The 72,089-nt window shown below is 43.7% G+C and overlaps 2 protein-coding genes and 1 long non-coding RNA gene across 3 annotated transcripts in view; 2 read left to right on the forward strand and 1 right to left on the reverse strand.

Annotated features, from left to right (window-relative positions):
• Positions 1–47,544: 47,544 nt before the first annotated feature.
• On the reverse strand, positions 47,545–54,100 carry LOC125462385 (transcription factor SOX-8-like). Its single transcript, XM_048552400.2, has 3 exons — positions 53,299–54,100; positions 51,468–51,724; positions 47,545–49,994 (listed from the first exon to the last, which is right to left on the reverse strand). Exons 1-3 carry the CDS (start codon positions 53,754–53,756, stop codon positions 49,267–49,269), a joined length of 1,443 nt encoding a protein of 480 aa, XP_048408357.1. The 5' UTR covers positions 53,757–54,100; the 3' UTR covers positions 47,545–49,266.
• Positions 54,101–54,226: 126 nt separating this feature from the next.
• On the forward strand, positions 54,227–55,831 carry LOC125462386 (uncharacterized). The gene is made up of 3 exons (XR_007249654.2): positions 54,227–54,495; positions 54,647–54,794; positions 55,416–55,831. It is a non-coding gene; the product is annotated as an uncharacterized LOC125462386 (long non-coding RNA).
• A 10,782-nt stretch (positions 55,832–66,613) lies between these two features.
• Positions 66,614–72,089, forward strand: part of lmf1 (lipase maturation factor 1) — a 584,074-nt gene continuing 578,598 nt past the window's right edge. Inside the window, exon 1 of the mRNA XM_048551891.2 lies at positions 66,614–66,800. Within this exon, the coding sequence (XP_048407848.2) occupies positions 66,614–66,800 (187 nt within the window). The remainder of the gene's footprint in view (positions 66,801–72,089) is intronic.

Raw genomic sequence — 72,089 nt, forward strand, 5'->3', positions numbered from 1 at the left:
TGGAGCGCAGGAAATTTGATTTTATTTGTTCAAGGGTTGAGGGCATCACTGGCTAGGCCAGCATTTATTTCCCATCCCTAATTGCCCAGAGGCAGGTAAGAGTCAACCCCATTGCTGTGGGTCTGGAGTCACATATAGGCCAGACTCGGAAAGGATGACAGTTTCTTTCCCTAAAGGACATTAGTGAACCAGATGAGTTTTTCCTCACAATGGGTTATGGATTCATGGTCATCATTAGTTTCTTAAATCTAGTTGTTTTCATTGGATTCAAATTCTACCATTCGCCATGGCGACATTCGAACCCAGTTCCCCAGAACATTACCTGGTCTCAGAATCCAGCGATAATACCACTAGGCCGTCACCTTTCCCTATTAGGCATGGAAATCTTCAGATCTCTCTTGCATGCGTGCATATGGATTAACCATGGAAAATACAGGTTTACAGGAATAGGGTAGGAGGATGGGTCTGGATGGGATGATCTTCAGAGGGTTGGTGTGGACTTGATGAGCCAAATGGCCTGCTTCCACACTGTAGGGATTCCAAGAAATATTATGGCCCATTTGCCTTCTTTTCTGGGGGAGTAGATGGAGGGAGCTATGATAGAAATATTTAGCCCATCCCAAACATTTTCATCCTCTAATTATTGGGGTGTATAATGAAGGAGGGATAGAAGTTTACACTGCAAACAAAAACAGGAATAATGATCTCACACCTTCTGGTGTCTGGATATTGGTCAATGTTTGTACAGTTAATATTTTGTGGGTTGTCACTCAATCTGTAATTTTAAGAACATAACAATTCTCCACTAAATTTGAAAGGATATGGTAGAAATCATTCTGGCATTTCCACATTTAGTGTTAGTTAGTGACAACTTGAGACCAGACTAATTAGTAGCTAGCTGTAACTATATATCATTCTATCTCCAGAGCAACTAGCTCCCTCTCCAACAGGTTCGGCAGCATATCTTGTGCAAATATATACATTTTATACCATTCATTAATCATTCCACTTTCAACTGCACAGGAGTTAAGTTCATTTTTAATTAATATACATGAGAATCACTGTAGCTAGAGTTAGATTCTAGCTGGAACCAACAAGCTTTCAACCATGAGCAAGTTTTCAACACCCTTATTATCCAAACAGTAAGTAAATTCCACTGTGGCAACATATTGCCATTAATTGTTACACCGATAAGTGCCAGAATGAAAACTAAGCTCAGAGGCCAGTATGAAACCAAATGGCACTATGAATTAATTAATGTCGCCTTCAGTGTTGTCTGATTCAATTATTCTAAGTGGATCAATAATTCAGCTACTTTTCCCTCTGTGAAGTGCTTTGGAGTGCTCTCTTTGGGTTGAAGATAATGTGTAAGTGTAAATTAAGCTGCTATTGGTTTTCATCCCGACAAACTGATGGTAGCCTGATAGAATAAAGGTCTTTATGCTGACTGTTAGAGATCTGATTAAAATAAGTTTGAGAAGTTTGAACTGGTTGCTATGAAGTGACAGCACATAGAACAATGTCAACTCAGTTCAAAACAGAGGGGAAGAATAGAAGTTTTGTTTGATAGGCTGCTTATGAGGAGGAGAAGGAAGTATCCTTTATATCCTTGTGGTTATGCTCATTCTACCTGTCTGCTTAGAAATCTGAAGCTGGAGCTTCAACTGCCTCACATTTGGGCTGGTGCAGACATATGGAATAGGGACATTGCTGTACATATGAAAGCAACAATTTCAGAAATGCAAAAAGCGCTTTGAAATATTGTAAGGTAAAAGTGAGGTAGATTTCATCACTATTATTCTGGATTGGCAATCTGAATCAGCGAAAAATAATAGATGAATGCTTGGGTGAATGATTTATTTATTGCCACTTGTATTTTACAGTGAATAATCCAGTAAAATACAGCGAAAAGTTTTAACAGTCACCACATCTGGTGCCATTTTGAATTGTTTAAGAACAAAAAGGGTAAAAGATATAGCGGAAAGAGAGTCATGATCACTGAAAAGGCTCACCAACGGCACTTGCATGGCCATCCCTCCTCCACTGCCTCAACACTCCCTCCACTAGACTCACCAACATATGAGTTGCCACTCTTTATGTGCCATCTGTTTGCCGCTGGATCCATCTTGCCAACTCTGCCACCGATGCCAATGCCAGGTCCCATTCTGAGCCCACACTTGCCACACAATGAAGAGTACCCGGCTCTGCTGCCACCTTGGTGATGTCTTGCCAGTGCCGCCATCTTGAAAGGTTCGTTGCCGCCGCCTCTGATGACTGAAGGAGCTTTGCCGCTGCTGCTGCCGACGGGCTGTCCCTGCTACCATTACCCCGATCACTGCCTCCAGCCTCTGGCTGCCGGGAGGAGCCACCATTCCACGCATGGCCCACTCTAGCTGCCACGTGGATTTCGCCAACTAACCCACTGCGAAAGGCTCCAAAGAAAAATAGCAGAAGTTAAAAAGAAGGAGAAACAAAATGAAAGACAGCACACAGGAGCAGACAAGCCCAGGCTCGAGCCCACATGTAGCCCTGCTACTCCGTCACCATCTTGAATCAATGCAGCAGGGAAACAGCGTTCTGAGTTTACAAAAAAGGTGCAGCACGAATGTAAATGGTCAAGGGCTTGGTAAAAAGTGGACGGATGGTGAATCAAAAAATTCTAAAGCAATGTACCTCTTTTAGACTTATTTGACATTGCGCCCGTGTTTACATCCTGCCAATGTTCAAACCATTCATTTCACCATCCATTTTATTCCCAGTTGAACATGATGTGAACTGAGCCACCAATTTTCTACAAGCCCAACTGAGCAGTTTGCATGAGTAAGCCTGTTATACGTCCTCTCCCTTTCCCACAAAACTGCGCCCCCCCACAAAATATCAGGATTGCTTAATCCCAACATAACAGCAGAGCACAAAACAACATCCCCTTTTGATATATTTTCACCTTCATTTGAAAATCTTCTCTAAACATTGGACATAACAAACACAAGACCATCTGGACAATGGATTTGGATCTCTTTCAGTTAAAACTCAAGACAGATTGGCCAAACTCGAGCACCACTGATTATTTACTTGGTTTGGAATGCTCAGCAGGCAACAGCAGAAGATTACATATGTTGCAAAAATAGCATAAACCATCCCCACAAGAAAACAAAAACGCAATCAGAATAGGATGAAAAACAGTTGTAAATTACTGATCTATTAGCAATGGAATAGATGCTATGACCACGAGTAAAGAATGAGAGACTGAGATATAATAATAATGTGGGTAAAGAAAGGTAGTCTAATGGGTCACGAAATCAAGTGATGGGTTGCTCCAACAACTTTGTTACATCAAAACCCTTGGCCCCATGCTCATTAAGGTTGCAGAGGTTTTAAAAGTCAATGAAAAACCAGGATCAGCAAAATCCAAAAGAAGCCAGACAGAGTTTTCCATTTGCAAATGAAAAGGACAGGAAAATCTAGCCAATATCGAAACCTAAGACTTACCTAGTGGTCTCTTGTGAAATCCAACATCCAGCAGATTGCACAATAGCTATACATGCCATAAGCCACAAATGTGAAACCAGGAAGACTCACGCTTTCTCTTCGGAATGAAAATTTGATTTCTATTTATAATCACCTGCATAACAACAGTAGTTGGGCTTCAAAAAAAATCAATAAAGGAAGTGGTTTGGAATGTCTCCCAGAGGCCCAAATAGGCATTTTCTGCTGCAAATCTCTCTTATTGAATAGCCTCTCTACATCAGAGGTGCGTTAAAGTGCTTCACCTACATTGCAATAATAGCAACTGATTCCAGAATAGCAGCATGAATTCCTCGTTAAGGTTCTACTTTCATGTTGGTTGAGAGAAGAGTGTTGGACCAACGTACCAACCCTGCTCATAGTACCTTGAGATTTTGAATTTGTGTTCAAATGATCTGAATAGACTTATTGTCTCATTTGAAGGACGGTGTCTCTGACACTGCAGATCTCCTTCAATGTTGTCTTGGTTGTGAGTGCAAACCAACAAGTTTCTGAATCAGTGAGGAGAATGCTAGCACTGAAACCAACACTTTGAAAGGCCTGCTCTCGTTCAACATGAGGGTAACGGGAATAAATAGCAACTGAGGGGTTTTGTAAGAAATGTTTGAAATGTAAGTACCTGAGCAGGTAACTAGTTCTCCAAGCAACCCATCCAGTGAAAGCCAATTGCCAATATAAATTGGCCATCAAATCACAGAACAGGATCTCATAACATTCAAAAGAATGTGCTGCTGTGATTTGTTATAAATAAGATCCTCCTCTAGAAGTCACATAAAGTCTCCAGTTTTGTTTCTGCTCACCCTCCCCTATCACCTCCAGTCTGTAATCAAACTGATTGCGTGGTCCAGGATGGGAGCTGTCTGATTTCTATAAGGTGTAAAAATATCACTGGCTGAGATATTTTTATGAGGATTGGGAACATGTTGATGAATAGTTAAAAACATTACATTCTTATACTTCGGACATAACTTACCTCAATCATGTAATCTGCTTAACCTTCCATGATCCACCACTCGCAAGTCGAAGATGAATGGGCACTTCATCGGGTGACAATTTGTGACAATTTATCCAGGAAATCTTGCAATGGCCATTTATATTCTTATTTTCAATTTTCTCCTTAACAATTGATGTATTGTTGAAGTTTCTATTTCAAAAGTAGCTCACTTGAGAAGCATAACCATGTTGGGTTTTGGTGGCGTGAAATCTGGCTCACTTCAGCGACCATCAGATCATCCACCCATGCTTATAATTCTGGGACCACCTCAGAAATATTGACAGCTTTACTGACCCTGTCCATCTTGCCTCTGAGATGGAGAATTGTGGCTTTGATCCTCACTTCAGGGCTCGAAAATTGACACTGCAGTGCTGTGGTGAGGGTGCTACGCTGCCTTCCACATGAAACCTTGAATTCAGGATCCCCCTCTGTATATGTGATTGATTATTAAAATTCCCACTGAACTACTTGAAGAGAAGCGGATCATCATTGGTGTCTTAAACAAGGTACTTTCACATCCAACATGATTGTAAAGGGATTTAACAAGAAAGTGTCTCCTTGTTCTTTGTGGGATCCTGCTTTGAGCAGCTTTATGTACTAGTCATATTTTGCTCCTCGTCAATGTAACGAATTGTATGTGAAGGGCTTTGAACTATGAAATGATGCTGTATAATAACAAGTTTTTCAATTTTACATCACTAAATAAATCAAAAAATGAACATTTGCGTGGCAGCCAACATTAATGAATCACTTTTTTCTCACTTTGAATAAAATAAAATGGATATTAAGACCATAAGACAATAAAATATAGGAATAAAATTAGGCCATTTGGTCTGTTGAGTCTGGTCTGCCATTCAGTCATGGCTGATATGTTTCTCAAAGCCATTGTCCCTGCCCTTTCCCCATAACCTTTGATCCCCTTAACAGGAAGAACCTATCCATCCCTGTCCTAAAGACATTCAATGACTTGGCCTTCAGTACCCTCTGGGACAATGAGTTCCACAGATTCTCCACCCTCTCACTGAAGAAATTCCTCCTCATCTCAGTCCTAAAGGGTTGTCTCTTCACTCTGAGGCTGTTCTCTCTGGCCTTAGTCTGTTCTACCAGTGGAAATATCTTCTCCATGTGCACTCTATCCAGGCCTCTCAGTATTCTGTAAGTTCAATCAGATCCCCCTTCATCCTTCTAAACTCCATCGAGTACAGACCCAGAGTCCTTAACTGCTCCTAATATGACAAGCCCTTCATCCCTGAGATCATTCGTGTAAACCTCCACTGGACCCCCTTCAACACCAGCACATTATTCCTTAGAGACAGGGTCCAAAACTGCTCGTAATATTCCAAATGTGGTCTAAGCAGAGCCTCATAAAACCCCAACAGTACATACGTGCTGTTGTTTCCTAGCTCCCTCAAAATACCTGCTAACATTGCATTTGCCTTCCTAACAGCCTACTGAACCTGCACTTTAACTTTAAGAGGAGCCTGAACTAGTGCCCTTGTGTTTCAGGTTCCCATAGCCTTTCCCCATTTAAAAAAGAGTCTATGCTTCTAATTCTTACTACCAAAGTGCATAACCTCACACTTTACCACATTATATTCCACCTGCCACTTGTTTGCCCACTCTCCTAGCATGTCCAAATCCTTCTGCGGCCTCCTCTTCCTCAAGACTACCTGTCCTTCTACCTATCTTTGTGTCTATGGCAAATTTAACAACAATGCCCTCAGTCCCTTCATCCAGATTGTTTATGCATAACATGAATAGTTGTGGTACCAACATTTGCCCCTGTGGAACTCCACCAATAGCCAACTGCCATCCTGAAAAATACCCTTTTATCCCCACTTCCTGCCTTCTGCCAGTCAGCCAATCCCAACCAATCTTCTATCCATGCCAGAACCTTGTCCAATACAATGGGTTTATATCTTAAAGCAGCCTCCCGTGCACCACCTTGTCAAAGTAAAACACTAATAAAGGGGAATCAGGTTTATTTTTGTTGATAATAAGAAACAACAAGGTGTGGAGCTGGAGGAATGCAGCAGACCAGGCAGCATCAGAGGAACAGGAAAGCTGATGTTTTGGGTCAGGTCCCTTCTTCAGAAAGTATTTTTTTGAGTTGAATTTTGTGATCTTTGGAGCATCCAAATCTCTGCTGAACTATACTATTTCAATAAGCCTGCTCAACTAACCAATATGTCAATATTTGCACATAATTACTCCTAGCCAGAATGGAGCTGATTGTGTAATTCCCCAACCAATCAAGCCTGGAAATTGCACTGCTGTAAGTTTGCTTAGGAATTGATTTTACACATATAGAGCCAGGTTTTCACAGATTCAGGAAAACTCAGCTTGTCTTTAAAAATGGTCGGCTGGGCCCAGTTGCAAAGCTCCCCCTTATTTCCAACAAACCTCAATTTCTCAGTAGGAGAAAGGCGACAGGGCGTGATTCACATGAATAGAATCTTCACTGCCCAGAGCAAAGTGGGGAGGAAGTTGGGGTGAGACAGTGAGTGAGGATCTTTTCGAGGTCAAGACTAAATAACCTCATATTCCAACCATGCACATCAAGCAAAAGGCCAAGGCTCACAGTCTAAGAGGAGTAACTCTGATGTTAAGTTCATGGAGGCTACCTTCAGTCAATAGTTCCTGAAACAGTAAGTCAAGGACAGCCTTTGATACCAGTCCAAAGCTTCCGCATTGATCGTTCAATTTCTAGAGGTGGTCAGGGTTAGCAAGCTCTCCTCCTGAAGGGGCAAAGAACCAAATATTGGGCACCCCACCATTCGGCTTGACTCTTTCTGCCCTACTGTGGGCTATTTTCTTCTCCTACAATAAGACAAATGGAAGCATTGAGTGAGCTGAAAATGGCTGGCACAGCTGTTAGTGCTAGTGTTGGTAGGAGGAAGGTGCGAATGTGTCCTGATTGAATGAGTCGGAGGCACAGTGAGTGGTACAGGGTGAGTGGTATGGGGGAGTTGGCGGGGTAATATCGAGTGAGGAAAGATGTTGCAAGAGACAGCAAGAAGCATGAGCCTTGTTGGGAAATTGGTGCAGTAGCAGAGTCGGAGTGAGTGTGATATTGCAGAGAGCAAATGGTGGAACTTACTCTGGTGGAATGGAGAAGGTTATTGACATTTGTCCTGCTCTGCTGAGCATTGTCTGGACATTTAAGACCAGACTGACTGAGTGACCTCAGTGCAGGGTGGCAGTGTTAATTGCCGTGGCCTTCTTTGCTGGTATGGTGGGGGGAAAAGAGCTTCCCTCATATGCAACTCCCCATCCACTAGAGCTTCCAGATCCCTGACCACAAAAGCCCCCTTATCTGCCAAGTCCAGGCAAATGTCATGAACCAACAGGGAAGCTCCAGATTGCTAGCACTTGACTGGGTGATATGGTGGCTCAGTGGTTAGCACTGCAGCCTCACGACGCCAAGGACCTGGGGTCAATTCCAGCCTCGGGCGACTGCCTGAGTGGAGTTTGCACATTCTCCCCGTGTCTGCGTGGGTTTCCACTGGGTGCTCCAGTTTCCTTCCACAATCCAAAGATGTGCAGGCTAGGTGGATCGGCCATGCGAAATTGTCCATAGTGTTCAGGGGTGTGTGGGTTATGGGGGATGGGTCTGGGGGGGGGATGTTTCAAGGGGCGGTGTGGACTTGTTGGGCAGAAGGGCCTGTTTCCACACTGCAGGGAATCTAGTCTAGTCTAATCTAATAGCATTTTAAAGATGGCACCAGCACCAGGAATCCTGGAATCATAGAACTCCTACAGGCGGAAAGAGACCATTCAGCCCATAGAGTCTGCACAAGCCCTCCAAGATCACCCAGCCCAGACCCAGCCTCAGCCCCTTATCCTATTGCCACAAGCTCACAGTTACTTTGGCTAACCCATCCAACCTGCACGTTCCTGGACACCACAGGGCAACTTAGCATGGCCATTCCACCTAACCCTAAATCATTGGACTGTGGGAGGAAACCCACATAGACATGAGGAGAACATGCAAACTCCACACAGAGAGTCACCCAAGGCTGGAATCGAACCCGGGTCCCTGGTGCCGTGAGGTAGCAGTGCTAACCATTGAGCCACCGTGCCGCCCCAATATCCTGGCAGTGATGAATACTCTGGCCTATGGTAAATGGGAGAATCAGGCACAACTTCAAAGACGAGTGCACAGAAGAGTGCCAGGTAGCTGATGAGGTGAGTTTGGGATGATAGCATCAGAAACCTCAGATGAGAACCATTCCATGAATTTGACATTTTGTCGCTATATGGTAAAATTCAGTCATAAATCTTTAGTCTGCTAGCCATGAGCACAACACCCACAGTCTTATAAAAAAGTTGGCATAAATTAGCAAAACTTGCGCCCTCAAGCACTGAATGGTTGCTTCAATGATAATTATGGCATTGTGAAAAGCTGCACACAAGTTAAATTATATATTAAAATGTCTCTCTACCACATCCTCTGTCATATTGACAGTGTATTACGGGGAAATGGTCACCGTCAATCCCTGAAACATTTTTGTTTGCTGAAATGAAGTCAACACTTGCTGGAAACTTTTAAGAAGGGATCCCTTTTTGGGATATATATGGTACAGAATCAGAAACAGCCATTGCCACGCATTGGATCATTTCAAAGATTAATGTCTATTCTCAACTATTTTGGCAGTAGTACTCATCAAAGTATTTCTCTAACAACTAGCTATCCAGTTCCCTCTTGAATTTGCTGATATGACGGGGATAACTTCAATCTAAACTGCTTATGGAGTTCCCAACCTTCCAGGATAGGGCTAGATGCTGCAAAAGTACAAAACCAATTTCCTGAACACCAGTCTGAACAACACTGAAGTTAAGCCCTTGTCTTAGGAAAGATATAATTGCATTGGAGGCAATCCAGAGAAGATTCACTAGGCTGACACCAGGTATGAAACAATTTTCTTATGAGCTGAGGTTGAATAGGTCAGGCTTGTATTCATTGGAGTTTAGAAGAATGACAGGTAATCTTATTGAAACATGTAAGATTGTCAGGGCACTTAACAGAGTAAATGTGGAGTGAGTGTTTCCCCTTGTGGGAGGGTCCAGGACCAGGAGGCATAATCAAAGAGACAGAGATGAGGAGGAATTTCTTCCCTCAGAGGGTAGTGTATCAGTGGAATTCTTTACTGTAAAGGGCTGTCGAGGCTGAGTTGTTCAGTTTATTCAAGGCTGAGATGGACAGATTTTTATTCGTCTTATCCCTGACCAATTGGATATAAAATTGGCTTGGTAGTAGGACACAGAGGGTAGGAATAGAGGGTTGTTGTTCAGACTGAGGGCCCGTGATCAGCAATGTGCTGCAAATAATGGTGCTGGGTCCACTGTTGTTTATCTTTTATATAAACAATTGGCATGACACTATAGGAAACATGGTTAGTAAGTTTGCGGATGATACCAAAATCAGAGGAATAGTGGACAGTGAGGAAGGTTATCTAAAAGTACAGTAGGATTTAATCAACTGGGCCAGTGGGCTGAGGAATGGCAGATGGAGTTTAAATCAGATAAATCCAATGTGTTGCCTTTTTGTCGAACAAGTCAAAGCAGGACTAACATAGTTAATGTTAGGGCCCAGGGGAGTATTGTCAAACAGAGAAACCTAAGCGTGCGGGTACACTGCTCCTCGAAAGTGACGTCACAGGTCGACAGGATGGTGAAGAAGGCATTTGACATGATTGCCTTCATCAGTCAGACCATTGAGTACAGGAGTTAGAACATTTTGTTGTAGCTGTACAAGTCATTGGAAAGGCCACATTTGGAGTACTGCACACAACTCTGGTTGCCTTGCTACAGAAGATTGTTATAAAAAATGGAGTGGATGCAGAAAAGATTCACAAGGATAGTACTAGGTCAGGAAGGCTTGTGTTATAACGAGGAAGGCTGGAAAGGCTGGGATTTCTTGTTTGGAGCATAGGAGGCTGAGGACTAACCTTATAGAGGTATATAAAATCATGAAGGGCATACATAAAGTGAATAGCCAAGGTCTTTTCGCCAGTATAGGAGAATGCAAAGCTAGAGGGCATGGGTTTAAGATGATAGGGGAAAGATTTAAAAGGGACCTGAAGAGCAACTTTTTCACACAGAGGGTATTGTGTTTCTGGAAGAAGATGCCAAAGGAAGTGGTAGAGGTGGGTACAGTTACAACATTTAAAAGACATTTAGACAGATACATGGACAGGAAAGGTTTAGAGGGATATGGGTCAAATGCAGACGAATGGGACTATTTCAGATAAGGAAATCTGGTCAGCATGGACAAGTTCTGTTCTATGATTCTATAAGCCAGTGAGGAAATCAAACATTATGGGGAAAAGGCAGGAAAGTGGAGATGACAATTCTCGGAACAGCCATAATCTTATTGAGTGACAGGGCAAACTCAATGGGCTGAAAAGCCCATTTCTGCTGCTAAATCTTATGGCCTTAAGTCATAAAAGCATTAAAAATAATCGTTTCTCCTTCATCTTCTTTGAACACGCCCACTTACACAAAAAAAAGTGTGATGTCACATGATGGAGCCCCCAGGAATATCATGGATCATGCTGGCCTCCCTGTTGACCAGCTGGGAAACAGGTGAGGTTGACAGCGATGTTATTCTTACATTCATCTGATTTCAGTCCCTTTTTCCTTCATCTTAGAGTGTAAAATAGAGCAGGATTAGTGAAAAGGCATTCCAACTGATCTACCGGTTTGATTAAAATTATTCCCCTCTTGTATTCTGTTCAACAAATCAATGACCAAAATAACTTTGCGTTGAATATTTATTATAGGTGTTGGCAAAATTAGTGTGAATCAAAAATAAATGCGAGAAAGGCAGTGTGAGGATGCCTTGTCTCAGAATGGTCAAAAGTTTTTAACTGATTTAGCAAACTGAAGCATGATTAGCATAATAAAATGTGAGGCTGGATGAACACAGCAGGCCAAGCAGCATCTCAGGAGCACAAAAGCTGACGTTTCGGGCCTAGACCCTTCATCAGAGAGGGGGATAGGGAGAGGGAACTGGAATAAATAGGGAGAGAGGGGGAGGCGGACGGAAGATGGAGAGTAAAGAAGATAGGTGGAGAGAGTATAGGTGGGGGGGGGGGGGAAGGGAGGGGATAGGTCAGTCCAGGGAAGACGGACAGGTCAAGGAAGTGGGATGAGGTTAGTAGGTAGATGGGGGTGCAGCTTGGGGTGGGAGGAAGGGATGGGTGAGAGGAAGAACCGGTTAGGGAGGCAGAGACAGGTTGGACTGGTTTTGGGATGCAGTGGGTGGGGGGGAAGAGCTGGGCTGGTTGTGTGGTGCAGTGGGGGAAGGGGACGAACTGGGTTGGTTTAGGGATGCAGTAGGGGAAGGTACTGCATCCCTAAACCAGCCCAGTTCGTCCCCTTCCCCCACTGCACCACACAACCAGCCCAGCTCTTCCCCCCCACCCACTGCATCCCAAAACCAGTCCAACTTGTCTCTGCCTCCCTAACCGGTTCTTCCTCTCACCCATCCCTTCCTCCCACCCCAAGCTGCACCCCCATCTACCTACTAACCTCATCCCACTTCCTTGACCTGTCCGTCTTCCCTGGACTGACCTATCCCCTCCCTTCCCCCCCCACCTATACTCTCTCCACCTATCTTCTTTACTCTCCATCTTCCGTCCACCTCCCCCTCTCTCCCTATTTATTCCAGTTCCTTCTCCCCATCCCCCTCTCTGATGAAGGGTCTAGGCCCGAAACATCAGCTTTTGTGCTCCTGAGATGCCGCTTGGCCTGCTGTGTTCATCCAGCCTCACATTTTATTATCTTGGAATTCTCCAGCATCTGCAGTTCCCATTATCTCATGATTAGCATAAATTGAGTAACTGCTAGAGGGAGGAGCTAATAATACCCACCCATAATTAAGATCAGTCCTAAGGTGGCACCTACTCAAATTTTAATCCTTTACTTCCATAAACAGGAACTCCTTTGTAATGATTGCAGCAAATGAGCGTGGAAATTTAATACAGTCAAGTTACACCCAACCTTAAGGTTGAATTACAGACAGTTTAATATTGCAGACAGCGTGCCAGTAGGAGAATTAAAAGTCCCAAAGCTTACTACATGGAGGACCATTGATTGATTTGACAACCATTAGTAAAAGATGATAATTGGTTATTGCTTTGTTCTTTCCCAGGTGATTATTTATTCAACTAGGGTGGTAAGTCCTTCAGCAACAAAAACTTTGATAATTAATTATTTTAATCAGTTGCACAATTAATGGCACAGAGGAAATTTCTGTTCTACCACGTGGCTCATGTTGAAGACTAGGCCCAACCTGTCAGTCCAGACTTAGGGCTACTGCCAGTCACAAAACCAGTGTTACACTGGTATGAAGTCTGAATAGTGTACAATGACTCAAAATCTCTCAGGTTAATGTAGGAAATCCCACAGCACTATTTCAACCAGAGATGGGGAGTTCTCTCCAGTGTCCTGGACAATATCTATTCGTCAACCAACATCATTGCACAATGCTGTTTGCCAGAGTTGACAATGCCCAAATTGGTTGCTGTGTTTCCTGTATCCCAAGTGATTACGTTTCAAGAGTATTTCAATGGTAGTAAAGTGTTTGGGATGTCTTGAAATCAAAAGGTGCAAGGTAAATGTAGGTCATTTTTCATTAACACAATGATCATCTGTTTCTAATTCATAAAACTGTCTGTAAGAAAGCAGTATGTATTTTGTTGGGTGCTATTCATCACCACAGAGATTCTATAGTACAGTCATGTGTTAAAGGTGTTATATAAATACAAACTGTTTCTTTATGTAAACTTTGGTTGGCATTGTCTTTGAACACTTTACAACTGGAATGGTCATTTCTGCTTATGAGTATTAAAAGCCTGTGTATGCTTTGTGCATTTTACACTTCTTCCCTTTTCAGGCGCCCATTATCAGCATCAAGCCCTCCCAAGTCAAGTATAGAAAGTATAACATGCACATATATAGCAGTTCTAATGTGGTAATAAGGCTTATGGTAAAAGAAATAAGGTTCATGGTGCATCACAAGATTAATTTGGACAAAATTTAAAAGCAAGCCACATGAAGACCTAATGCTTGGTCAAGGTGATAGGTTTTAAACAGTGCGTAAAGAAGGAGGGGGAGAGATAAAAAGGCAGACAGCCTTATGGAGGAATGGCCAGCGCTTAGGCCCACAGCAACTATAGTGATTGAACGAGGTCAGCCAGTCGACCTCATAGAATATGAGTCACCTGACTCAGGCTACTAACCTGGACCAATCAGGGAGCCCTGGCTGACAGATCTAACAGAAATATCAGGCATTCTGTTCACTCTGAGAGCTGGCTCTGAGGAAACTGGACTGGTGTCCAGTGCATTACATGTGCAAATAAAGGGCAATTTGGTGACGGAATGCCGGCCTCTGTGGAATTATTTCAGCAACCGAGACACTGCGATCAATGGTAGCAGTACAAAAGTCAGGGCTGAGCAAGAGGCCAGAACTGGAAGAGTGCTGGGACCTGAGTGGGATGTAGTTTTGGAGAAGAAGTAGAAAGACACTGAGTAAGATTCCTTTGCTTACTCCATCAGCAACATTAGAGTTGTCTACTGCATCGATTTCATGTCATTTTGTTTCCCAAAAAGCTTCCCAAAGGCCTTTTCATACAGAGGGGACCAGTTTAATACCAATTAGCGCTGAATGAGCACTTTCTTGAATGGGCCCTGAGCCACTGTATACCGAACTGACCTCATCCAGGCTCATTTCACACAGGCCTCTTGCAGCCACCACACAAAGGAAATGTTCATTTGGTCAGTCTGAGCTGAATTTGAATTTCAATTCCGATGGAAGAGCTTCCATTGCAACATGAGCAAACACTTCAAAGTCACAAAATGAACTCTAATGGCATTCCAGATTTTTAGGGCTTTCAGAAAAAAAAGACATCTTTGTCTACAGTTGGTGTTTATTTTTTTTCCAAGTGACTTCAAATGCAGTGCAAAGGAATGGAATACAAGGAAGTCCAGCAGATTTTTCACAATGTAATTTGTTAGTCAAATAATGGAAACCTTCTCATAGAAATGCACTGGCATTTCTGGGTCACGATCAAAAGGTAATTAACTAAGGATGAGGAGATTGGCTTTGAGTCAAATCACTGAGTTTGAATTAAGTCTGCAGGCTGGAAGTACCTGTAGAATGTATCATCATATTTCACTCACTGTTTAAAACATTGTTGACAGATTGAATATGCCCCATCCCTTATACTGAGATTCAAATTTGAAGAGAATGAAAATATAAAAGGAAGGCTTACTCACATTCGTATACTGCCTTTCATGATCTTAAGATCTCCTAAAGTGTTTCAGAGCCAAGAAAGTACTTTCACTAAAGTTATGTTAATTGTGTTATAGGAAACATTGGAGACAATTTTAAGCAGAACAACATTCTAAAAACAGCAACATCACAAATGACCACATAATCTGTTTTTAGCTATTGGTTAAGGGATAAAAATTGGCCAGGGCATTATTAAGCTGGAGAAGGTTCAGAAAATATTTACTAGGATGTTGCCTGGATTGGAGGGTTTGACTTATAACGAGATGCTGGACAGCCTAGGACGTTTTTCACTAGAGTGTCAGAGGTTGAGGACTGACTTTATAGAGGTTTATAAAATCTTGAGAGGTATAGATAAGGTGAATGGTAGATGTCTTCTCCCCAGGATGGATGATTTCAAGACTAGGGAGGCATATTTCTCAGGTGAAAGAAAAAAGATTTAAAAAGGACTTGAGGGGCTTTTATTTTACACAGAGAGTGCTTTTTGTGTGTAATGAACTTCTAGAGGAAGTGGTGAATGCAGGTACACTTACAACATTTAAAAGACATTCGGATAAGTACATGAATAAAAAATGTTCAGAGGGATATGGACCAAGCAGAGGCAGGTAGGACTAGCTGGGGATTATGGCTGGCGTGGACTGGTTGGACCAAAGGTCTGTTTCTGTAATGTGTGACTCTGTGACTCTATAACACTTTCACTCTTGCTCAAATTAGTCTAATGGAATCTTTTATAACTATTTTAGAGGGTGACCGGACTTTAATGCCCCATCTGAAACTTTGCCTTCCAACAGCATAACATATCCTCAGGAGAGACAGCCAAGATTGTATTGTCAAATATTTTGGAATGGGACTTGAACCAAGAGCCTGCTGACTCAGAAGCAAGAATGCTGCCACTGGGCAGTGGGTGATATGTTAAAGAAGATGAAAATCCAGTAAAGGATGATACTTGGAACCATCTACCAATGAATGCAATGGAATTTATTGTGTTCAAAATGTAATTGGATGGTAGCTGTGCATGTTGGACAGTGGAAGAGATGAGTTTTGATGGGCTGAATGGCCTTTTCACATGTGACTTATATTCAAAGTTTCATATTGAATGGAACAGTGTTAATCAACCACAAAGATTCAGAGGGTTTCAAGACAATTCTCAAGTCAGAATATCCCTGTGCAGTTTTGAAAATGGACAGTATGTGTTAGGCTGCTAGCCTTGAAAATGTTGTTTGTCTTGTTTCTTTGAAAACTGAAGCCTTGGAGTGCCATAAGCAAATTTGGCCTTTGTAGGTCACATTAGGACATGCATTTGTTTTCTGTCCAATCATTTATTGTTATTGGCTTGAAGTCTCTACTGGCTACGGAACATCTTTGACAAGAGCAGTGTATTTTATACAAAGGTTCACGCAGGAAACTGGTAAGCTGCATATTAATGTCCCACGTGCCATGGAAGAGGGTGTTTGTACTTGTTCCTTGTAATTGGTTAGCCAACAGTACATATACCATAAACAAAGCATAGCAGATGCTAAGACATTCAAGTAAAAATAGAAATTTCTGGATACTATATACATGACAGATCAGGGAGTAGCAGTGAAGAAAGAGTTAAATTTGAGATTGATGACCTCTCCTTCTAACAAAATGCAAATTTTGTTTACCTCTTTTGCTGCCTAGCCTGTTGATTATTTCCAGTACTTTCTGTTTTTATAATTATAATAATCTATATTTATCACTTAGTTGATGTAGCCATCTGTCTACTGACGTCTCTGTTTACAACATGTCCCTTTTGACGCCAATCATAGATAAATTTTCAAAAAAAAAGCTTCTTTTTATTATTCATTCATTCATGGGATGTGGGTGTTACTGGCAAAATGAGTACTTACTGCCCATCCTTAGCTTCCAATGAGGCAATCTCCGGTTACCTGCTTGAAGCCTTCATTCTGTATGGTGCAGATGCACCCACAAGGCTATTAGCAATTGAGTTCCAGAATTTTGGACCAGAATATCAAAGGGATAGTGATGTACTTCCAAGTTAACATTGTGGGGGACTGGAAGGAGAAATCGCAAGCTACCTTTTTCTGTGTGATAAAGGACATGGGTTTGGAAGACGGTGTTGAAGATACCTTGATAAGTTGGTGCTATGTATCTTGTACACGGTACACACCGTAGCCACAGTGATCCATGGTAAAGTCATGGTAAAGCGATCACCAAGCATACCTTGGAAGGGTTAAGTGTAAGAGTGGAGACAGTGTCATAAAAACAGCTGAGGTTGATGGGCAGAGAAACACCAGTGAAACAATGAAGTCTTTGCCATTCTCATGATGACTGGAGCATCATTATGGAGCAATTCCTACCCCATGCAGCTGCAAAAGTCTCTGTACCAAAGAATCTTTGCTGTGGCCTTGAACAACAAGGTAAGTAATGAAGAAATGATTGGATATAGTGCAGTCTGGTTCAATCATGATTAGGTAGGCCTATGTTTAACTGTAAATGTAACAGAACATTTTATAGCTTCCAGTGGAATTGATAACAGCAGAACATCTTATTCCCTGCATTGAGTCAAGGATGCCAAGTAGGTCCCTTGTCATGTATTTTCCAGAAACTCTGTCAGAGCCTGTTGCCAAGTTTGTTTTGTGAAGAAGGACAACATTAATTTATTACTCATACCACCACCCACCCCTCACACCCCAAAATGATTTAAGTATTTAATGATCAACAGGGTGTGTTTGACTGCTAGCATTTTTCTTTTTCTTAGCACCTGGTCAAAGTGGTCACTTTTTTCTCCCAGCTTCCTGTATCCTGCTTGGAATTCTGTCCTGAAATGCCCGGATTGCTGAATGTTTACAGCAATGCTAATGTAAGTCTAGTTCCTCACTCATCTCACTTCTAGCACAGATCATCATTTCATTCAAGAAAAGATTATTTACGAAGACTGCAACTTTTCTGCCTGTCTTCAATGATGACTGTCAATGCTAGCAACAACTGGAGATTACTAACAATTGTAGCCATGGCAATGGTAATAGTTTCAAATACAGAGCTATAGTCTGTTTATACTGTTTCTACTCACCATCAATCAGAGAAGCCCACGCATTGGCTCCTGTTTGTCTTTTAAACTAAATTATGATTATTTGCACAACATTTTGCCAAAATTCTTTCCACTCTATGGGGAGTATTTTTAACAACATCCAAATTGTTTGTAAAAATATCAAACAGATTTGAAATTAATGCCCGATCTTATTTATTGTGTGGAGTTAGCAAGATGCACGCTAAAAGCATTAAAATAATTTATTTAAAAGTAATTGCTTGGTAGTCCTGAACGCATGCATTTCTGAAAAAAAGGCACATCTCAATTAAGCTTTTTGTCTTGCACTCATCACAGCGATTCTGAAGAAGTGCAAAAGTAAGGGAAAAAATAGCTAATTCTATATGAGAAGAGAGTGCTGAATGGTTGGCGAGTGGACTCTGATTAGTTAGATTGCCATGGGGAGCAGCACCAGTTAATGACGACTGACAACTGAAAAGCCTTGTTTAAGTTTTGCATCAGATAGGTTGACTCTGATTTGTTTGATATAGCCCTGAAAATCAGAAAATGGCTGGCATCTATTTTGTTGAGTTGAATGAGGTGGAGTGTGTATGCATGTTCTTTCTGTCTACAAAGAACAGGGAACTTTACAAGGAGCTTCCATTACACAAGTGCACTGCACTGTCAGCATGACCGGCAATCCTAAATCGGTTGTTCGCATAATTCTTCACAAACTCAGTATTATTTAACAAATATCATCTGATCAAAGATTCACATATAATGTTGGACACTGTATTGTGAGTTTTGAAAGTACAGGCTGGTTGGACGTGATCAGTAACCTACTTGTTGTGACTAATTGAACAGAATTACTGCTATTTAATTGTTATTATTTTAATGCTATTTAATATAATCAACCAGTATTTTTGTCTTTATGTCCTATCTACGGCACGGTGGCTCAGTGGTTAGCACTGCAACCTCACAGCGCCAGGGACCCAGGTTCAACTCCAGCCTTGGGTAACTGTCTGTGTGGAGTTTGCACATTCTCCCCGTGTCTGCCTGGGTTTCCTCCGGGTGCTCCGGTTTCCTCCCACAGTCCAAAGATATGCAGGCTAGGTGGATTGGCCATGCTAAATTGCCCATGGTGTGTGGGTTATAGGGGGGCTGGGACTGGGTGGGATATATCAAGGGGCGGTGTGGACTTGTTGGGCCGAAGGGCCTGTTTCCACACTGTAAGGAATCTAATCTACTTGGCATCATACCAGCACTGAAATTCATATACCCTATAATTCATTCAATACAGAGAACATCTATTTGGTATAACAGCAACAGCTGTTGTGGCAAATACCACTCATTTAGATTCTATATGTTAGCAGTGTGTAAAATGTTTCACCTGTTTCTCAAATCTTTGAGATATCTTACATTAATCTGAGGTACACAGTACACAATGCAGGACTGAAAACAATCATTTTATGTCTAGTCATGAGCATGTGCAATATACAGCAAGAAATGATGTGATTGGGATAGCCACAAACTCACAGGATGACTTTGATGTGCCCTTTTTCCCCATCATATTCGTGCAGAAAGTAAGAGAAGTAGGGTCCTATTTACAAATTTGCCAATAAGACCAACCTTATTGCACATGGAACTGTTGAATTCCCAATGTGGATGTTGATCCGTGAAGATAGATTTGCAGTATATGATAGTAAGGAGCCCTCTCCCTGACTGATTACTCAACTAGGATATCAAGTCAACTGCATTAACTGGTGCAATCTCTATGGAAATGCCTCTACCAATGAGAATCCCTTTGCAAAGTCATCAACACTCTCCCCTTCTAAGTATAAATGTTGTTTTCCCTTTGCTTTGGTACTTCTTGAAAATTGACCTGATGAGTGCAAGACGAAAAGTTTTGACAAGGTGTGACTATTTTTCTGCAGAACTAAAGAACTCTAAATACTGCAGATGTCAAATGGATCAGTCAGCCTCTGAAAGAGAGAGGATAAATCCTTGTTTAGTGCTAGCCCTTCACATAAGTGATTGCAAGGGACAGGTATATAATTTTTGCCTCTGAGGCAGGACTAATACTCAAGAAGGTGCATTCATTACTCAGCCAGACAGGTTGAGTATTAGTTTGCAAATGCTTTGAATACATACCAATAGCAAGTGGTCAGGACAAGGAGAGCTTCCTGATCAGCCATGTGATAGAAAAACCGTTGAAGCCTCTCCAAACACAGTTCATACCTCCAGACGACAATATCTAAGTAAAAGAGTATGTTACCACAGCAACTCAAGCTCCCTGAATTTACTCTAACAGACAATCATTACCCTCACTTCAGCTGAAAAGTTCAATTCAATACATTAGTATATTTTTCTCTTCAGATACTGACAGATCCGTTAAGTGGTTGTGGTATTCTCTCACCTTCAGTCTATAATTTTTCTCTTTTTCCAATTGCACACAAATGTGGATTTATACAATTAAGGAAGAATTTCAAAGTTTCTGCAAGTATAGTTGTTTTCTTAAATTTTAAAGTTGTTGCCTTAAAATATTAACATCAAATGTTCTACTTAAATGTCTTTATAAATTTGAATGTTCCAAGTTTGCATGGCCATGTTGCTGGTTGCAAGAGGAGCTTCTCTTTTCAGTGAATTTTTAGAACAAAATTTGATAAACAAAATTTTTCCAAGAACAGTGTGAGTAAAAGTAGCTTTGCGTATTTGTAAGTAACAATTTGATGAAAATCAAAACTGTTTGCATTTAACTTCTCTCTGGAAAAGGACAAAACAATTGTATGCAATACAGTGTAAATAACAAGTTTAACAAGTATGGATAGAATAGAAAGGAAGACAGTTAAAGACATATTCAGAGATAATGTTTTTGGATGTTTCTCAATGCCTTACAGCTAATTAAATATTTTTGAGGTGTAATTACTGGAGTGGAAAGTCATTCTTCCTTTATGCATTACTATTGTAGTGAATGCAATGAGGCCAGCCATGTGGACCTCATGGAATATGGTCAATCTGGTCCAATCAGAGAGCAGAGGCTGACATATAAACAGGAGTATCAGACACCTGGTTCACTCTGGGACCAGGTTCTCAGGGAGTTGGATCAGTGTGAAAGACTTTGCTCATGTAAATAAAGGGTGACTTGGTGACGGGATACAGGCCTCTGTTGAGTTATTTCACATGGTTCGTGATGAAAGTTTCCTGAATACCAACCACAGCAGGAACTGCTCCAATGCACGATAGTTTGCCTATTTCCATTGATGGGCAAGTAGACAGATTGTAACTTCTTGACAATAGATTGGTATTAGGTTTACAGACTAAATAGCTAACAAAGACGATTGATGGGCTACAGGTCAGCATTTACCGAGACTCACCGCCCATGCTTGAGCTACAGTTCCTCTCACCACTTAATCAAGTACAGTTTCTGCCAGTTTTGTGAAGTTTAGGAATATGTTCACCGACTAGGATCAGCATCAGTGTGCTTGTTGCTCCATCTAATCCATTATTGTTTTCTCCCGGCTTTCTGCATTCAGTCGATATTTTCTGGCCACGAGTAGCTTCTCCCTAATTCATAGCTCGTTATCACTATCAAAAGATTGTTTGTTTCTCTTTGAGAACATGGAATCATTTGGAACAAGCAAGAGCATTCCACCAGTAATTTCGGAGTGACCTTGGACAGTCTGTGTTTTCACTGTCACTTACTTTGTTATTTCATTAATTTCCTGAAAGAATATGAACAATCAGGGCAACACTATGAAAAAGCAAAATCATTATCTGACCAACCCTCCCTCACAAAGACATAATCAAGTAAAACAATAGCTCACAACTGCTATCAATTATATATTATTCAGAGCTAACGAGACATGTCATGACCGTTCAAGCAAAATGGTCTGTAAAGGCAGTAGTCATTATGGCACAAAAAACTAGGTCATGTGACCCATCAGGTCCAAACACACCCCGCAGACCAATTCAATCAGTCCCATTCCCTCACTCCAACTCTGAGATTTGCAAGTTTATTTCCCTCAAGTACCCTTTCAATTTCATTTTGATATTATTGCCTTGTCTCTAATTCCATCATTATGGTAAACCGTGAGTTCCAGACCAATGACTATCGCTGTGTCAACGGGCTTTTTAACCACATTCCCAAATGCCACATATCTCTTGCCCAAAACCTTAAATATGTCCCACTTATTCCTTGTACTAACAGCTGATGGGAACCGATACTCTTGTGTACCCATAATCCCTACCTAACCTGAGATTTTATTCAGCTTCTGCCATAAAGAAGCAAGATTTGTATGGGCTGAATGTCTTTTTGACAACCGTATTCTGATCCCCAAAGAGGCCAACACCTTAAAAAAAGATAAATTTCCCACCAGAACGCTTTTGTAAAAGCTTCACCCTACAATGAATAAATGTATGTTGGAGTAACATGCAAAAAAAAAGGTATCAAAAAAGGCCTGATTGTCTGTTGGAAATGTTGATCCATGACCCAGTTTGTCCAGCGAAGGGAAAATCCACACCTTTGCTCCTCTATTGTTTCACAGCCTACTGCGTGTCCCACTAACAAATCTCGCATGCATCAATAATCAGGCTCACTCGATGCTTGTCAGGTTGAACTAATAATGAGAGAAGCAACCAGTTGTTATAGATTTAAAATCATGCAAATGACCAGATGTTGCCGCTAACTCAGGTTGTGCCCTTGGGCATGGAACTTTAAGGGAACACATATGCAGGAATTAATATAATGGTGTCTGTGCTTTATTATCAAAAGAATATACGAAAACACCATTATAGAAATCCTTTCGGAACTGAGAAAATTAAACAAAACATTTCCTTTAGAAGATTTTTTGCATACTTAACACTAGGTCTTCCTTCCTCTACCTCAAAAAAACTGAAAATTTAAACTAAATCTTAAAGGTAAGCTAACTATCATGAAATCATAGAAGCAAAGATTCATAATCCTTTCAAGAGTTATCAGCTGATTATGAACTTATCAGTTCAGGGTAATGGTCAGGTTTCAGCTTAGCCAGGTTTGAATCTAGACCCTGACTGGCAATTGAAGCATAGACCAATTTTGAAGCTTTGTAAGCAGAACGGCAATAAACTGCTAAAGTGAAAAACAAGAGTGTGTAACAAGTTTTTTTTTAACAGCAAAATATCTAAATGCATAATATTACAGATCTGGTTACAAGGAAATTGGACTTAGGAAACCAGCCCAATGGCTATGGCCTAGACTAGAAATGGTCTGAAGCACAACACCAAATACTCCAGAAGTGTATTTACACCCCTTCAAAACCCTAGAACAAAATTCCAAACAATAAATGGATTTTTTTTGAAAGTCTTTGAGTTATGCTGTAAATCCCAGGGGAGTTAAAATCCTTAACATCTAGCAATTAAAAACATTGCTTATGATCGTTGCATATCTAAGGTATCACACAGCAATTTTAACAGCTGTAAGCATTATGAGGAAAGGGGGTTGGTCATCATGACATCCCAATTAAATATGTGCACAATATATTTTTCTCTAGAATAGATTTAAATGATGATATCTCTCTACCAGCCAATCCTTATTTCCTGTTTTACTATCATCATCTCTATGCAATATATATAACTTTGGGAAGCAAAATTGAATGACTTGAACTTATAATTAAGTAAAGGATTTTCTGTTTGGAATTACATTTGACCGGAGCTAACTTCACTTGAATTGTATATAAATGTCAGCTTGGTCTCTCTTGCCAAAGCAAACCATGGTGATGTGGGAGGTGACTGATTATCTTCCACACATCTTCATTATTGCAGCTACATGTATAAATGCCAATAAATTGTTTGAATTCTGTATTAAGTGTTAGAAGCCCGTGCAATGACACGCCAACTTGATGCACGATCCACTCAACACTGTCCAATCCCCTGTTGCACTCCCCTCACTACAATACTAAATATATTACACGCTCTCCTTCCTTCAAACCCTCCCAGACAATAGAATTACACATGATTTGAGTTATCTGCACTATTGACAGTGTATCTGAAAACTATAGATTAAAACTGAGATTTTATTTATATGAGACCTTAACTAATTATTAGATCCTTGCATAGTCAGCTCAGGGATTCTACCCCTTGTCATTTTCAAATATTTTGTGCTAGAAAATTCACATTAAAGTTGATTGCTGTTGTAATGTTTTCCCCAAGGTCATAGAATCTCACTGTATGGGATGAGATGTAAAGAATGGTGATTTGGAAGAAGTGGCAGTTCAGCTCTGGATCCCAACATCAGTAGAAGAAGTAAGGTAAGGAAAGTACAATGGAAAATGAAACTTGTGCATCTGTCCAGTCATTCCTCCTCCACCCCTGGAATTGTGCCATTTTGTGTAACTTGAGATTAGTATAATCACTGGTGAAACCAGAACAGAGACAAACAAGCCGATATAAATCTACTAGAAAATCTTTTGAAAATGATATTTCCAATTCTGCAGATATTTTTAAAATCACATGTCAAGAAAGTAAAATTGGTTAATAGCACAACACAAAAAGGGAGTGTTGATTTAACAACTGATTTTATACTGGTCTGGTTCTCTTTTTCATTGACAGGCTCCCATTTCACAATCAGTCTACATTGTACAACTGATATTAATCAGTACCACCACTCCTGCGTACTGTCATCCCCACCACCCTCTATATACCCTCTAAACTGCTATATATGCATCAGGTAGGTAGATTTGAGATGCAGATTATCCATGATCTAATTAAATACTTGACTGGTCTATACCTGTCACTTTATCAATAGCAAAGTGTTTGTAGTAGATGTGGATTTTTACTGATCAGAAATTTTAGGAGTTTATTTGGATCCTATTCACACAGTGATTTAGTTACGTAGTTATTGTAAAAAGGCAAGGAAGCTAAGCAATATGATCTCAAATAATACAGCTTAAATTACAGTCTGCAATTGTTTACGGTAATTGAATTTTTCCAGACTCACTCTTAACAACGATAGTGCACAATGATGTGAACAAGAAATACATGCTTTTTCATGATTTAGAATTGCAAATTCCTCAGCCAAAAAACAGAATTTAAAATGATATGGAATTGAAGTTGGAAGCAGAAATATGTGAAGACGTCAGTTGCAAAATACCACCTGGCTTCCTTGTTCTTCAAGAATAATTTGGCCAAAGCCAATGGTTTTAAGGAGTGTTTCAGTGGAGAGACAGGAAGAAAGGAAAAGTGGTTTCACGTGGTTTCCAGTAGTTAGATGAGGTAAGGCTATCAAACCACAAACTATCTTTGAAGGAACACAGAAAAGTATCATTCTTTGTTCTACAAAACATTCTATGAAAGGAGTTATGACTTCACCGAAGGGATATTACCAACTGCAATCCTGTTAAATCTAAGATGCAAGAAATATACTTTATAAGTGGAGGCCAAAGCTGCAAAATCCAATTGCATTTCTGAGACCATTTAGCTAGTTAAAATATTTTTGTTCACAGAAGTTGTTAGCTATCTTGTCTAACTATTGAAAATTGTTTATTAAATTTTACATTTACCAGTACCTCATTCTGAACAATGTCACGCAAGCCACTTCATGTGATTGTGTATGCACATGTTAATGTTTTCCAACTTGTTACATCCATTGGATAACAACTATCTACCTGTTGTATTCAAAATTTAAAGCTTTATTGGAATATTCACCATCTATGAAGAAGATTAAGACATTTCATATGGCATCAAAGCACTAATAAGACGTTTATTTCCACTCAGTCTATAGTTTTAATCAATCATTCTTCTCAACTTCTGAATAAAATCAATATGAAACAAATTTCCTCCTGGTTTTGTTATTTTGTTCTCTCGAGAAAGAAATATTGTGCTATGTTTGTGTGGGGCAATCTCATATTGGCTGTGATACCGTGTAAACATTTGCATAATTCTTGGAACTGGGCTCAGTCTGAGAGATTTTGTTAAACAGTCTTTAAATATGTTATTTTGTGTAAACTACATCTTCAATCTTTACTTATCCTTGAGGACATGAGTTGATTGCTATACTGGTTGTCTTAGGGGATCTTATCCATTTGCTTAGTAACTGGTAAAAGGAAGGAGGAGATTTAATGTCTCTGGTGACTGTGTCCCTGCTTCATTTGCAACCATTTGTTTCATATTCTTTTCCTCAAACTTCAACTTTGCTTTTTATCATGTTAGTGTAGGTTGAGAGAGTTAGAACTCCAGATCATGCAAAAGCAAATATTTTTTATTCACAGCTCCAACACAGTGAAGAATACATTCAAAAAACTAATTACAATGAAAAGTTGTGGACTGCAACTTAAATGACATCATGAAAGCACTTGTTGTAATAATTTTTGAGGGGTAGATCGTGCCTCACAAACTTTATAGAGTTCTTTGAAGAGATGACCAAACACGTGGATGAAGGTAGAGTAGTGGATGTGGTATACATGGATTTAAGTAAGGCATTTGATAAGCTTCCCCATGGTAGGCTCACGCAGAAGGTGAGGAAGCATAGGACAGGGGGAATTGTGGCAGATTGGATTCAGAATTGGCTGACTCTTAGAAGACAAAGGGTGGTAGTAGACAGAAAATATTCAACATAGTGCTCAGTTATAAGTGGTATACCACAAGGATCTGTTCTGGGTCCTCTTCTATTTGTGATCTTTGTAAATGGTTTGGATGTAGGAGTGGAAGGGTGGATTAGTAAATACACAGAAGTTATGAAGGTCGGTCGAGTTGTGGATACTGCAGAGAGCTGTTCTTGGTTACTAAGGGACATTGGTAGGATGCAGAGCTGGGCTGAGAAGTGACAGATGAAATTTAACCCTGAAAAGTGTGAGGTGATTCATTTTGGAAGGACAAATTTGAAAGCAGAATACAGGGTTAATGGATAGATTCTTGGCAGTGTGGAGGAGCAGAGGGATCTCAGGGTTCATGTCCACAATTCCCTGAAAGCTGCCACCCAGGTGGATAGAGTTGTTAAGAAGGTGTATGGTGTGTCAGCTTTCATTAATAGAGGGATTGAGTTCAAGAGCCACGAAGTTATGTTCCAGCTGTACAAAAGACTGGTTCGGCCACACATGGAACATTGCGTCCAGTTCTGGTCGCATCATTGCAGGAAAGATGTGGAAGTGTTGGAAACGGTACAGACGAGATTTACCGGAATGTTGCCTGGAATGGAGGGAAGGTCTTATGAGGAAAGATGGAGAGAGCTAGGGCTTTTCTCTTTCGAATGACGAAGGATGAGAGGTGACATGATAGAGGTGTACAAAATGATCAGAGGTATAGATAGAGTGGATAGCCAGAGACTTTTTCCGAGGATGGAGGTAACTATTACGAGGGGGCTTAGTTTTATAGTAAGTGGAGGTTGATATAGGGGAGACTTCAGAGGTAGTTTTTTTACTCAGAGAGTGGTCGGGGCATGGAGTGCATTGCTGGAGAGAGTAGTGGAGTCAACCTCATTAGGGGCATTTAAGCAGAAATTTGATAGGCATATGGATAATAGTACAAGGTAGGGGTGGAGGTTAGATCGACCTTAGGTTTAGGGTAAAAGTTCGGCACAACATCATGGGCCAAAGGACCTGTACTGTGCTGTACAGTTCTATGTTCTATGTTCTAATTCTTAGAGAGGATGACTGTCCAATATTGTTTGTCAAAACTCCTGTGAAATATTTTCAACTGTTTTACTAAGTCAAAGGCATTACATTAAACTACGTTTGTAGGTTGCAGCAGCATCCAGTTAAAATGATCCTATTCACACTTGTTCCTGATTTTGAAAAAAAATGTAGTTATCATATTGTATGCAACTGTTGCCTCACTGATGGATAAAAGTACATGATTTTCATTGTTTATTCAAGTAAGTTAATATTAACATTAATAAACAGCAACATTTCGTTTGCAGTGCTTTCATTAGCAATATTTTACTGAAGTAGCAAAAAGCTTAAAGTATCAATTCCTACCACAAGCAAAAATGATTAAAATAGTATGTTTAATGTTTAATTCATTGGGTTTTCTTGCTGTTCTCAACTGAGGGTTCCCCTCCACAGTGCCTGACAAATCCCATGACCATGTTCAATTTCTGTTCTATTTCCCAAATCTTTGCTCTTGTCCCGTCCTCCTCTTCCTAGAACTGTAATAACGTTCTCGTCCTCACCTTCTACCCACCAGACTGCACATTCCAGAGATAGACCTCCATTATTTTCATCAGCGCCATTATAATACCACTCTGAATATATCAGCAAACTGGGGAATCACTTTGTGCAGCATTTTCATTCAGTTTGCAAGCATGACCCAGAGCTTTCAGTTGCCTGTCATTTTAATTCCCTGGCCCATTCTCACACTTGACCTGTTACATTTTTGGCTTCATACACTATTCCATTAAAGTTCAACATAAGATCCAGGAAAAATATCTCATCTTCTCATCATGCATTCCATTGCGTCTGGCCTCAACATTTCAGATTAAAATCTCTGACCCCATTTTCCATGGCTATTTCAATAATTCTGCTTTGTCATTTACACCCCTACTAGACAGCATCCTCTATTTCTTGGCACATACCTTCATCACCTGCCTTTGCCTTACATTATGTCCCTTCTGCCCTTTAATCCTGCTTGCCTTCAGGAACAAATGTTGGCCTTTGTTTCCTGCTGCTGCTTTCTCTGCTTCAGACCTCTTACATTTTGAGCTTTCTCTGTTCCTGATTAAAGGATGTTGACCTGAGACATGGGGTTGATTTTTCCAAAACTTCTGGCCCCAAAGAAATGGGCTTGGAGATGATGTAGAGAGAAAATCATCAGGCTCACTGGGTTTGGCATCAGCTCAACCCCGTCAATTATGGGTGGCAGGATGGCTCAGTGATTAGCACTGCTCCCTCAAGGCCCATGGGGCCTGGGTTCGATTTCGTCCTTGGGTGACTGTCTGTGTGGAGTTTGCACATTGTCCCCATGACTGCGTGGGTTTCCTCCGGATGCTCCAGTTTCCTCCCACAGTCCAAAATTTGCAGGTTAGGTGGATCGGCCATGGGGAAAGAGGTGTGAGATAGAGTGGGGGTGTGGTACTGGTTGGGATGTTCTTCAGGGGGTCAATGTGGATCCGATAGCTGAATGGCCTCCTTCTGCACGATAAGGATTCTATGATTCTATGAAATCTAGAGAATTTCAAATGGGAAGCCTTCTGAATGCAATCTTGACAAAAACAGTACGTCACTCATTACATTCAATGAAGACCCTACATAGGGGAAAATTAAAGATGTGGATGGGCAGCCAAGAAAGGCTGGAGACCAGCTATTGCCTGGAGGTAACCTCTCAACAGTAGGCTAGAGAGTCAGTGAGGCCTCTTCTGGGTCTTCAGCTCTCGAGCCGTGGATACTAAAAGATCACAAAAGACCTCCAAGTTGATGGCAGTATGGACAAGGAAATAGGAGCAGGAGCAGGTCATTCAGCCCATCAAACACGATCACCCATTTGAATAATCATGTTTTATCTTCTACCTCAAGTGAGACCAAAGGTTTTAGCTGAAAAAAACCTGTAAGTGTTTGGAACTATTGACAACAAATATCCCGAGGAGATCCCAGAGTGTTTTACAATCAGTGAAGTACTCTTGGAATAAAATCAATCTTATAACAGAAGAAATGTGGCAACCAAATGGCATACAGCAAGTTCCCATAAAGCAGTCTGATAATGACTGGCCAATCTTTTTCAGAGGGATTCATCATTGGAAAGATATGGTCAGGATGCCAGGATAAACTCTTCCATGCTTCTTCAAATTATTGCCAATGGAGCATTTTACTTTAGGTACCTAAATTTAATATTTTGTTGGTGTGAGCACTCCTCAAATAGTAATGCACCAGAGTTACAACCTAGATTTTGTGTTCAAGACCACACAATTGGATTTGAACGTGCAAGTCTCTAAACCACAGTGAAGAATGCTGCCGCTCTGCTCAACACGAACAAATTTACTAGAGCCTTTGGGAAATCGATTGGACATCTACTTGATATACTCAATGATATTGGGGTGTTAACCCATCTTACAGCATTGCTGCAATGTGAGTAAGGCAATAATGGGCAGTTGACATCCACTGGGACACACTTGCCTTATCCTCAAATGTCTGAAGTCTTGGTCCCTCTGAGAAAGCCAGCGGTCAAGAGTGGAGATGGGTGCTGCCTATTCCTCTCAGCCATGACTCTGCAAATCATCTTACTACTCCTCATCTACCAATCTTGGAGTGTTCTACTGGAGATGACAAAGCATAAATCAACAGCGAAATATCCTGACCTGACATATTATGTTGTGACTGAACTGAAATGAACTGATATATCCAGCTGTTAGATCTCTTAGGTCGAAAACATATTTGTGCTTATACTGCTATAGCAGGACAAATTAGATTCACTCAGTCTTTGGATGTCATTCATTTCCTTTATTTCTAATATTTCTCCCATTTTGCCGAATTTTATTTTATGCTTTTATTGCTTATCATTTAACTATCTGCACCGAATTACTTTACAAATCACTCTTTATCATTTCTCATGTCTTCGAAACTTTTTATTCCCCTATACCCCTCTTTCTTGTACTGTTGCCTTCCAAGTTGTTTGTTTGTAGCATCTTCAAGTCCCAGTATAGGATTATATACATCTGAAAAGTGAGCCTTCCTTCACTGTCCACAACTGCTGCTTAATTTGCTGAGTGGTTCCAGCATTTAATTTAATTACTTTATTGCATGGTGTTAATTTTTGTTGAGCGCTGCATTTATTTATGAGCAAAAACCTTTATTTCATAATGACTGGATGCATGTATGTTGTGGAATAAAGTTTATTCTGCAAGTTTATGAAAGAAGGATTTGCAATTAAATAGAACTTTTCACAATTTCAAGATGCATCAAAGTACTTTACAACTAATCAAGTACTTTTGAAGTATTACCACTGTTGTAATTGATATGAAACAAGTTGCAGCCAGTTAGATGAGATTAGATTCCCTACAGTGTGGAAACAGGCCCTTCGGCCCAACAAGTCTACACTGCCCTTTGGGTCATCCCACCCAAACCCATGCCCCTATAACCCACACACCCCTGAACACTACAGGCAATTTAGCATGGCCAATCCACCTAGCCTGCACATCTTTGGACTGTGGGAGGAAACCGGAGCACCCGGAGCAAACGCGCACAGACATGGGGAGAATGTGCAAACTCCAAACAGACAGTTGCCCGCGTGTGGAATCGAACCCAGGTCCCTGGCGCTGTGAGACTGCAGTGCTAACCACTGAGCCACCGTACCACCCCTTAGTGAGGAGCACTCTCTCACAAACAGCAATGTGGGAATGATCACACCATCTCTTGACAAATATTGATCAAGACACTCTCAACAATGAAATAACTCATAGAATCTGGTATCCTGTTACCAGGTCACACTTTATTGACATGTGGAAAGTCCTTGACATTGATCTAGCTCTCTCAGAGTCAACAAGATGTCTGATATATCTGTCCTTATCTGTCAGCCAGGGCTCCCTGATTGGACCAAATTTAAAGCTCCACTCAGGGCCTCAATGAGGTCCACTTAGGTAACCTCATTATAACCACTACAGAGAACTCCTCTGTTCTTCCTTAAAATAACAACAATGGGATATTTTGCATTCACCTGAGGGAGCAGATGTTGGTTTAACGTCTCAGTTGAAAGTCAGAGAGTCTAACATTGCTGGATGCCCTTATTCTGATTCTCCGAGGCAACAGGAATACCAAATGAACCAGGGTGACCAAAGGCGAGAGCCCGAAGGCTTTGTTAATACTGATCCTGAGACACAGACAAAAGGGCTGAATTTTACCAGAAATTGCTTAAATGTGAATTTCAGCAGGTTTCTTGTTAGGTTTCTCCCTGTGAACCCTGTTGAAATCTCAGACACTACTCTTTAAAACTCACCTTATTAGTCATGCATCACTACTGGTGTCTCAGGGTAGAGGAATGGATCTAAGTGGGATGTTCTTCAGAGAGTTGGTGTGGACCCGATGGGCTGAATGGCCTGCTTCCACACTATAGGGGTTCTATGATTCTAAACATCCAATTCCAACATCCATGAACAGTGCGTGTGGGCGGTTAGTTGCTGGCCATGAGGAATGCCCTAAGATGTTGGCAATGTTGTCCAAGATGGAAGCCTAGTGGAGCAGTTAGTGAGCTGGTGTTGCAGGCACCAATTGTTGTTGACTTGTTTCTATCGGGCAGATGGGCGAAATGAAAAACCGCAGACGAACAAGGTGAGATTTGTTGATTATAGCATTCTAATGCATGCACATGATAGCAATTGGCCTCTCCCCACTCTTGTCTTGCCATTCGAAACTTGTTTGGAGTATTGGACTTTTTCCTGTCCCTAAAACATTGGAGCAAAGGAAAGCCATTTGGCTTATCAAGTCTGTTCCACATACAGTTCAATCATTATAGATCCAATAATCCTCCACTCTACTTTTCTGCCTGTCCCCATACCTACCGCTTGATACCCTGAACAATTTATAACAATTTACCCTTAACAACAACAACAATGTTTCAATAAGGTCAAACCTCATTCTCCTAAACCCTAATGAGTACAAGCCCACCCTTCTCATAAGCAAAAGTCTCCATGTCTGTGATAAACCTAGTGACTACCTCCAAATGCCAGTACATCTTTCCTTGGGTAAACAGGCCAAAACAGTTCACAAAGTTCTAGGTGTGGCTTAGCTAGTTTTAGCAAGGCCTCCCTACTTTTATATTCCATTCCTTTTGAAACAAAGACCAACAGTCCATTTACTTTCCATATACCTGCTGAATGTGCATGCTAGCATTTTGTGATAGAAGCAGAAAGACTCCCAAATCTATATGTTCCATAGCTTTCTGCAATCTTTCTGCATTTAAATAGTACTCACCTCTTCTATCCCTGCTGCCAAAGTGCATAACCTCACATTTTTCAACATTATATTCCATCTGCCAGTTTATGCCTATTCACTTAACTCTTTGTGCCATCCTCACCACTTGCCTTCTCATCTATTTTTGTTGCCATCTGCAGTCATAGAGTCATACAGCTGTACTGCATGGAAACAGACCCTTCAGTCCACACCGACCAGATATCCTAAATTAATCTAGTACCATTTGCCAGCATTTGGTCCATATCCTTCTAAACCCTTCCTATTCATGTACCCATCCAGATGCCTTTTAAATGCAGTAATTGTACCAGCCTCAACCACTACTTCTGGCAGCTCATTCAATATATGAAGCACAAGCGCCAAGGAAAAGTTGCCCCTTAGGTCCCTTTTAAATCTTTCCCCTCTTCCCTTAAGCCTATGCTTTTCGTTTTGGACTCTGTTACCCTGGGGAAAAGACTTTGACTCTTTATCCTATATGACCCTCGTGATTTTATAAACTTCTATAAGATCACCCCTCATCCTCCGATGCTGTAAGCACAAATCTGTGGAAAGATATTTAATTCTGATTCAAGAAGATTAGTGTATCTTTACTTGGCAGTTAGACTGCTCAAAGCTTTTGCCACTTGACGTCTAAACCTTTTAATATTACCCAAAATAGCCTTAACAATTCATATCCAATTTAATCAAGTGCAGTGTACGCGAGCCTGGCATTGTCCACTTTCTATTCAGAGACATAACTGCCCCTAAATTGTTTAATGTTTGATGAAATTGGGCAAGAACACAATTTTGCTGATTCAATAGGGAGCTAGTCTCTGAATGATCATTTGATTGCTTCCAGGTTAAAGTATCCAACAAAAACGAGCTGGTAAGGTACAGCAATCAAAATGTGTTCACTGCATATAAAATAAAAGATGGAGAAGGATAGGTTTCCAAACAGAATAATTCATACGACCATGTTTGATTGCATTTATCATGATGTCAGAAGGCAAGTGAGACACACAGTCAAACATGGAAAAATGTTTTGCTGTCAGCATTCCCAATGGGTTTCAAATTTCCACCTTAATAATACATGTTCCTGGATTTTGGCAAATGGAAAAGATTAATGAATGTGACACTTTAAAAGGCTGATATGGTGTATAAATTCTATTGAACATTGACCTGAATACTACAATCAGTCTTGGCTATCATGTCAAAACAATCAATATCAGGATGGATCTAGAGATAAAAGTAAACAGAAAATAAGGGAAAAATCTGTGTACAATTGAACAAGAGCTGGAATAGCAACTAAGAAAAGAATGCTCTGGACTCTTCCCACCAGAGAAAATAATCTCTCTCTATCTACCTTACAACTTCTTTTGATCACCTGAAACACCTTTAATATTCTACACTCGTAGGAATACTAATCTGACCTATGAAATCTGCATTCACTTTCCATTGTATTATACCTGATATCATTCTTACGAATCTGTGCTGCCATCGCCTTTGGCCAGTTCATTCCTCCGGAGACAAAGTTCTCAGAACTGAACTCTGTGCAACTCTATACTCTGTACCAGAAAGCCAGGCAGAATGTTCAGAAAGACTATTAATTCCTGCAAGCGGAAAGGGATACAGAGTTATTAGCTTTAGTTAAAGTGAGATTTGAAAGTAAACCAATGGACCAATGTCCAAGACAAGACCAAATTTGGGACGAAATAGTTTGTTCACCAGTTGCAAAAGGTCTAAGTATTCAGCCATTTCCATGAAAATCTTTGCATTGTAAAGAACTGCATTGGCATATTACAACACTTAATTGTTTTGCAGTGAAACCCACCCTATTGACTGGTCAATGCATCTTGCAAATATATTTGTGGTGTTCAATATAAGGAGCTTCCATTGAAGGGGATGCTTTCCAAACAAACATCTCCTAACTCATACAAATCAAATTGTGTAGCATTTTGGCTTAGTAGCCCTAATGTAATAAGAATCTTTCCCTGGATGGATGCTGGATGCTTGGCTCTGTTGGTACTTCCTTTCATAAGTACATGAAAATATGGTTCCAGACTCTTTTTAAACAAAAAGAATGGAACTATTAAGAAGAAAACATGTTTATCTTCAGTTATTTTACTTCCTCCACATTAAGAGTTCAAAATTGCTTTGGCACAGTCTGTGCGATAATTTATTCCTAATATCATGAAACTTGGTGATTCAGTATAAAGTAATGGGTAAAAGTGAATTAATTGTAATGTGCACTTTCTGAAAAAATAGAAAGAAGGCAGTGTGCCTTCAGCCACTTAGAATTTAGTATGTGGAACCTCTTCTCTAAATCACTCTATCTTTCTATTTCTCCTTCTTCAGGGTGCTACTTGAAGATTATATCTTTGAGTAAATTTGGCCTCATCATAGAATCATTGGGTGGAATCTTACCATGTTTTGGAAAGCTGTCACTTTCATTGATCTTTGTGGAGGCTTTCTCTCAACAAGGCCTAGCAATTTTTCTTTTGCTATCGCCCCAAATTTGCCTCAGTAATTACCTACCCCCTTCATCTGATTCTAGCCCAATTCTCCCAGTCGCCACTACTAGGACATCCCAGAACGTCCCCGTTTTAGGCACCATGTTGACACCCCAGTTTTGCTCCCAGTAAAGCATTGGCCATCAATGTAGTGGCACAGCGACAGCAACCTAACCTTCTTATGGTACTGAAGTGACACAGCTGCCATTTCCTCGCACAATACAATTGCACATTCCTACATCCATCTCTGTTTAAGCACCAGGTCATACAACTTACCTGTTCTTAAAATCCATGATTGCCTCTACTTGCTTTGATGCCCTGTGAAGCACCTTGCTAAGGATGATGTGCTTAAGTATTCATTCAAGTTCTGAAAGAATTCATACATTTCTAATTTCACTCATCAACTGCGTGCTTGCAAGCGTTTTGGGTTCTCCTCACAATTCCTCAAATACATTTCTTCTGTGGGGCCGATAGTCAAGATATTATTGATGTAGAATTGTACCCCGTTCAGTTCATTTCCAATTTGGATTAAAGACCTCTGAAATATGAGTAGCAATGATGTCATCTCAGGGGAGAGCCTTACATAGTGGAACAAGCCTCGATGAATCACTATAATCAGTAGGTGTTGGGATTCACCAGTCACTCCCATCTGCGTGTACATTTGTAAATAATGCAGCTTTGTGAGTTTTTGACCCCCTCTGCCAGGCCTGATCAACAGTAATTAGCACTCATCGGCACATAGCACTGTATTAACAATAATTTTGAAGTCACCACAGATTCAGATTGATCCATTATGTTTGAAAAACAGGTACAATAGGGATTACCCGGTCACTGATTCAACTCCACCAGTACTCACTACAGAGTCATAGAGTTGTACAGCACAGAAGTAGACCCTTTGGTCCAACTCATCAATGCTGACCAGATATCCCAAATTAATCCAGTCCCATTTGCCAGCAGTTGGTCCATATGCCACTAAATCCTTCCAATTCATATACCCATCCAGGTGCCTGTTAAATGTTGTAATTATACCTGCCTCCACCATTTCCTCTGGCAACTCATTCCATACACATTCAACCCTCTTTGTGAACAAGTTGCCCCTTAGGTCACTTTTAAATCTTACCCCTCTCACCTTAAACCTATGCCCTCTAGTTTTGGACTCCCTCACTCTAGGAAAAAGACCTTGTCTATTTACCCTATCCATGCTCCTCATGATTTTATAAACCTCTATAACGTCACCCATTGGCCTCCGACACTCCAGGGAAAATAGCCACAGCCTCTCCCATTAGCTCAAATCCTCCAACCCTAACAACATGTTTGTAATTTTTTTTTCTGAACCAGTTCAAGTTTAACAATATATTTCCTTATAGCAGGGAGACCAGAATTGAATGCAGTAAGCCTCAATAGTTTTGCCTCTACTTTCAGATGGTTGAAATACAGAACAGAATATGTCCTGAGACTTTTGGGCTGACTATCTGGTTTCAATATAAGTTTAATCTGGACTGCCTTAATTTTGCCAAAGGTGTTTCTCAAAACACTGCAATATTTCTTTAAGATGTCTCGCAGACATGTTTCGAGTCAGCCAATTTGGTCACAGTCCCCGCCCAGTTCAGTTTTAGTTTCTATAAGACCTGTTAATTTCCTTTCACAGTGTGGAGGACTTGCTCAGCTGCTTGGTCCCACAGTTGCATCTCACCATTACAAGCCCTTTTAGGTGCAACACCTATTCCATGGATGCCCTGAGGGTGATGCTAGAATATTTGAGAGCAGATTTCTCAGCTTTTGGACGAAAATTGTTTCATGAATAAGTGAAACTGCCACCCCAGTGTCTACCTCTATTTTGATGGGTTGCCTGTCCAATTCAGCCACAACCCAAAATCTCTGTGTTTCACCCTGGACATTCAATTTAAATTCATTGTCAGAGATGTTTGATTCACTAGCAGCATCCATTCCTCCCTTGTGGCTAACAGCATGGACTTTGTTCCTTGAGATTAACAGATTTTTCTTTTCCAGGAATTTTTCCAGCCTGCTCTGTTTCCTCCAGCAGGCCATGGCAACGTGGCCTATTCAATTACAGTTGCTCACAGTTAGATTGAGCCTTGTCAGGCCATCTCTGTATTGCCACCACGGCTAGACTGGGTCCGGTTTGGATGATCGAGGCTACCAAAATTTTACATGTTTTTTTTGTCAGTTCTTACTTCACACTGGGTGTAAGCAGCAGAGGAACTGGACTTGGAAGGTGTTACTTTTGATCCTTGACAAATGGATAGGTTGGAGAAACAATTAAAAACCAACAGCAAATTGTTGCAGGTCAGCACTAACAAGTGAATGCAATGGATGAGTTACAGTAATGGAGACTAGTTGTTTAAAGGCAGTTAAGTCATAATTATTCCCAGACACAATTCTTCACCTGTGAGGTTAAATATTACTGAATCAGTAGCTAATAATCATCCTCGTGCTGCTACGCACGTGTGTTTAACTTACCAGGAGCAAGAAAAAGACCATCTGCTTGATCAACTTCTTATTAGGTATGCTAAACATCAACTCTTCCACCATTACGTATCATTGATGATTCTATGATTACTATCTACAGGATACAATAGCACCAGTCCACAGGATTTGATAATGTGTCCCTTTTGTTTCTTGCAAGTCCTTCTGATCTCTGATCTCCCAATCATAAATCCTTTCAGCTATTTGCTAACGTCAATGGAATTGACACATTAATTGTACAATCTTTCAGTCACCAGTTAGAGGCACAGTTTATTACATGTGGTAGGAAAGATAAGCTATTTTACTATTCTTGGCTACATCACATGGAGTGTGAAAAAGAGAGGTGCTATCTCTTGCAGGTTGGACATCTCCTGCCTCTCATTGATTCACACACTCTCTATACATCTACCTGCTTAGGAGCAGTCAGTGAAGTGTCGTTATACTGATGACTACTGGCTTCAGAAGTTATCCTGATTGCACAAACCAATCAGCAATTTGTCTCTGGGTGAAGCTTGCTCTGCACATGCAGGTGCTCTGACATCTTAGACATCTTCTCCCACTGTGTGAATGAAGCAACAATGTAAACACAACTCACAATGAGTTAGAGTAACTTGTTTTTAAAATTGTAGCATCTGCTTCTACTGTCATAGAATCATAGAGACTACAACATGGAAATAGACTCTTCAGTCCAACACATCCATGCTGACCAGCTATCCTAAATTAGTCTAGCCGCATTTGCCAGCATTTAGTCCATATCCCTCTCAACCGTTCTTATTCATATACCCATCCAGGTGCCTTTTAAATGTTGTAATTGTACCAGCCTCCGCCACTTCCTCTGGCAATTCATTCCACACATGCACCACCCTCTGCGTGAAAAGGTTGCCCCTTAATTTCCTTTTACATCTTTGCCCTCTCACCTTAAACCTATGCCCGCTAGTTATGAACTCCCTTGCCCTGGGAAAACCATCTTGGCAATTCACCTTATCGATAACCCTCATGAATTTGTTTAGCCTCTTTAAGGTCGCCCCTCAGCCTCTGACTCTCCAGGGAAAAAAAATCCCCAGCCTATTCAGCCTCTCCCTAGAGGTCACCTTGGTTTGTTCCATTTTGGTCCACAATCCAAAATAAAGTAACTTAAAGACCATATCTTTAGACTTGAAAAAAATCTCCAAATCCTTTCCAAGCAATATATCGCACTTACTTGGACATACATTCAGGGGTGGCACAGTGGTTAGCACTGCTGCCTCACAGCACCACAGCCTAGGTTCGATTCCACCCTCAGTGTCTATGTGGAGTTTACACATTGTCCTTGTGTCTATTTGGCTTTCCTCCAGTTTCCTTCCACAGTCCAAAGACATGCAGGCTTGGTGGATTGACCATGCTAAATTGCTAGTGTTCAAAGATGTGTAGATTAGGTGGGTTATGGTGGGATGCTCTGAGGGTCTGTGTGGACTTGTTGGGCCAAAGGGTCTGTTTCCACACTGTAGGGATTCTAGGACATTGCCCTTCTCTTACTGTCACTAGGTTAAGTCTTAGAGCTCCCCGCCAACTGAGAGATCACCTTTGTCACTCAAGGGTAAAGCTCATCATTTCCTTCTCAGGACAGTGAGAAATGGGAAACTGACACTTTCTAGTAAGACCTACACCCTGTGGATTAGTATCATTAAACTTGAACTGAGGTTTTTGAATGTAACTCTTTGCCATAGATGAACCATCCTTGCCAATACTGGATCACCCTCAGCCATTCAAACTTCCAAGGAGCAATGTTTGGAGGGAAATGACCCTGCTACACCACCCTCACTTGGGAGGAGATCCAACCTCAGATAGTATCTCACCAGGTGATGTAATTGCAAAGCCCTTAGCCTGTATGTAGAAGGGTTCTCACAGTGAGAAATAGTGGCTGTGGGGGAAAAAGGGAGGGTTATTTGATAGAGAGACCTGGAGGGCAGAGAACATTCATTGGGAGCACTTCTTGGGGAGGAGGTGGAAGGAACAGTTTCCCCTTCCCACCCGAGGGCTGAGCTGAGTGACGTTCTGGACAACCAGCATACACCCCCACCCCAATCACCCCCACCCCCGCCTGACTCCTTCTGGCAGCTGAAAATTATGGTTGAATGGGAAATGGCCAACAAGCAGTCATTAATTGGCCAATTAAGGGCCACAATTTGGGCAAGACAAGTGGATAGGTTGCCCTAATCCTCACCTATCCCAAAATCAAATTGCAGGGAAGTTAGAGTAGGTGTAAGGGCAGTGGAAAGGGCCATCCTGGGAATTTCACAATCCCCTCATCCCCACTTACAAGTCCACCAGTGGGCCAGCACAACATTCAACCCTTTGTTTTACCGTTTAAAGACTTAGGAGATCAATAATGGGCAAAGTCACTTTATCCTCATCATTTGTGGAAATTGGCAGCCTCTGCCACTTATTGTCCATTAAGAAATGTTGAAGGAATAACTAAGTATTATGTTGTATGCATGCCATAAATGTGCCTCAGTCAACAAGTTAGTGTTGGGATGGGTCATAGCTTCCCATCATGAAACACCACAATATTGAATTGATATTCACGTCTTTCTGAAGCACATGCAATTTTATCATTCATGACAGACAGACAAATATGAAAGTTGCAGTATTTACAGAACTAGGACACAATGTACAAAACCCTCAGGTGATACTAGCAAAGTCGAGGTATAACAGCTGAGAACTTCTTGATCTGGGTGATCCAGCTATACACTGGATAAACTTACAGTTATTGAAGAATCTTCTTTACTGATTTTTTTGTTTTTTATTTGGAACACTGAATTCTGCCACTTTAAAATTACAAATTGATCAGACAGATTGAAAAAAACTCCTAATGTAAATCAGTATTATCAGGTTAGTTTTTATTTCCAAACAATTAGGGATATGAATCTTTAATCAAAAATATTGCACTGGTCAATATTAATCCTCAATTGACTGAACAATATCTTAATGCTGTTTACTGGAATTTGCTGTGTGAAAATTGGCCAGTGTTTCCTCATTGTAATAAGGACAACATTTTGGAAGTTCCTTATTGGCTATAAAACACTTTGGGGCTTCATGTACCCTTAAAAGATGTTGCAGAAATGTAAGTCTTTCTTTTGCTTTTCTCCAGCCAAGTACAAGCATTTGGAAAACAAGCTCTCCTCTCTTTCCTGCATTGTTTTGAGGAGAATATGGTGTGATTCATAAAGGTGTGAGACAGTTCAGAGACACTAGACGATGTTTCTGAAGTAATTACGCAATACTGATATTTGTAGCTTTCAGGGCTGGGTGGCACAGATGGTGAAAACAGAGCCCTCTGACTCCAGAGAACTTGATTCCATTCCAATTCTGAGTCACAGAATTAATACCTCTCCTCGCTATCATCTCTAAGACCCTAAAATGTCACTACAACCCAAGCCACTCCTTGTGAGCTTAAGTCTGTAATATTCCAGCACTCTAAAAGTAAAGGCCCACAAATAGGCCTTGCTTGTGTGGAACTAGCATATCACACCAGGATACTATGCATGTCCGATATTCCATTTAGACATTTTATTAGAGTAGCTACCTGCATTTAAGCCATCCTTTAACAGAGCCAGAGAGTTTAATGATGACCCTGATACAAAATTGGAATATGTTCCCACTCTGCAACACTTACCAACTCTCATATTATATAAATAGGTGTAGCCCATCTGAAAAAGGATAGGTTCTCTCTGCTTTATTAACTTTGTGCAGCTTTCTAAACAGAAAGGGAATCAATTTCTAAATCCTAGCTCTCTTTCCATGAGTCAGTAAACAATCCATGCAGAAGACCATTTAAATTCTATGTGGAATGTTGGAACACAAGAGTACGAGTCAATTAGAGAGAATTTTATTTAAAAAATCAGCAGGGAACAAACACTAGACCGGGCACCCAATCTCATGCCATTAATCCTGGGAAACAAGTTACAGCCGAGGACAGGTTAATGTAACCAGGGTTGTAGCCCCCACAAAAGGCATGCTCAAATTCAAAATAACCTGAAGCAGTAATGACCTAAGCTCTCCCATCGCCTTCATAGCTAAATGGAAGAAAGAAAATGCAAAGCGAAACATGTTGCAGCCTGGGAGTTCTTCATAAAAGTTGTAAAGTCTGTTGCAGGCGGCTCGAATAATAAAATTCTTTCAAATCGTAAATCATCTCTCTCTATGTTTAATTAATGTTAACTGCCCACGGATTAAAAAGAAGATATAATAGAAATAAGCTGGTGGCAGTATTTACATGTTCGGGAACAACATTCCTTCACAACTTGCTGTTCTTTCGGCAAAAAAAAATGCAGTTGAAATTCCACCCACATGTGCATCTAATCAGCCATACAGAAGGCCTTAATGACTTGTCAGTTATATGCCCTGCCATTTTCTGTCCAATTAATTCTCTCATTGTGCACGAGATTAAAAAAAAACAAAGGCCTTTTTGCACACAATGACCGACCATTAAAATTCAGCAGGTTCCCCTTAGTGTGTGCCTGGCTTTTAGCCAAGAGAGCACTGCCTGCTTTCCTTCTGTATGAGTACTAACAATGTTTAAAATTCAGCTTACCCCAGCAAAGACATCAGTAACCATTTCCTGGCATATACCTCCATTCTTTCTTTATGTGAGCATTTTGGACATCTGGTAAACAAGAAAAGCAATTTACAAGTTTGAAACAAAAAGTGCAAAAAAAACTATAGAATTTTTGAACCTTAAAAATACGAATACACATGGCAAATTGATCTTTTCATTTTATTAGGTATCTAAAGTAACAGATTAATACATCAGTATATAATCTTTATCTTCATTACTATTTTATCTCCTTGATACATATTCCACATGCTCTGTGGTTTAGAAGCTTCTGCAGACTGTTAATGTTGAAAACAAAATGTAAGGCAATGCATAAGGAATCATTAGCCAAACCACTATATGGATCTAGTGTCAGTCAGCACTTAGTGTGAAATGATATAGGCAGCAGAGCCCTTGACGAAGTCAGTTTTACAAAGGATGCAAAATTATGATCTCAGTCTATGCTGAGCCTAGTTTAAACTTGGTAAACTTCCGAAACGTCAGTTCCAATGATAGCAAAGGATCAAAGGAGCTGTCTTAACATTAAAATTAAAATGGTGACAGGGTGCTGAGCATTTAGTTTCATCAATAGCTCAATGAATAGCTACAGACTTCCAGCCTTTGGGACATGCTCAGTGGGTATTTACCCAAGAAAAGCAACCATATCATAAGTGATGACTTAAAATTACTGATGTAGTGACAGTAGGGTGTGCTGAACCCATATCTGGCTCCACTTTATGAGAGAGCAGCCTGTGGTCTGGTAGGATTTTGGCGACCATGATGAAGTTTTCATGCTGATGCAAAGTTCCACTCAGGGGAATTGAAAGATGGGTTGAAAGGTACTTTGTCTCCAGGAAGAAATGGGTATTTGTTCACATATGATAAAATATCTTGCAATATTATGGAGGTAATCTGAAATACTTCAAAGAAGGGGAAAACTGGAATTTTTAAAGATGCGCAATATCCTAAACGAAACCAAAGGTTCATAATCTTCAGAAATAGCAATGCTTAAAATTAATAGAATTTGAGTTAGACATTTATACATACCATGGAGTGAGTCCAGCTCTAAGTGTTCTTACCTTTTGGACAAGACGAACAAATGAGGCCTCTTTTCATTAGAAAAATAAATTCTTCTCTAAGACTATCAAACAGTTTCATAGGTTTAACATAGAGACACATAAGAATTATAGGGACAATAACCTGCCTGAGTCATTAAGCCTGCTCTGACATTGAGTAAGATCTTGGCTGATTTGACTGTGGCCTCAATTCTACTTCCTTATCCTCATAACCCTTGACTCCTCTGGAGAAGACATCTTCACCTGCAGCGGGGAGCAAAACCAGGAAGCCACGGGTACAAAACAGTCACTATTAAATCCAAAGGGGAATTCAGGAGAGAAGCCTTGATCCAGAGAATAGTTACTATGTGGACTTTCCAATCTTATAGAATAATCAAACACATTTGAGGGCAAGCAAGAAAAATACATGAGAATGAAAGAGTATATTGACAGGGTGATATGATGATGAGTGGGAGAAGGCTTATGTGGAGCATATACACTGGGATAGACCAGTTGAGCTAAATGACCTGATTTTGAGCTGTAATAATTACTGTGTAATATAAGTGTGTAGGGAACAAGATTATGCCATGTAGGTCACCCAATTTCAATGCTTATGGGTACTTAAAAAGAGCATAGGCTGAGATCTGTAGGAATGCTTTGTGTATGTGAGGTTGCAAAGTGGACAGAGAAAAGAGAGATTAAAAATAATTTGATGCTTAAACAAGTCACTGCCTGCAAAAAAAAGTAGCAAAAGGTGTGCTGCGTATACACTTCTCTCCTCATTCCAGAAATACAAATAATGCCCAGCTTCCTATGTGCTTTGCCATGTTATGTTTATGAAGCCTTGGCTTATCAGGTTGCATTTTTACACGTCCCCATATACAAGAACACTTTGTACAGAAGAGTAAATGAATAAGGAAGGCATTCAGGCTCCCAGTGGTAGCTGTTAGGCTATGAGGTGGCCCAAACAGAAAACCGAGTGTTGCACTTATATCGCAGCCAGCTTCAAAGCGATGGTTAATATAACTGAGGCACCACACATCCCTGAGATACAGAACATCATTTTGTGAGACTGTTTAACTTTGTGGCTTCACACTTCTGGTGTCAAACATAAATAGCCACCTTCTTCTCGGTTGACTTTATTACTGACCAAATCCCAAAGGTTATTTGTCCATTCATTCTTGGGATGTGGTTATCGCTGGTAGAGGCACTATTTATTACCCAAACCCAGTCACATTGTTAAAGGGCTGGTTTTCTAGGCCACTTCAGAGAAATGTTAAAAGTCAAACATGCCTATGCAAAATGGAGTCACAGATATCCCAGACCAGCTATTGTGGTTCTCATTACAGCCTTGTGTGGACCACCCACCGTAAAAGTGAAGTACAGAATGTCCCTCAGTGGAACTGCGCGTGCGCAGTGATCACGGTTGTTGTTGATACTTCGTGTCAACGTCAACGAAAACAAAGCAGCAAATTGCACTTCTCTAGCATTTCCATCGTAGTTTCATGCAGCTTCAGGGGACAAGTTATCATACAGGATTTGAACATGCCACTTAAAAAGATCTTAGTACAGGTGATTAAAACTTGCACAAAGAATAGGTTTTAAGAAGCAATTTAAAGAAGAAATAAGAAGTAGCGAGGTGTAGAGATTTTGGCAAAGATTCCAGAGCTTGGAGTTTAAGGAGCTGAAGGCACATGTTACTCAAGTGATTAAAATGAGGGATGCACAAGATTTCAAAATTTGGAGAATGCAGAGATCTCAGGTGTTTATAGGGCTGGAGGTGATTACAACAATATGGGTGCCTGAGTTCCCCGAAGAATTTGAAACAAACATAAGATTTTAGAATGGAATCTTTGTCAGACTAGGAGATACTTCCTGTCGGTGAGTACAGTGGCAATATCTGGTGCGAGTTAGGATGCGAATAGCAATGTTTTGGATATGCTTCAGTTTAAAAGAAATTGAGGTCGCCCAAGAGAAGATGACCTAGGCTGACCTAGATCTCAACTGAAACTAAAATTCACTGGCAGTATTTTGCAATATGCAAGGAATATAATAAGATGGAGAGTCACCTGAATCCACCTCTTTTTGGTTGAAGCAATTACAGTTTGCAACTGTATCCACTAGATGGAGTGCCTCCCTTCACTGAGACATTTCCAGCAAGGAAATCTTGATGTGGTGGTAATAGCCTTTGTTTGAGTACATTTGCTTGTTGTAAAGTTTAGTGTTATTTCTCTTCTTCGTGGAGCTGTCTGTAGTTTACTCTAATGGACAAAATGTTCTTAATAACTGGTGGAAATCTTTTTTGGGAGGGAAGGGTAATTGCAACAGTACACTTCAAAAAGTATTTAATGTGCTGTAAAGCTCTTTATGGCATCTTGAGGTTGTGAATGATCCTATATAAATGCGCAGTATTCTGACTTTGCATTGGAAAAATAAAGTTTTCTTTCAAGTAAAAACCAGAAAATAATTAGATAACACAGAGATAATTTAGTAACTCAGACATTGCAATCTAGCTCTGACAAAGAAACGAGATCAATTCATATTTATATCACTTCTAATGTACTCTAGACGTCAAAACTGCTGACAGCCATTGGAATCACATTGAAGTATAGTTACGATTGTCATGTAGGCAAATAGATCAACTAACTTTGCACACAGCAAGATTCCACAAACAGCTCTAGTTCCATAGATGCACTGTCGCAAAATGAGCTCTTCAAACTGATGCCTTGCTCATTAAGATGTCCAGGGCAAGAGTTATATTTTTATACATGAAACAAGATGCACATTCCACAGGAGTTGTTCATTGGACTGTTAACTAAATTAAACAAAATATACTGAAGACTAAATGACCAAGTAATCTTACTTATGAGTGTTGGTAAAATGATTAATGCTGTTCAGTTCACCGGGCTAATTCTTTTCGCCTTCAAATAATGCCACCTTGAATCCACCAAGGTAGAAACAGCAACATTTTAATACATCACTCAAAAGTAAGGACCCTGATCAGATAGGCCGAGGGTTGGCAGATGGTATTTAACGTAGAGAAATGTCAGATGTTGCATTTTGGTGATGCAAATCAGGGCAGGACTTACACAGTTAATAGTGGGGTCCAGGAAAATGCTGAACAAAGAGACCTTGGGGATTCAGTTTCTTGAAGGTGGAGTCGCAGGTAGACAGGGTAGTGAAGAAGGTGTTTGGTATGCTTGCCTTTTTTGGTCACTGCATTGAATATAGAAGTTGAGATATTATGTCGAGACTGTAGAGGACATCGGTTAGGACACTTTTGGAACACTGCATTCAATTCTGGTCTCCCTGTCATAGAAATGATGTTGATAAACTTGAAAGGATGCAGAAAAAGTTTACAAAAATGTTGCCAGTGTTGAAGAGTTTGCTACAGGGTGAGGCTGAATCGGCTGGGACTATTTTCCCTGCAGCACCGGATGCTGAGGGCTGACCTTATATAGGTTTATAAAATCATGAGGGGCATGGATAAGGTGAATAGCCAGGTCTTTTTCCCGGGGGAGGGGAGTCCAAAACTAGAAAGCATAAGTTTAAGTTGAGAGGGGTAAAATTTAAAAGGGACCTAAGGGGCAACTTTTCATGCAGAGGGTGGCGTATGAATGGAATGAGCTGCCAGAGGAAGTGGTGGAGGCTGGTACAATTACAACATTTAAAAGGCACCTGGATGGGTATGTGAATAGGAAGTGTTTAGAGGGATCTGGGCCAAATGTTGGCGAATGGGACTAGATTAATTTAGGATATTTGGTCAGCATAGATGAGTTGGACCAAAGGGCCTGTGTCTGTGCTGTACCACTCTATGGCTGAGGAAACACAGCTCTTCTGTTGGTGTGAAAAAGAGCCATTTGTGACTGTGAGAAGCTTTGTCATATTATGAGTTAAGAATGATACACATTATAGCTGTGGAACTAGAGAGGTCCTTACTCATGAAATGGTAACCTACCAAAGAAATGTGTGAATACAAAATGGTCACACTGTGCAGGAGGAAATAGAAAGTATAGCAATGACCAGGACCCTTTCTGTTGTAAACAAAAGGGATAAATGTCTGCTCTGATCAAACGGAATATCCATTTTAACCTCCATCCATGACATAAATATTATTTGTAAAACATTTAAACTCTTTCCATGTGATCTCTAAGCATGTCTAATAAACAATAATATAACATTAAATTGAATTTCAGTCCTGATGAAAGGTCATCTCCTTTGTTATCATTTGTTTCTCCCTTCACAAATGCTGCCAAACCCGCTGACTATCCCAGCAATTTCTGTCTTTATTTTATATAGAATTGAACAGTGGAATATCATTTTGATATTTTTAAAAATGCACTCTTTTAAACTGACTCCATTGGTCTGGGTCCAGTCATGGTATGAAGTACACTGTCCCTTGCATTTAAGAACTGAGAACCGTTAACTAAGTTAAATATTTGAATCCATCACTCATATGCACGTTAGACAATATTTGACGCAAAAGTCTGTCAAGATCAGTCCAAATCTGCTAAAAGTGGAAATAATCTTTTGAAACAGAATCAAAACTGAATCTTTCTTTGTTTGACCACAAATAGATTTTTGATGGATATGATCAATCCAAAAGCTGAGCTTTTAGATTCTTATTTAGGGTCAGATTCCCTCATTCCAGATCTAACCTTTTTACAGGTTAACATATTTGTTTTAGAAATTAAATATAGAGTTTTTTTTAATAGGTACACCAACAAAGTACAGTAAAAAGCTTTGTTTTTAATCTTGACAAATTTTACCTTTACAAAAGTTAACGTTGCTTAGTCAGAAATTATTCTGCATATCTCTAACAGAAGTTTCTAGTACAAACACAGAATGGTTAAGTTACAGTTGATTCTTGTCAAATTTTATACAGAAAATGTTTTGCAAAAAAAGGAATTTACCAAGAAAATGAACACTTTTTTTCCAAAAATAGAAGTAAAAATTAGCATTTTTTTTAGTTTTGCAAACATTTAAAGGCACAAGTTAGCACTTAAATGGAAAACGAGTTTATATGCTTAGCATACAATTGAAACTGGAGAACAAAAGACAGTATTAGACTACACTACGTAATGGACAGCATTTGTTAATATAGGTGCAGTTTTATTGTTGAGGAGAATTAAAAGATTCACAGCTTATTGGCTAAAATATCTGGTTCCCCAATCGCCCTAATTGAAAAGGAACAAACTTCCTTAGAACTCCTCTGTTAGAAAAGCATTACTGTTTTCTCCAGAAATTCAGCTAAGGTGATAAACACATGATTCCAAAGCATGTAACATGTTTTGTAAGATATAGTTTCCGTTTTGATTTAGAGAACAATTGGTTCATTAATCAAAATCAAGAACTATCTCTCCTCCTGTTGGAAATAATTTAACAGACTTATATTTCCTCAAGCTACACGCTCCAAGATTACACACAAATTCCCGCTTGAAAGTCCAATATTTTTGTTGCTGGAATTACTCCACATAAAAAGGGAAAAAAATACATAAGATAAATATACACTTCAACAACTTTCCAAGTTTCAGAAATGCAATATTTCAAAATTCAAGATTTCTTCAATGTATGTAGTACCTCCTTTCACAAACACAAGCAATAAAAGAAACTTGGACCAATTTCATTTAAGCGTCCTTTGTCCTCACAGAGGATTTTCGAGGTTCCTATTCTTGTCTGTAATCGACATGGAAATCTGTCTCAACCAAAAGCTTTGTGTTTCTCCTTTGTTTAAACTAAAAGCAAGTGGTGGTTTTCATTGACCAGGATTGGCAACCTTTTGAATCAGCAGGCACTTAAACTGGAATGGCACAGTGCTCCACTTGTTCAGTCCTTCATTAGTGCATAATGCCATGGAAGACTGCTTGAGTCTCAAGGCTACATGAGTTCACTGTTTCCCCGGATATCCCAATTCCCTATGCACCCCTCCCCGCCACCCCCACCCAACACATCTCCTGGGCAGCAAGGACTTCCTATGGCCTGGTGAGAGTCGTGTAGACTGGCTGGTCCCAGTTAGTTGGACTGTGGGATGGAGGAATGGACAGAGTATTCAGGAGGGGTGAAGCGTAAGAGCGACGAGATGAATGGAAATATGGGTACTGGTAGATGCTCGAAGGATATCCAGAGTAAGGATTGTAGTAATTAGGACCCTGGACATCTGTATAGTCACACTGTGAGCCAGAAAAGGCGACTGCTGTGGCATTGGCAGGTGTGCATCCCTGGTTGCTGTAGGAGCTATAATCGGTTTGTGGCGAAGAGCCATGCTGTTGGTCATTGTAATGGCTCGGGCTGAGCTGTTCAGTCTTAATGTGCGGCCTTTGCTGACTCGGTTCACTGGAGACCGATGACGAGGGTGAAGAGGACGAGGCACTCTTATGGTTCCAGACGACTTGGGCCGGGCTGCTGCTGGTTATGTAGGTGGCACTGTAGGAGCCTGCTGCGTTCGGTCCATGGCTGTGGTCGGAAGACAGAGGCACTGCGTGGCCATTCAGTGGTAGGTATTGGTCAAACTCGTGGACATCAAATGTCTCCATATTGTTGATGACCTCGCTGCTCAGCTCACTGATGTCTACGTTGCTGAAGTCAATGTTCTGGCGGCCATTCTCCACCATGGGGCGCCCCTCCCTTTTCAGCTCATGCTTCCCTGCATGCAGATCAGTTTTGGGGGTTGTGGGGGGAGTCGGGGGGCCTTGTGCATGCCCTGATGGAAGACAAAGCAAAACGACACATATTAACCAAAGAGGTCAAAAACCAAACTAATTTAAGTCTAGCTTACACAGAGCGGCTGAGAATCTACCACTTAGCATCACAGAGTACAGAAAGAGGTTCCAAAGCCCATCATTTCTCTTTGCCTCTCGTGTCATAGTGGTCACGCCCTTACCTCTGAGCTAGGAGTCCTTGGTTTAAGTCTCACCTGCTCCAGAGGTCTGTAATAACATATCCAAACAGGTTGATTGGAAAATATCTCTGCACTAGAGCGATCCAATTGGCCCCTCTCTCCTGACCGTGCAATCAACCCTCTTTCCTTCCATTGAATCTGCACCCAGAACATAATTTTGTCCCGTAATAGAAATTCTTCTCTCTCCTCAAGCTCAAGCTCCGTTTTCTCGATAACTTTAAATCTGTCTTCCCTTCTCCACCTTCCCGGTCCAATACTGACGCTCTGGCCTGTGGAAACTCTATTTACTCCAGAGGAAAATAAAACCTCCCTTATTTCAAACACCTCTATTAAACCTCCTTTTAAACTTGTCTGCTCTAGGGAGAACAATCCCAATTTCTCCGATCTCTCGAAGTCTTCGGTCCCTTGCACGCTTGGAAGTTACCATTAATTCTGAGAGAAGTTCCCTTCAAACTCACATCAGTTCAAATGTCAGCTGCTGGGATGGCGAAAGCTTTTGTTCATTCGATCCGTCTATTGACACACATTGAAAATCTAAAGTCTTTTGGCCCCGTTCGTTTTATTGTCATTTCCGCCCTGGGGGACTGGTCCTTTGAAAGCTGGAGAGGCTTATATGTCGCAGTTTTGAATAAAAGGAAAAAATATTGGGTGCTTTGGCTCTTGATAAATGTGAAGAGAAGCTCGAGTCTCAAATGAAACTGAAATCAGAACTATCGGGTAATCGAAAGTCTTACCTCCGGATGCTATTCTTAAAGAACGTGCGGCAGCGAAAGTGTTTTTGTTTTAAGATTGAACGTCTCAGTTTAATGCTAGTGGATTCATTGTTCTGGAGGAAGGTACCGTGCAGAAATAAATATACTAATTAAGTCCAAAACTCATTGGGAGAGGGCTGAAAGAGTAAACGTTGATCCAATCTGAAGTTACCCCGCTGCCCATTCCACCACCACCTCCCTCATTTTGCCATCAAACAAAAGCAGAAATTGCTGGAGAAACTCGGCAGAACTGTTTCTGAATAAAAGGGTCACTGGACTCGAAGCGTTAACTCTCTTTCTCTCTCCACAAATCGCTGAGTTTCTCCAGTACTTTAAGATTTCACCCGCTGGTCTCCAACGTCCGCAGTTCGCTGTCTGATTATTTCGCGCTTTGGGTTGGCCACGCTTCGTTAGAATGGAGCCGGGCTCTGTGCCTATTGTGCCATCCCTTCTCTGACTAGCATTGCACCCCCCCCCCCCCCCCGCCATCCCCAACCCCATCGGGCGCTGCCTATCTCCTCACCTGTGTGTTCTGACGGGTGGTGCCCATCGGAAATGGCTCTTCCTCCGGGGACACTGTCCCCAGGGTGCCCGCCTTTGTACAGCTGGCTGACTGGCAAGTGGCTCTGCTCGGCGCCCTGGTCTGGCTCCGCCTGCCCGTTCTTGACGCTCTTTCTCCGGCGGGGCTGGTACTTGTAGTCCGGGTGGTCCTTCTTATGCTGGACTCTCAGGCGCTCGGCTTCCTCCACGAAGGGCCGCTTCTCGTTTTCGCTCAGCAACCTTTAAAAGACACGGCAATCGATTAGATGCGAGTCTATTCCATGGAACTTCAACACCCGAACCCCACACCACCCCCCAAACCTCTCCCAAACCTCAAACAGAAAATCGGACAGAGCAGACACCCTTCCGGAGCAGCTCCATGAAAGAATTAAAAACAAGTTCCATGATTTTCAATTCAAGATTCATCCAATTCTCTTCTGAAAGTTATCACTGAAAATAAAACACAACTAAACTAAATGGAACTGATCTACATTGGACTAGGAACTGATCTACATGGGACTAAACTATATGGAACTGATCTATATGGGACTAAACTAAATGGAACTGATCTATACGGGACTAAACTATATGGAACTGATCTATATGGGACTAAACTAAATGGAACTGATCTATACGGGACTAAACTATATGGAACTGATCTATACGGGACTAAACTAAGTGGAACTGATCCATATGGGACTAAACTAAGTGGAACTTATCTACGTGGGACTAAACTAAGTGGAAATAATCTATATGGAACTAAACTCCTCTCCGACAGTGGGAAGACTTCCAGCTGGTTTGGTCAGGAATTGTACTTTTTAAAAAGACGATTTCGAACTCTCGTAGCAAATCCGAAGGAAAAAGCTCTTGCGCGGTCCTGGGAGCGTATCTGTACGGCACAATATGCAATGTCACCTGGCCTTAATAAATGGATCCAGTAACCGAGCAGATCGTCTTCCTGCCAGATTAGGGGATCGAATCGACCAGTGCATCTTTCAGATGATTAAAAAAAAGTTCCTCGCTCACCACCACCAAGCTTCAACGTCTCCCCCACCCCCACCCCCCGCAACTCACCCTCAGCCTCCCTTTCTCTTCTCATCTTCAGTTGTGTAATCAGCTACATGTTAACCATCCACTATCATTGGGGGCCCTCACTATGAAAGTGAAAGCGGCTATTTTTGGACATTGCAGCCAGCCGGTAGGACAGGAGCGGGAGGTGCCCCTCCGCTGGGAGCTCCGATCCAGCCCTTTACCTCCACCGGACGCAGAGAGGGAAAACAGGCGCCAATTCCATCAAACTGTGGCCGCGCAGAACCCTCCAAACGCCAGTCATTTGGAACGGATTTGGCACCGGCTAAAAATCATGAATGGGCGACGAACGCCAAGTGGAAGCTTACAGATTCAGAAAGTTGTTAATGCTCATCCTCTGGGGTCGGGTATGACAGTAAAACACACGAGCGCTTTCAGCCCTTCAAACGATCTGTATTCCTAGGGAAAGCTTGCATTGATGAGTCGGAGCCCGCTCCCAGAAAGTGCCAGATATTTGCCAATTGGGATCTAATGAGGATAGAGCCGAATGAGATTCCCAGCCGGCATTTGATTTGATTTGATCACATATGGGCTGGGAATCTCATTCAGTTCTGTCCTCATTCTGGGCCCTAAGTATTTATGGTGATGGAGTTCTAAATTATAGAACGCGTATTGAACAAAGGGTTTATCTTGAGTGGATAGAACCGCCAGTTATATTGTATCCATTCTCGACACGAATACAAAGTCTGATCGGTGTAGCAGTACCGATGTTACGCTTGACTTACCGCCAGAGTTTGCCCAGGGTTTTGCTGAGCTCGGCATTGTGAAGGTGCGGGTACTGATCCGCCAGTTTCCGGCGGGCTGCTTGCGCCCACACCATGAACGCGTTCATGGGTCTCTTGACATGCGGTTTGTTCTTGGAGGTGCCGTTGATGCGCACCGGCATGGGCACCAGGGTCCAGTCGTACCCCTTCAGGACTTGGCTCACTGCCTCTCGGATACACGCTGGGAAACGCTCGTCCTCTTCCCCCCCGCCGCCGCCGCTCATCTTCTTGCCGTTAGAGGCGGAGAGCGGGCGGCCGCAGCTCCCCGAGTCCTCAGACTCGGACATGCCGGCGTGGGGAGCCTCGCTGTCCGACAGCGAGCCCGGGGAACCGACCGACTCGCTCTCGGAGCCACTGCAACCCGGGCTGCACGCAGCCTCCGCCACCCGTTTCTCGTGTTCCTCTGTCATGTTCAGCATCGACTTAACAAATCCGAACGCAGCCACTCACAATAACTGAGATTGCAAAGGAGACTCTCGGCGATCAAACAAATTGCAAATGAAAATAAAGTTTTCAATGTTTGAGAACGTTAAAATGGCAACACGGATAAATAAAGTTCGACTGTGCAGATGCTACTTCAAGGGCATGCTTCGGTGTGCGCATTTAAAAACCATTCCTTTGAGCAGGGCAATATCCATGTGAGTCACTCAGAGAGATACAGCTCAGCGCGGGAGACAATGTCAAATCACTTTCGATAGTCACCGCGCCGCTGCTCACCGAAAACTTGCAAATGAAACCAACTTCTTCCCAGAAAGTTTGTTTACGGCTACAGTATATCAGTGTATCCCTGGCCCTCTCCCATTGGTCCTCGCTGCCTTTCCAGCGATTGGTCTCCGCTGTGAAATGGGTGGGATTCTCTTAAAGGAGCGATCGTGAGGGAGCTGTTGGCTTTTTGTCTTTTTCAAAATGAAATTCCAACTCCACTGAACCCTTTTTTTTTCGTTAGTTATTTAAGTATTAAACGTAGGCTGCTACAAATGTCCTGCCTCAAAGCTGCTATCAAGATGAGAGGGGAAAATATTTAACATACTAAAAAGATTTTCGGTCTATAGACCATAATGAGCTAGTTTTGCTTCTCCCAAATCATGAAGGTTCTGGCATTTCGAAGCCCATTGCTTTCAGAGACTTTAACCGATTTATAACTATTTATACGTAAAGGTATGCAATCTTTATATAAAAAATAAGTTGCAATGTACATTTTCCACGCTAAGCGGCTCGCTAACGTGTATCCTTATTGTTAGGAACTTGTATGCAACTCATTCAATTTTAAAGCATGTGGGCATTTAGACGATCTCCCATTGTAAATCAGGTCCATCAGAAGGGAAGATTTGGTCATTTGGCGCCAGTTTGCTAAAAAGAAAGGAAATTTCATCTTTAAACGAAATAAAATTCTGTCACGAAAATCCGTCCACTTCGATTGTTTTCTTGCCTTTTCTTTTAACAAAACACACAAAATCGTAAGTAACTTAATTCATAACAAACTCTGTATGTATGTGAGTGTCTGTTATGGTTCATTACAATGTTTAAACCCGAGTTTACACTTGAGATATACAGGACGTCTTTTGTCACTGTTCGTGGTTAGAGTTGCAAACGTTGACTTGGTAAATTTCCGTTTAATTGCCATATCGCGCTTCGGTTGGATTACTAAATGCCAGGCAGTCTGATCAGACACTTGAAGCCACAATATTATACAGGACGGGAGTTGATGTGTAATCCGCCCCTAATTAAAATGTGTTTACTGACCCAGAAGGTGAAGTTTCGCGATTTCGGCATCTGTTACTAAACTGTTAAGGTTTTGCGGTATCGCTTTGCCAATATGGACAAGCTTTTCAGTTTACAGCTTTCTAATAATCCATGCGTCTCTCTTAAAACAAAAATAGGTGAAATGAAATATTGGAGCTGCTAAATTGTCATTTTGAAATATTGATTTGAACTGTTTTTCTTGATGCTAGTTCCAGTAAATTACTCGTGAATTTCTGTGAGATTTAGATTTCCGAGATGGATGCTGATCTGTCCTTCTCGTTCGTAGTTCATTTCATGTGTCCTTTCTCTCGCTCTCTGTTCCTTCCTACCCACAGGTCCCCGTCTAGAAATCTATAGTAACCGGAAACCTTTGTGAATAACTGCAATAAAAGGGGACCTTGTATCCAAACGATAATGTTCTTGCTCGCAGTTTAGTCCTGGGTCTAAAATAGAGGACAAGCCCTCGCGTCTCCTTGAAAAGAAAATCGAACTTTCAATACTCCTGGTTCACACTCGGGTATCACCTGTCGCAGGGTTCGGGTAAAATGCGAGAAGTTTGCACAATACGGGGAGAGGTGTTTGAATTCAACTGCATTCCCTCAATAAAAGTCACACTTTTCACCCTTAATGTTCTTTACTGCTCTGTTTATTGTCTTGAGCGAGACTTATTTCAAATTTAAAGGACGTTAGGAGCAGCTCAAATCTCATTGTCTATTAATTGAGCTGACACAAGTTTGGGTGTGTAGTTCATGCAAGCAGCTAATTTTAATATAACCGTTTCAATGTAAATTTATGTTAATATATGTGATATTCCCACAATGCACTGGCGTATAAATAAATGTAACTAAAATAACTGATTATATTAATAGGCCATTTTAAAAGAATGTGGTTATTTATTTTCTACTTCTAGTTAAACTGGACTGGATTTAGAAATAAAGTTGTACTGTGTCCTGTAAAACTTAACCCAAAAGAGAGAACACGAAGTGGATATTATTCGATTCTGCCAATTTCATCTGTTGTAGATCTTACACAAGCGGAGCTCTAATGAAGAATATCAAAATTTAAGTTTGTTTTTGCAATATCTGCATTGAACTGTTTGTATTTACATATAAATATTTCAGGAATAAAGTATATGTATTTTTTAAAAGTACGTTAAATCCTGGCATTCACAACCGAACGACGTTTACTTCGTGTTTTGTTCCTTTTTACGTCTCTTTAAGGAATCTTCATGATACGTCTAGTTCTAATGCCTGAGTGTGCGTCTGCGAAATCACCAGAACTGTGCTTAAATAGGCAGGTATATGTTGGAAAATAATGAATCAAACCTGTATAAGGATGCTCGCTTCAATCAGAATCTGCTTGCTTGCGAGAACTAGCAGTTTTTTTTCTCCCTGTACAATTGTGTATCAAATTAGTAGCAAAAAGACTCGATCGAAGAGAAGTATTCATGAATACTGTAGTAGAGTATGATTTCTGAAAAGCATGACACGTCGAGGTCAGGAATGCGCCGCTTTGAATATGGATAGTACTGGATCTCCCCACTGTTGCTGAAACACCTTCAGTCAGGTTTTCTTTCGGAAACAGCGAAAAACTGCTCGTTCTGCTGAAAATATTATTAGCTTGTTTTGTTTGCAATTGCACATTGATTTATTCTTAAACCCTCAGCAAAGCAGGAATCGACCAGATCCCTATGAGTGAGTGACTATTCCGTCCGAATGGGAAGAGAGTGAAAGGAAATTGAAACGGTTTTAAGAACCGCCGTTGCTGAGTTTCATAATGAGTCTTTTGGATTGATTCCCCGAACACAGGCTGTCTATGTGTGAAATACTTAACGAAGCCACACAGGCAAGCAAGCAATAAGTCCCCGATAACAGTGATCATTCAGAACATCAATTTGGAAGTTAGATGGGGAGAGAGCTCCGCTTTCTCAGGAACCTCTCATAAGCGAGTCACATAACTCCTGTTACTAAACCTCACAGAGGAATTGCATTTACACATGTTCGATTTTCAGCTGTGTTTACATTCTATCTTAGCATCATGCCGGCAAACAGTTTCTCCCCCACATGTCACCACCTTGTCATCATTTATTTTGATTTCGCAAACTTGTCGGCGCTTCTCAGCCAGTCGTGCTACTTGTTTGGGCTCCTTTGCAAACAGAAATTGTAAACACGAAGCACTTGTTCCTCGTCCACACGTGTTTGTTTCAGCGAAGCAGGTGCTCTGATGTTCATGTTGTGTCTAATGATCTCGCTTTGTGCCTGAAAACGTGACACGAGTGCCACGGTCCTTCACACCCTGTTTTTGAGAGTCTATTGTCTAACCGGTAATAGAATGCCCACACTCAACATGTAAAGGAGTCAGGTCCAGACAGCGAGTGAATTTTAGCCCTGTGTTCTTTTTTGCAAATTGTTGGATAGCACTAAGTACGTGGTGCAGTTACATATCCGCAGGGAAGCAGGGCTCCTACTTCTGCACCGACTTGGCAACTAAACTTTCCCACAATTTGGATGGATGCCTTGTTATTTTAAGAAAATGAAAGAAAGCACTTGCCATGGATTAATGTAAATAAATACGATCTTATTCTTTTAACTGGATTCCAGGCGGAGTACTGATACTTCATATCTTCATTTTAGCAGTCGAACTATCAGATTAAGCTTTCCACAGATCATCTGAGGCTAAGCGAGCAGCATTAGCCCAGCGTTAAATCCCTTCAACGATGATGTGTTCCCAGCTTTCAGAAATTGTTTTTAGAAATCTTGGAAGGTGATTACTAAATATATGTATGTATCTTTAAAACCACACAGTCAGGATGTGTCTTTGCTTATTCCTGACCTATATAAGAACAGTCACTGATGGACGCACTGTGTCATCTCATTGTATAAATCCCCTAGAAATGTATCCGGTGCTTTTCAAAAATGTGTTCTCTTTCCACAGTCAACTGTGTGTTACCCTGTTTAGAGGAGCACATACCAATTTCGGTAAAATTAGTTCTCATTCTATCCCCCGATTGTTACATTCTGTTTCCTGAATCTTTGAGTAAGAATTTTTCTTCTGGTTTGATGAAGGAATAAATTTCAGGTCAGTTATAAAATTGATTGTTCGGCGTAAATCGCTGTGCTATCTGTCCAATGTTTTTTCCTAAAATTGCACGAGGTTTCCGTCGTTCTACCCGAGTATGTTTTAAGTGGACCAGTTTAAGCTGGCAGGCGAGGATTTCTGTCCTTTATACGCACTGTCGGTTACCTTAGTCTTATAAATCCCAAATCTGTTCACAATTAAGTGTTGACTTTCAGTTTTAGATGAGACCTGATTACATGTATTATTTATTTCGCACAACTTCCACAAATAGGCATGGAAGACACATAACAAAGAGCTATCATCTAAAACACTCGTGCGTTTCATTAGTTACCAACCAATGGCTGTTGATTTTGGCGAGATCCAGGATCAATATTTGTCCATTACCTGAAATTAATCAAACCGCGAACTATATTTGGTGGCACAGCTTCAGAAAGGAATGTTTGTCAAATAATAGAGCAAAAATAAAACATGATCTGTCACAAGTATACTTGTGTTTATAAGCATCTATGATGTACGTTGGCTGACTGAACTGCAAACCAGAAATTCCAATTTCCCCTCACACTTTATGGCAGCGCTGTTTGAAAGACTATTTGTTCATATTACAAACAGATTCAAAGAGTGCTCACTTTGAATGTTTATGAAACCTCGAACAGACGAAGGAACTTTTATTCCTGCCTCATATACAACTGAAAGGCTGGCGAAGATCGGTTTGTCCGGGCCGAGCGTAGAAAAGCGTACCTGGCTCACAAAAAAGTGGACTTTAAAGAAAAGAGATGAATCAGTATCTTGTTGTACTGCACAGGCATTTAATTGAATGATGTCCACTCGTAACTAAATGTACATTATACTTCCGCTACCCGTATCTAATGCCTGTCTCGATTGAAAAGAAAATTCAATAATGTACGTTAATAATGATTCACGATATTTGATTTAATTATTCGATATGTAATAACACAGTCACCATGGGAGTGACAGCGCGTTTAGAGGGACAGGCGACATTGTTCAACAAATCATCAGAGATAACTGGAAAACTTCTTTGGCCGAGCCAATCATTGCATTCCCGCCCCCATAGATACTTTTATTAGATACCCAAGCGTTTGATGTTCCTCACGATAATAACGAACGCCATTTACACGGGTTAAGAGCCAGGTCATCGAACATACAGGCGAGTGGGCCAGATTTCAATTATTTTGACCTGTCAATGGTTTGCATGTGACGGTGATCAAATAAACAGGAAGATAATTGGAAGCTCTGGCCTGGTTGGGGGTGCGGGCGTTTGCACTTGAGGAATTTTCTTTCCCTTGAGCTCATGAAATTGAACGTCCGAGTTGCACAGGTGCTCAATAATCTCGTGCTCGACTTCGGAAGCGGAACGAGTGTCAAAACCGGTTTAAATCAGTCTCGTGAGTTCATAACCTTCCCAAACGATGGTGGCTTGATCCAAAATTGCTTCATTGTAACAATAAATAAAAGGCAAACCACTCACAAAACGTTTCAAATCGATGTTGGCAACGGTTCACTTTAATACCCTTGAACTGACGCTGCACTTAAATTTAAATGATGTAATTTAGCCCGCACTCCACCGCACAAGAGTGGAATTTATTCAGTCTAAGATTAAAGATGTTCTTACGTACCTGAGCGGATATAGCGTCTGCCCTTGTCAGGTCAAATATTGGTGAGGGACTGTCAGTCCCGCATTGAATTAAATCTTCCCTTTGAATGGCCACTGCAACCTGCTGACTGTGTCCTCCCAGGGGCACTGTAAGATGTAGCGTTTCATTTTCTTAAAACAAACCAGCTCAGAATCGCAGCAGAAATGCCCTGCGTTCGGAAAACTGTCTGAACTCACTTGTTTGAGAGGACTCATCAGCAACAGCCACAAACCTCTTCAACCTGGCCAGGCCACAGTGAGAGTATTGCGAGCAATTTTGGGCCCTGTACCTCAGGAAGGACGTACTGGCCCTGGAGCGGGTCCAGAGCAGGTTCACGAGAACGATCCCCGGAATGAAAGGCTTAACATATATGGGACTATAGTCGAAGGAGTTTAGAAGAATGAGAGAGGTTCTAATAGAAACTTACAGAAGTGTGAAAGGCCTGATAGAGTCGACATTGGGAAGATATTTCCTTGAGCAGGAGAGACTAGGATCGGAGGTCACAGCCTTAGAGTAAAGGGAAGACCTTTTAGAACGGAGATGAAGAGAAACTTCTTCAGTCAGAGAGTGGTGAATTTATGGAATTCGTTGCCACAGAAGGTTGTGGAAGCCAGATCATTGAGTACATTTAAGACTGAAATAGATAGGCTCTTGATTGTTAAGAGAATCAAAGGTTAATGGGAGAAGGCGGGAAATTCGGGTTGGGAAACTTATCAACCACGATTGAATGGCCAGCAGGCTCGGTGCGTCGAATGGCCTAATTTCTGCTCCTATGTCTTTATGTTCTCAATTCTCGCAATCTGATAAACGTAGGGATGACAGGGAGACAGCATGGTGGTTGGAGACAGCAACAAAGAAAGCATTGACGTATTGGGTTGATGAATAATGAGTTTATATGACTTAAAATGGTTTAATAATTTGGTCTTCCAGATATATCCCAATCAACCCGCTCAAAGATGTTATTACACACTGCTGGAAGAGGTGGGTCATAAATCCGGTCTCCTGGCTCAGAGGTAGAGACACTTCCACTGCGCCGCAAAAGAAGCCTCGTCCAGCCTTATATAAACGTTCGTCTCTGATCTGTTCGTCGGTTAATGGTTACACTAAGTGGACCAGTATCATGCTTGATGTGGTGTGCGGGTTGTGGGGAGGGGGAATGTGGAGCGGCGGGAATCTTTGACGTTTGATCACGGAAGGACCTAAGATTAATTGGACAACCAGGCAATGAAAACAGAGAATGCTGGAGAAATTCAGCAGGTCTGGCAGCATCTCAGTGGAAGGAGAGAGACAACGTTGAAGTTTCGAATCCAACACCCCAAAACGTTCAACTCTGTTTCTCTCTCCGCAGATGCTGCCAGACCTGCTGAATTTCTCCAGCATTTTCTGCTTTGATTTCAGGTTTACAGCTTCTACAGTACTTTAGTTTTATTCGAGGGAACAACCATGGGATGGGATAGTGATTTCTTTTTGAAGTGGCTTTTACTGCATCATGTTCCATTTTGATTTGCGTTCCTGTCAATATTAACTAATGTTGGTGCCTTTTCCTGCGAAAAGAAAGTCGTGATATTCACTGGGATTTCCTTACGTTTATGTGGCGCATTGTCCCATGACTGCATGGCAGAATAAACGCTCACACTGTCAATTCCGCCCCTTAAATAAAAGTAGGCGGTTTGGTACGGATGCTGGAAATTTGAAATTAGTACAAGAAATGTTGGAAGTGCCCAGCATGTCAGACAACACCTGCAGAGAGAGAAATGGGGCTTATCGCGTCGATCTTTCATAAGGACTGGAAAAAGTTATAAAGCTTATAAGAAAATACAGAGCCTTTCTGTAAAAATTACGTTTTTGACGCATTCGCTAGACAAAAGACTAGCAGACATATATACATAACGCACACACACACGCACAAAATATGACTTCGCCTGGTTTATTAATAGACCTTTCTCTCGTTTGTTTCTGCTACCTGGACCGCGTGATCATATAACGCCCATTCTGAAGGAGGTGCTAATGTTACAATGGTAACTACTTCCCAAAGATCATCTCGAGGGCCGTCCGCCGTACCCCTCCCCCCCTCCCCGGTCGAGGGTACGCGTTACCCCACGTTGGAAAACCGCTGTGCCTCGGGGTTTCACTGTTTGTCTCAGGATGTGACTGTGATTAGCCAGATAGCGCCGCTTGTGTTGCTGACTGTACTTTAACCTGCAGGCAAAGCCCTCTTGCACCCTGGAAACGCAGCCAATCTCGACAAGTTCTGAGAGTTGGCAAGAATTGTGTTCTGTCGTTTTTTTTTAAAGAAGTGTTGAGAGAAAGTCAACGATTTTCTCAAATAGCTCACGTCAACCTGGACATTTTTTAAGTGTGGCTTTGTGCTTGTTTTGGACAGCTGAAACATCGACGCAAGAAGTAACAAAATAATCCCTTAGTCTTAAAATGAAACAATGTTTTGGAGCAATTCTGTTTCCAGCGTGGTGGGGAAGACCCCCACCTTCCAGCAATTTCCTCAGGCATTTTAGCAGGGAAAGGGTTCCACTGTATTCTTAATCCATAATTGTTATCGTCAGTTGAATCTTAACCCTTTTAATTACAACAGCGTCACTCAGCCAAATAGAAACTGTGTGACATAATTCACCTTTGACTGGACTGTGGGAGTAATGTGATAGCGAAGCCGTGGTGGCCGAAATACGTGAGGACACAGTGTTCTGATGAGCTGACTGAGCAAGCAATTGAAAAACCCAATAAAATGGAAAGAAACACAAGGAAGACATGGACAGGATTGGTTGTACGTTGGATTCTGTTTCTCGAAAATAGGCCAACTAGTTTCTATGGTATTTATGTACAAAATAACTCGACCCGACCATTCTTTGTCTAAACCTATCTACAAATCTTTGTTTGTCCCTCGTATTATCATCCTTAAAAATGCCGATATTGTTACCTCAACTACTCTTTGTGGCCGTACCTATTGTTCTAGGAACTCCTTACTTTATCCCACGAATTGGACTTCTACTCATGCCACAGAACGGAAGTGGCGCTTACCAGAGTCACAAGAAACAGTTAAGAATCGAACCGGGTAAGGGCAGTCTCAGCGAACTCGAGGACAGTGGACAGGCTCCCGAGGAAGATGGCACTGTCCTGCACCTTTGCCTCCAGTGTCCCTCAAAAGGGTATCCGTAACTCCGTTTCTATTTATAGATACACACTGGCCCTCGAATATATCAGCGGAATCGACGGTATTCCTTTGTCATATGTATGCTGATGACATGCACCTCTTCGATTCCCTCAACTCCTGTTGTTGCTAAATTATCACACAGTTTATCAGACTGAGTAAGCAGAAACATCCACTAAATAAATATTGGAGTTTTGGTTCCTGTTGCAAACTTCATTCCCTAACTATTGATTCCACTACCTTTCCTGGTAACAGCTTGAGATTAACTCAGGCTGCTTGCAACATTCATATCATGGTCAGATTGGTCTTTTCAAATATATCCCGGCTGTTCTCTACCAATCTAATGTACATAAACACGAAGTCATCCAAAACTCAGATGTCCATTCTGTACCAAGTCATCCCCTCCCACCCAATCATCCTGATACTTGTAGAACTACAATCAGTTAGCTCGCTTGTCTGGAAACCTGGTCTGCAATGTAGACCAATTCCTGCACCTGGCTGAGCTTAGAACGAAGGACTCTCCATCTCAACATTTCTCCTCGCCCGAAGCGCGGTGACACTCAGGTTACACCCCTACCGGTCCTCACTCTCTCGAATAAAGGAACCGATGGTGTGGTGAAATTATGGCGACTTTACCATTCTAAGTGGTTCCATACTGACTTTCAAATTCTCATCACTGTCTCAAATCCCGTCATGGCCTTGCCCTCCTTACCAACCCCGTAAGTGTCTCAGATGTTCGAGCTCTTCTGCATACCCAATTATACTTGCGTCTCTCCGAGTGTCTGTGCTTTCATTTGCATCTGCCCCAAACTCTCGATTCCCTCTCTACATCACTTTCCTTCATTAACAGTCTTTTACCTTTTTGACCAAACATTTAGTTTTTTTACCCTAATATCTCCTCACGCTGTGAAACCACGAATAAAAGATTACATTTCACAAGACATCCAAAAATAGTTCATTCTTTTGATTTTCAATTTGAAGGCCAAGAACCTTACATTCCGTTCATTACTGACATTTCTTTAATAGATTAAAGGTTGGTAGATATGTGGAACATGGTGACACTATGATGTCCCTGATCTAGTAATCCAGAGACACGGCTTTATGCTCTAGGTCATGAGTTCAAAACCCATTAAGACAGTTGATGAAATTTAAATTCAGTTAAATTGATAAATTTGGAATCGCAATCTAGTCTGGTGACCATGCAGCAATAATTGTCATAGAAGCCTCGCAGTAACAGTCATTCCGGAATGATATCTGAACTAAAGGCGACTCTAGATTCACAATAATGTGTGTGCTCTGAAATTGTCCAGTTCAGTGACATGTCAGGGCCTTCCACATTTGTTCAATTTTATTTTGAAGATGAAAAATGCGGCGTTCTCTTCAAACCATGTTATTTATTCTTAAATGGAAGGAGCCCGCAATACGATCGTGTGAGCCGAGTTCCGAACTATAATTTTTCTCGTTTGAAGTCAAAATTTATAGAAAGGAGCATCTTCTGCTTTGAGTCATACCACGATAGCCGGAGAATCAAGCGAATGTTTGCGTGTTCTTTCCATTGGGTGCCCATTCACGTGTGGTGACAATGTTCAAACGTGAATGGCCTTTCATCTTGTCATTGGTTTTTTGGGAATGAGGTTGGGAAATGCAACACCAGAAAAGTGCTAAAATCGACGTTATTTTGAGCATTTTGGAGTAGATTCGTATCTCTTGTGATCGCTCTTTACATTTTTCCTCTAAAGCATTACTGTTTATTAAGCAAAATTGGACTTAAACTAGCCAGATGAATTATGTATACTGTAACAATCTACTAACATAATTTACATGTTGGTTCATTCTTCTTGCCTGCGACACTACCATACTTCTGATTGGAAATTACTATTCGTGATATTAGAAACATGCCTCGCAAATCACTGTTGTAATATTATTATTAAATCTATACATTTGTCCAATCCTATAATATCCCGAGAAAACGTTAGTGGGTTCCTCTTGTGATGTCTCTGCTTTCAGCATGGTGACAAGGCAAAGAATTTAAGAAAATTAACCTAATATGAAACAATGTGAAAGCTGGATTAGTGTAGGATTTAGAGAGAAATTAGAAATTATTCCTCTTAACCCTTCTATTTCTGTTTATTCTGCACATTCGTTTACTTTGAAAATCACAGAGGTGTGTATGTCAATGTGAACGGTGTGCTATTTGATGATTGAGCCAAGTGCCGGAAAATTATAATACTGTACAAACATGGCTTGAAACATTAGGTTTTATTCATTTTAAAAGTTTCAGAGAAAGACTTCTTTCTGTGATTTACAGTAAACTTGAGCAACACAATAACTGGTTTCTTATATACAACTCATAGTAAGGTAAAGGACAATAAGCACATAGAAATTAACTCAGAGTACTACAAACAACGAGGTCACAGTGTTATGAAAAAAAGACGGTTGATAAACGTTTCTTCCTCCTTTTGTAAACACAATTTTATGATACGAATCAGATCAAATGTAGAACGCCACTTACAGAAAAAACACCCACACTTTGAAAAGCCTAAAAGAGAGACAAAACATCCAGAATGTATGACATATCCAAAGGTTGAATGGAAAAAATGCGAAAGCAAGTTAATCATGGAATAGGAAAAAGATGAAACAACGATTAATGTTAAAAATGTGGAGATTGCAAGAACGACAGTGTGGAGTTCGGGAGTGCTGCAGGTTCAAAGTGGTAAGCGATGCATTGGAATGGGAGGCTGTGCTAGGGCTCTTGAAATCAACAAGGAGACGATGGGGACAGAAGCGTGTAGAACAACATAATGTGAGAAAGGGAATCTTTTAGATCACTCATACACGCGAGAAAGGTTAGAGATTAGAGGTGAGAGACATCTCGAATCACACTACAGGTCGAGGGAGATGCGTTTTGTGTAGCGTATTAATTCAACCTTTTAGTGTTTAAGTACGATTAAACAACATTATTTTATATCTACTTATATTAATCAATAACAGCCATGGCGAAAAACGAAATCAAAACGATCAGCAACATAAACGAAGAACTGGAATATTTTGAAAACGATCAATTAGACATAAAGACACATACTAATTATTTTAAGACGACGAAAAACACACAACAAATCGCTATTATAGTTAACCTCAAGGGAAAATTTATTTTCAGTAAAGGTTTCAAACTTTTCCATTTGTTTACAAGGCAGCTGTGGCAGTGCTGTGTAAACATAAACATCAGCAGTGGACATTGACGACAGAACAAGTCGACGTTTTTAAACAGACGCATCGAAATTTACCACGTTTTCAATCAAAGTGAATGATTCTGACTTCCGACCAGTGTGATTTGAAAGAGCCATCAATTTTAATACAATACGTTATAACAACCAGTTTGGTCAGAATTTTGTGTGAATTTATCATGTTCAAAATCCGGCCCGCTTTTAAATTCCTCTGACAATTTTCTGCGCAATTTCAGATGTTGCTACAAAAATAACGACGTGAGAACAACTGGATTAATCTTTAACATGTGCGAGAGAGCGCACGGAAAACACCAAAGACCAGACGCGGGGCTCAGATCAAACTTTCAGGAAGTTTTGCTGCTGTGCAAAATTTCTGCAGAGGGGGCCGGCAGCGCGCAGGCGCAGTGTCAGTGAAGATGGCGGCGGCGGAGCTGCGAAGCCGGCGTGTGGGCCCAGCGCAGACAAGCGGCGGCCTGGGGGATCATCCTCTCAGCCAGGCCAAGGAGACTGGCCGCCAGAAGCAGGAAAGCGCCGTGCAGGTGCAGCCGGGCACCTTCTGGCTAACCAGGATTGTTTTGCTGCGCTCCATAGCATTTATTTACTGTGAGTGGAACGTGGGGAAAGAGACAGATTTGAAAGAAAAATAGAAACGGCCGTCAGTCATTTAAAGCGACTTGGAGCAGACCTCCATTCGTCCGACCTCTTGCCTGAACCTCTGTACCACACCTGTACCTGCCCACCTACAGCCAGCCTTCCTCTTCCCACACACTCCCCGTTACACCCACCCCAGCTGCCCATGGCCCGCCTCCCGTCTCCCATCCTCTTGCCCCCCCCACCCCCCCTCTTCCCCCCCCCCACCCCCCCTCTTCCCCCCCCCCCACCCCCCCACCCCCCCTCTTCCCCCCCCCACCCCCCCCACCCCCCCACCACCCCCCCACCCCCCCTCTTCCCCCCCACCCCCCCCACCCCCCTCTTCTCCACCCCCCCACCCCCCCTCTTCTCCCCCCCACCCCCCCCACCCCCCCTCTTCTCCCCCCCCACCCCCCCCACCCCCCCTCTTCTCCCCCCCCACCCCCCCCACCCCCCCTCTTCTCCCCCCCACCCCCCCTCTTCTCCCCCCCCCACTCTTCTCACCCCCACCCCCACTCTTCCCCCCCCACCCCCACTCTTCCCCCCCCCCACCCCCACTCTTCCCCCCCCCCCACCCCCACTCTTCCCCCCCACCCCCACTCTTCCCCCCCACCCCCACTCTTCCCCCCCCCCACCCCCACTCTTCCCCCCCCCACCCCCACTCTTCCCCCCCCCACCCCCACTCTTCCCCCCCCACCCCCACTCTTCCCCCCCCTCCCCCCCCCACTCTTCCCCCCTCCCCCCCCCACTCTTCCCCCCTCCCCCCCCACTCTTCCCCCCTCCCCCCCCACTCTTCCCCCCCCTCCCACTCTTCCCCCCCTCCCCCCCACTCTCCCCCCCCCACCCCCCCACTCTCCCCCCCCACCCCCCCACTCTCCCCCCCCACTCTCCCCCCCCACTCTCCCCCCCCACTCTTCCCCCCCCCTCCCCCCCCACTCTTCCCCCCCCCTCCCCCCCCACTCTTCCCCCCCTCCCCCCCCACTCTTCCCCCCCCACTCTTTCCCCCCCCTCCCCCCCCTCCCCCCCACTCTTCCCCCCCTCCCCCCCTCCCCCCCACTCTTCCCCCCCTCCCCCCCCACTCTTCCCCCCCCTCCCCCCCACTCTTCCCCCCCCTCCCCCCCACTCTTCCCCCCCCTCCCCCCCACTCTTCCCCCCCCCCTCCCCCCCACTCTTCCCCCCCCCTCCCCCCCACTCTTCCCCCCCCCCTCCCCCCCACTCTTCCCCCCCCACTCTTCCCCCCCCACTCTTCCCCCCCCCACTCTTCCCCCCCCTCTCTTCCCCCCCTCTCTTCCCCCCCCTCTCTTCCCCCCCCCACTCTCCCCCTCCCCTCCCCCCCCCCTCCCCCCCCACTCTTCCCACCCCCTCCCCTCCCCCCACTCTTCCCACCCCCTCCCCCTCCCCCACTCTTCCCCCCCCCCACTCTTCTCCCCCCCCCACTCTTCCCCCCCCCACTCTTCCCCCCCTCCCCCCCACTCTTCCCCCCCCTCCCCCCCACTCTTCCCCCCCCCTCCCCCCCACTCTTCCCCCCCCCTCCCCCCCACTCTTCCCCCCCCTCCTCCCCCCCTCCCCCCACTCTTCCCCCCCACTCTTCCCCCCCACTCTTCCCCCCCCACTCTTCCCCCCCCACTCTTCCCCCCCCCACTCTTCCCCCCCCCACTCTTCCCCCCCCCACTCTTCCCCCCCCACTCTTCCCCCCCTCTCTTCCCCCCCCTCTCTTCCCCCCACTCTTCCCCCCCCTCTCTTCCCCCCACTCTTCCCCCCCACTCTTCCCCCCCTCTCTTCCCCCCCCTCTCTTCCCCCCCTCTTCCCCCCCCTCCTCCCCCCCTCCCCCCCCTCTACCCCCCCCCTCGCCACCCCTCCCCCCCCCCTCTTCCCCCCCCCTTCCCCCCCTCTTCCCCCCCTCTTCCCCCCCCCCTCTTCCCCCCCCCTCTTCCCCCCCCTCTTCCCCCCTCCCCCCCCTTCCCCCCCCCCCTCTTCCCCCCCTCTTCCCCCCCTCTTCCCCCCCTCTTCCCCCCCCTCTTCCCCCCCCTCTTCCCCCCCTCCCCCCCTCTTCCCCCCCCTCCCCCCCCTACCCCCCCCTCGCCACCCCTCCCCCCCCCTCTTCCCCCCCCTCTTCCCCCCCCTCTTCCCCCCCCTCTTCCCCGCCCTCCCCCCCCCACTTCCCCGCCCTCCCCCCCCCACTCTTCCCCCCCCTCCCCCCCCACTCTTCCCCCCCCTCTTCCCCCCCCTCCCCCCCCTCTACCCCCCCCTCGCCACCCCTCCCCCCCCCTTCCCCCCCCTCTTCCCCCCCCTCTTCCCCCCCCCTCTTCCCCCCCCTCTTCCCCCCCCTCTTCCCCCCCCTCTTCCCCCCCTCCCCCCCTCTTCCCCCCCCCTCCCCCCCTACCCCCCCCTCGCCACCCCTCGCCACCCCTCGCCACCCCTCGCCACCCCTCGCCACCCCTCCCCCCCCTCTTCCCCCCCCCTCTTCCCCCCCTCTTCCCCCCCCCTCTTCCCCCCCCTCTTCCCCGCCCTCCCCCCCCCACTCTTCCCCCCCCTCCCCCCCCACTCTCCCCCCCCTCTTCCCCCCCCCTCTTCCCCCCCCTCCCCCCCACTCTTCCCCCCCTCCCCCCCACTCTTCCCCCCCACTCTTCCCCCCCACTCTTCCCCCCCACTCTTCCCCCCCACTCTTCCCCCCCACTCTTCCCCCCCACTCTTCCCCCCCCACTCTTCCCCCCCTCTTCCCCCCCCACTCTTCCCCCCCCTCTTCCCCCCCCCACTCTACCCCTCCCCTCCCTCCCCACTCTTCCCCTCCCCTCCCCTCCCCCCCACTCTTTCCCCCCCTCCCCCCCCACTCTCCCCCCCCTCCCCCCCCACTCTTCCCCCCCCTCCCCCCCCACTCATCCCCCCCCTCCCCCCCCTTCCCCCCCCCCTCTACCCCCCCTCCCCACCCCTCCCCCCCCTCTTCCCCCCCCACTCTTCCCCCCTCCCCCCCACTCTTCCCCCCCCTCCCCCCCACTCTTCCCCCCCCCTCTTCCCCCCCCTCCCCCCCCCTCTACCCCCCCCCTCCCCACCCTCCCCCCCTCTTCCCCCCCCCTCTTCCCCGCCCTCCCCCCCCACTCTTCCCCCCCTCCCCCTTCACTCTTCCCCCCCCCCACTCTTCCCCCCCCTCCCCCCCACTCTTCCCCCCCCTCCCCCCCACTCTTCCCCCCCACTCTTCCCCCCCCACTCTTCCCCCCCCACTCTTCCCCCCCACTCTTCCCCCCCTTCCCCCCCCCCACTCTACCCCTCCCCTCCCTCCCCACTCTTCCCCTCCCCTCCCCTCCCCCCCCACTCTTTCCCCCCCTCCCCCCCACTCTCCCCCCCCTCCCCCCCCCACTCTCCCCCCCTCCCCCCCTCTCCCCCCCCTCTCCCCCCACTCTCCCCCCACTCTCCCCCCACTCTCCCCCCACTCTCCCCCCCTTCCCCCCCACTCTCCCCCCCCCCTCCCCCCCCCCACCTCTCCCCCCTCCCCCCCCACTCTTCCCCCCCCTCCCCCCCCACTCTTCCCCCCCCTCCCCCCCCCACTCGTCCCCCCCCCACTCGTCCCCCCCCACTCGTCCCCCCCCCACTCGTCCCCCCCCCACTCGTCCCCCCCCCACTCGTCCCCCCCCACTCGTCCCCCCCCCACTCGTCCCCCCCACTCGTCCCCCCCCCACTCGTCCCCCCCCCCCACTCTTCCCCCCCCCCACTCTTCCCCCCCCCCACTCTTCCCCCCCCACTCTTCCCCCCCCCCACTCTTCCCCCCCCCCCACTCTTCCCCCCCCCCCACTCTTCCCCCCCCCACTCTTCTCCCCCCCCTCCCCCCCCACTCTTTCCCCCCCTCCCACCCCTCTTCCCCCCCCCTCTTCCCCGCCCTCCCCCCCCCCACTCTTCCCCGCCCTCCCCCCCCCACTCTTCCCCCCCCACTCTCCCCCCCCCACTCTTCCCCCCCCCACTCTCCCCCCCCCCCACTCTTCCCCCCCCCACTCTTCCCCCCCCCACTCTTCCCCCCCCACTCTTCCCCCCCCCTCCCCCCCACTCTTCCCCCCCCTCCCCCCCACTCTTCCCCCCCACTCTTCCCCCCCCACTCTTCCCCCCCCACTCTTCCCCCCCACTCTTCCCCCCCACTCTTCCCCCCCTCTTCCCCCCCCTCTTCCCCCCCCCACTCTACCCCTCCCCTCCCCCCCCACTCTTCCCCTCCCCTCCCCTCCCCCCCCACTCTTTCCCCCCCCTCCCCCCCCCACTCTCCCCCCCTCCCCCCCCCACTCTCCCCCCCCTCCCCCCCCCACTCTCCCCCCCTCCCCCCCCACTCTTCCCCCCCCTCCCCCCCCCCCTCCCCCCCCCTCTTCCCCCCCCTCCCCCCCCCTCCCCCCCTCCCCACCCCTCCCCCCCTCTTCCCTCCCCACTCTTCCCCCCCCTCCCCCCCCACTCTTCCCCCCCCTCCCCCCCCACTCTTCCCCCCCCTCCCCCACCACTCTTCCCCCCCCCTCTTCCCCCCCCCTCCCCCCCTCTACCCCCCCTCCCCACCCCTCCCCCCCTCTTCCCCCCCCTCTTCCCCGCCCTCCCCCCCACTCTTCCCCCCCCCTCTTCCCCCCCCACTCTACCCCTCCCCTCCCTCCCCTCCCCTCCCCTCCCCCCCCACTCTTTCCCCCCCTCCCCCCCCACTCTCCCCCCCCTCCCCCCCCCTCCCCCCCCCCTCCCCCTCTCCCCCCCCTCTCCCCCCCCCTCCCCCCCCTCTCCCCCCACTCTCCCCCCACTCTCCCCCCCTTCCCCCCCACTCTCCCCCCCTCCCCCCCCACTCTTCCCCCCCCTCCCCCCCCACTCTTCCCCCCCCCCCCCCCCCACTCTTCCCCCCCCTCCCCCCCCTCCCCCCCAACTCTTCCCCCCCTCCCCCCCCACTCTTCCCCCCCCCACTCTTCCCCCCCCCACTCTTCCCCCCCCCACTCTTCCCCCCCCACTCTTCCCCCCCCACTCTTCCCCCCCCCACTCTTCCCCCCCCCACTCTTCCCCCCCCCACTCTTCCCCCCCCACTCTTCCCCCCCCCACTCTTCTCCCCCCCCTCCCCCCCCACTCTTTCCCCCCCTCCCCCCCCACTCTTCCCCCCCCTCCCCCCCACTCTTCCCCCCCCCTCCCCCCCACTCTTTCCCCCTCTCCCCCCCCACTCTTTCCCCCCCTCCCCCCACTCTTTCCCCCCCTCCCCCCCCACTCTTTCCCCCCCTCCCCCCCACTCTTTCCCCTCCCTCCCCCCCCACTCTTTCCCCTCCC

The sequence above is a fragment of the Stegostoma tigrinum genome, chromosome 23 (genome assembly GCF_030684315.1).
Source record: "Stegostoma tigrinum isolate sSteTig4 chromosome 23, sSteTig4.hap1, whole genome shotgun sequence".
Taxonomy (NCBI): Eukaryota; Metazoa; Chordata; class Chondrichthyes; order Orectolobiformes; family Stegostomatidae; genus Stegostoma; species Stegostoma tigrinum.

Excerpts from the sequence above, each read along its gene's own strand:
- LOC125462385 (XM_048552400.2), bottom strand. The coding sequence starts at position 53,756 with ATGCTGAACATGACAGAGGAACACGAGAAACGGGTGGCGGAGGCTGCG. Across the intron at positions 51,725-53,298 it reads ACCCTGGGCAAACTCTGGCG|GTTGCTGAGCGAAAACGAGA; the intron begins GTAAGTCAAGCG and ends TGTCTTTTAAAG. Across the intron at positions 49,995-51,467 it reads CCACCCGTCAGAACACACAG|GGCATGCACAAGGCCCCCCG; the intron begins GTGAGGAGATAG and ends GTCTTCCATCAG.